Source organism: Schistocerca gregaria, chromosome 2, assembly GCF_023897955.1.
Source record: "Schistocerca gregaria isolate iqSchGreg1 chromosome 2, iqSchGreg1.2, whole genome shotgun sequence".
NCBI lineage: Eukaryota > Metazoa > Arthropoda > Insecta > Orthoptera > Acrididae > Schistocerca > Schistocerca gregaria.
In genome coordinates this window covers 482,678,962-482,739,909 of record NC_064921.1, presented here as the reverse complement: position 1 = coordinate 482,739,909, position 60,948 = coordinate 482,678,962, and the positions used below count along the sequence as shown (strand labels likewise).

Sequence of the window (60,948 nt, the reverse complement as noted above, 5' to 3'; positions counted from 1 at the left end):
CATCAGAAGTTAAAGTCATGACTACGGTCTGAGACTCTGAAGGGCTTATACTCATAGTGAAACGACTAACTCTGAATTGCGTTGTGTTACTCTCAGGAGATTGAAGAAACACCTTGACTGTGTTCGTGGCCACAAAACGAACTACTTCATGACTAAAGCAAGGCCTCACACAAGACTCTGCACCCTAGAGAAGCTCAAAAAACTTCGTTGTACTATTCATCTTCATGCACCCTACCGTCTGGACATGCACCCTCCGATTTCCATATGTTTGGCCCAATGAAGAATGCAGTTCGCAGGAGGCAGTACGGTTATGATGCGGAGGTCATAGCTGAAGCAATACGTTGATACGACGTCGAATACTTAAATAGTACCATTCGGGCATACACGCCCCCCCCCCCCCCCCTGAGTAAGATGACGGAAGGCCGTCGCATTAAAAGGATGTTACGTTCAAAAACAAGGTTTTGTAGCCAAAATAGTATAGAATAAAACGGTATATTGAAATCCTGAATAAAACCAACCTGCTTTCAGAAAAAGTATTGTATTACTTATTCAACGCCCCTTGTATACACTAAGGGGGAAAAACAACACCAGGAGGGGTATTGTGAGGTAAATGAAACTTGGTAGGCATGTAAAATTTATCGCCAGTCCCATAACAGTGGCGCTAGCAGCGCTGCAACGGCTGTGAGCGTTAGATACCTTTAAGATAGGATATAGTGAGCTGAGGTTACTGAGGAATGACTTCAAGAAGACGAAGACGACAGTATCAACAACTCACTGAGTTTGGAAGAGGTCTTCTAATAGGGCTACGAGAACCTCAAGGTTCCTTCACCGATACTGCCGAAAGATTTGGTGGATATGTGGTCACTTTACATGATTGGTTGGGTGCGATTTGACATAACGGCAGGATCATTCTCTTCGTTAGCCCGCGCAAGCTGACTTCAAATTTGTACGACAGTCTGTTAATTCGACCTTCTGTGACGCCATTCATGAACTGCATTGCAGGTTGTGTTCTTCAACAGGATAACACTCGTCCTCATGTCACTGTTGTAACTCAACATACTCTGTCGAGCGTCGATGTGTCGCTGTGACCTACTCTATCGTCAGATCTGTCTGAAATGGAGTACATGAAGGACTTCATCGGACGTCAACTCCATTGTCACTCACACCCAGCATTTGCAGTCCCTGTATGTATCGACCATAGATCTTCATCCCACAAATCGTCACCCGGCAGTTGTATAACACACTGCATGCGTGTGTATTTGCCTGCTTGCGTTCACCATTCTGTGGTTTATATCGGTCATTAACGTATCAGCATTCCAAATGTGAAACGACTTTTCTCCCACGTATATTGACCTGCAATCTTGCAATGTTAATCACTAAAATATGTGATCTATAAAAATTTAGTCCAGCAATTTCATTACTCTACATTAGTTATATTTTTGTATCAGGAATTTTTTTCCTTCCAGTGTATGGACAGATTACACTCGTTTTTAGCTATATTCCATTGTATCTTCCTCTGCATCCTCTGCCCTCTATGGACGTCTGAAGCACCGCCGATGTCATTCACTAATATCGTTCTTAAATGGCCACTCATTGTGCCCCAGTCTCTAGTCAGTGTTTCACGTACTGCATCCCTCGCTCATTCTGCTGAGCACTCTCACCGTATGTATTATCGTATCAGTGATGACACGTCTGCGAGGCGGTTACAACATAGCCTCACGCCCAAAGCCGTGTGCCTTGTCTGACAGTGGAAAATCCATCGCTAAGGCTGCGGCAGTCAACGTATTTATGCTCAACATCCATCGTAGACCTCTCATGCTAAGCCTTAATTCTAGCGTAATGGATCCTTTGTTTGCATAATTTCTTGTCATCTGTCCTACAGCCGTCGCGGAGCGAAGCCATTGTGCCACGTGTCTGTTCTCCGCTAACACTCTTCTATGCGTTATCTTATCATGACTGTTTGTGTATCTTGTATTCTGCGGTGGAGATCGGAAACAGGCTTAGCATTAGTCTAAACGAGATTCGAAAACAGACACTCGGATTGGTCAGTGTACGAAGACTACGGCCGTTAATTCGCCGCCAAGATTAGCTTTGAGTAATGCTCCCTTCCTTATCACGCAAGCCACAAAGCTATGCATCAGGTTTTCAGTGCTCATTGCACCTGAAGTAGAACGACTAAAATGAGTAACGTATTATAAGATCTACTGAAATACACCTAAAACAGAGTAACAGGTTATAATAAAAATTCATCCTCCTCTGGCAAAGGGCAGGGTATCTGTCATTCTTACGACTCTGACAAGGAAACCTCCCCATCGCACCTCCCTCACATTTAGTTATAAGTTGGCACAGTGGATAGGCCTTTAAAAACTGAACACGGATCAATCGAGAAAACAGGAAGAACTTGTGTGGAACTATGAAAAAACTTAAATACACAAACTGAGTAGTCCATGCGCATGATAAGCAACATCAAGGAGAGTGTGAGCTCAGGAGCGCCGTGGTCCCGTAGTTGACATAAGCAGCTGCGGCACGAGAGATTCTTAGTTCAAGTCTTTCCTAAAGTGGAGAGTTTACTTTTCTTTATTTTCGCAAAGATATGATCTGTCCATTCGTTGACGTCCCTGTTCACTGTAATAAGTTTAGTGTCTGTGTTTTGCTACCGCACCGCAAAACCGTGCGATTAGTAGACGAAAGGACGTGCCTCTCCAATGGGAACCGAAAACATTTGATCGCAAGGTCATAGGCCAACCGATTCCTCCACAGGAAAACACGTCTGAAATATATTCTATACGACGCTGGTGACGGCATGTGCGTCACATGACAGGAATATGTTGTCGACCCACCTAACTTGCACACTTGGCGAATGAATGACAGGATTCTTCTACCTTGCCCGATTTAGGTTTTCCTGTGGATGTAATAATCACTCCCAAAAAAGTAATGAAAACGTAAGAGTTTGCAACAAATGAATGCAACAGTTTCAGAGTCGCACAGTTTTCCCTGTGCTGTCAAAACATACGTTTTTAACTTTTTTAAATTTTTCCGTGTGTAGACCGTCAAATCCTGCACATGTCCAAGAAATTCAGAATGTGTCCTGGAATTTTGGAGAGTGAAGTTGATTTTGTGTGAGTGCCTGAACTTTGATAATTGTCTGAAAATAAAAAAAAAAACAAATTTTCACGCGTGGCAAGGCTTGAACCAAAGACCTCTCGTTCTACAGTTGCCCACGCTAACCACGGGACCACGGCGCTCCTGAGCTCGCACTCTTCTTGATGTTTCCTATCTTGCGCAAGGACTACTCAGTTACTATATTTTGCTTATTTTTTCATAGTTCCTCAGAACTTCTGTTTTCTCGATTGCTCTCCAAGTAGCAGAACATAACGGTTCCATGATCGGTACAGTTGGAGCGTAGGACCCACTCCATCCCACGTAAACACAGCACACACTTCAATGTAGCTGCCACTAGCTTGTACAATGTCTTGTCGACGGCAACTTGACTGCATGGCTTCTTGGGATCTGCGCCACACCCAACTCTTACCGACTGAAATCGGGACTCGTCTGACCAGGTCGCCGTTTTAAGTCCTCTGGGGTCCAACCGATACGTTCATTAGCCCAGGAAAGGCGCTGCAGGCGATGTCCTGTCGGTAGAGGCACTGGTGTCGGTCGTCTATTGCCATAGCCATTGACTAAGTTTCGCATCACTGTGTTAACAGATACGTTTCTCATAGTCCCACATTTACGTCTGCTGCTATTTCGGACAGTGTTAGTTGCCCCTTAGCACTAACAACTACGCTCAAATCCCGCTACTCTCGGTTGTTAAGTGAAGGGCATCGGCCACCGCGTTCTCCGTGGTGAGACGTAATGCCTGAAATGTGGCATTCTCGGCATACTCTTGTCACTGTGGATCTCGGAGTATTGAATTCTCTAACGATTTCACAAATGGAATGTCCCGTGCATTTAGCGTCAACTACGATTCCGCGTTCATAGTCTATTAATTCCCATTGCGCGGCCATAAACACTTCGGAAACCAATTCACATGAATCACCTGAATACAAATAGTAGACCCACTAATGTACGGCTTTTTTGTGGTTTTAGGACGCACAACTACAATGGTCATTAGCGCCCAGACTAAGTTATGAATGCACCGCGAGGCACAAGGTTAAAACAGCAACTTAGAAGGGCAACACTATAAAAGGCACAGTAACAGGCAATGCATAAAAGGAAACAGCATAATCAAATGTCAGACAGGTTTTTCAAGTGGATAAAACGAAGAACGCGAGCAGCTGCTCCTGGGTTATCCGCAAAAATGGCATCCAGAGTACATGGCAGGCCAAGATCAATGCGCAGTGTATTAAAATTCGGACAGGACGTTAAAACGTGGCGTACCATCTGTAATTGCCCACATGGGCAGAACGGCGTCGGCGCAGCCGTCAGCAGATGGCGATGGCTGAACCAGCAGTGTCCAATTCGTAACCGGGCGAAAACGACCTCCTGCCGCCAAGAAGGGCATGAAGAGGTCGTCCAAGCCGTGGGAAGAGGTTTCAATGCCCGAAGCTGCTTCTCCGTAAGTGTAGCCCAATCGGCATGCCACAGCGATAAAATGCGCTGGAAAATGACCCTTCTGCAATCTGATGAAGGGACACAAGAGGAGACTGTCCGAGGGTGGAAGACCGCAGCATTGGCCGCGGCACCTGCAGCTTCGTTCCCAGGGTTACCGACATGGCCAGGAACCCACATGAAGGTAACCGGAGTACCGTCGTCCGCCAGCTGCTGAAGAGAGCGTTGGATGCAGTGCACGAAAGGGTGAACCGGATACGGATCACTGAGGCTCTGGATGGTGCTCAGGAAATCGGAGCAGATGACATAAATAGAATGTCGGTGGCGGCAGATGTAAAGAACAGCCTGGTAGATGGCAAGTAGCTCAGCTGTGAATCAGACCGAACAACAGCCATGGACGGATCTTTTTTTACCGTGTGTTCGCGACACTACCGCCATCTGTATATGTGCATATTGTTATCCCGTGACTTCTGTCACCGAAGTTTTGGTTTTTCTCAGCCGAGCGTGTCTGGAGTATTTCGCTGGTCGTGACTGATTGCACAACGTATTGTACAGAACTATCGTTCCACCTCCGTTTTATCATCATCAATGGAGTACCAGTCGCTATCCTGAATTAGTTTCGCTAAAAGCCTCCCGAAAATTATTGCCAATGTGAAACAACATTTGTGAGAGCTCTTAACTCTTTCCTCGTGTCTATAGTCTCTCAGTTCTCAGCTAACTGAATTCAGGGTAGAGATTCGCATCACACGACTCTTGCAGCAAGGAAATTCACTTGCATTCACAGCATTTTTTTTTAGACTTAAACAAGATGGAGATATTCCAGAAAGTCTACCTGAACCTAATTTTGAAACATTTTTCAGCAACACTTTCTGAATTGCATTTTCTTGTCTTTCTAAAGATGCAGCAGTCTGAAGGCAGCTACCTTAGATTCCCTATAAGGCGCTATTAAGGTGTTCTCCCTTCTCTTCTACGGTCGGTCAACCGCTCATTTTTGTAACTGACTATCTCAACGTATAGGTGATGTAACTCCAAGTCTGAAATGCTGAGAGCTTTGATGTCATAAGGAATCCTGTTATTCATGTAATTACATTACTCTGCCGAAATTTAAGGTAAAATTTACGTACGTATTGTACAAGTATCAGAATTTTCGTATACGACTTGCACAGTCCTTCATTTGAAATTCAGTTTTCTTGGAAAATCGATGGAGTTTCCTGTACACTACGTCAATTAAGATGGTTTGGAAGAACTACAAACGAAATTTGACTGGAATGAATAAAAAGCTTTCTATCGTGCGTATTACGTATACCGTTGCTTTTAAAAGTATAACAACGATCTAAAGTTATGGCTAAATGTTTTTTGTGGGCGAGTCTGTACACCTGAATAATGACCACTCATACCAGCTGCAATGTCGCAACTCTGTTAAGTAATTCAAACTATACGCAGTAAACAGTGAATATTAAGTGATCCTGCTAACGATTTTCCAACGTTCACGTTCCGTGACGAACGCCTAAAATTGTCTAGAACCTCATTCTAAGACAGAAAATGTTGAAATATCAGCTTTCTCATCAGCGGTAATTATTATAGAACAACAGGCAGCAATTTTCATTCCTACTCTATCTTGGTAACTGTCCAGCATACAGGAAAGTAAAGTATTTTGGATGTATGTTAAAGTGTCTTTGAAAACAGCAGCCCTGTAAAGGTGACTGCTAGGCTCAGCTGCGAACATAGCAACGAAATGTTTACAGCTGTGGGAAATAAATTTACGTGATTCATGTCTGCGCTCGTCATGTGCACAAAAAGTCAGTTTGACAGCGCAAATGAGCCAAAACATTTTGTATAGTCCACAGTCTTGGAACATGCATTTCGTTCTTTTTTGTTCCTTTTTGTCTTTACATTTCTTTCCAAAGAAGACAGCGCTACTTTTAAGCATGGTTAGGTATCCGCGGCCTGACTAACTTCTTATAAATTATTTGTAACAGTAAGTGAGCTAAAGTTCACAATCTTCGTACATGGCAGAATTTCCTCACTCTAAAATTTCGGTGATAGTTCACTGGTCTGTTACACCACTGTTCACAGACAGGCTGTTGAACAGACAGGCTGTTGAACAGACAGGCTGTTGAACAGACAGGCTGTTGAACAGACAGGCTGTTGAACAGACAGGCTGTTGAACAGACAGGCTGTTGAACAGACAGGCTGTTGAACAGACAGGCTGTTGAACAGACAGGCTGTTGAACAGACAGGCTGTTGAACAGACAGGCTGTTGAACAGACAGGCTGTTGAACAGACAGGCTGTTGAACAGACAGGCTGTTGAACAGACAGGCTGTTGAACAGACAGGCTGTTGAACAGACAGGCTGTTGAACAGACAGGCTGTTGAACAGACAGGCTGTTGAACAGACAGGCTGTTGAACAGACAGGCTGTTGAACAGACAGGCTGTTGAACAGACAGGCTGTTGAACAGACAGGCTGTTGAACAGACAGGCTGTTGAACAGACAGGCTGTTGAATAGACGCGGAAACTTGCAGCTTTGTGCTAAAAGGAGCAATTATTATATTTGTATTTGTATTTTTAGTATCAAAACATCTTTGGTATTTTTGTTGCTATGGTAACAGTATGTGATTGCGTAAACACGACGTTTTCATTCTGCACCTCGCAACTTATCAATGAAGATAATTTCTGGAGCTGAAACCCGCCGTCGAGTAGTTTGTACGATTCTCTCCAACGGCACACTATTTCTGTCTCGCCACTAACGGGCACCGGAGCAACTCCATCACAAAAAGGTATGACACGCTATCGCATGATGTACATTTATTACTGTAGACAAGACAGATATTACGACACACTACTTTTACTGCTGAGAAGAGGTACACTTGATGTTGTTAAGTACATATTAGGATGTATTTTATTCGAAGGACGAAGTCACGATACTGCTGTGACATTTAGTTTAATCATTTGTTCAAATGTTATATGTCGTGAGTAGTAACATCTGTCATTGAGACGATTGTTGTAGGCGGCGGAACATTGACAGCTTTTTCGTCATACTTAGGCTTTAACGTTGTACTGTTGGATAGCAATCCCAGGAGCTTAATGGAATATATTTTTTCTTCACCGCCACATTTAACATAGATTTTTTTCTTCATGGACGGTGCCACTCATTTGTACTTCATTATAATCTAGTAATAATTGATCAAATAACAAAACGTAGTTGCGAAATATGTACTCAGAAGCCCGTATTTCCTCAGTCCGTTCTTGAGAAGTCGTTGGAGGTTCTTGTATGCACAAAGAAGTACCGGACGTAGACTGTCCTGTTTTCAACTAAGTTTATTTATTTGGTGCTGCACGTACCGATAATGTATGCCATGATCAACGAACTATCATCTATCCATGCATACTTTACAAAACATTGAAGAGTCTCTAATGCTTGACTTAATTGGTAAGGAATGTCTTATACCACAATGTCATACTCCGCCTCGAAATAAGATGTGAGCAAAATTCTGTACAGTGAGATACGAAGAAAAGTACACCATCCATCCGAAAACTGGTATTAACACCGAAATAACGTTTGACCAACACTCTAGTGAAGACAGTTTTACATGACGTATCGTAACATGGATTATAGACAGATTCAGCGTTCGTGCTATATTTCCATGTGTCCGAACATGAACCAAGCGGATGTTTTGATACGAGTCCTACGCGGCTTCACCGTGGCAGCTACTAAGCCACACCCTCTGATGTGTTTCTGTAGCGTGTAATTTTGCTTGACACGAAGTTTATCCAGTAAAAAAATAAAAAATAAAATAAAAAAAGCTTTTCATTTCGACTGATTAATATTTTCACTGCAAACACGTATCTAAACTGAAAAATCAATACTACATAGACATTTACTTAACGTGAGTTGTTACGGAATGTTGTTCGGCTTAGCGTATGTGGGGGTAATGAAAGGCACATTTACTGATGAAGTACTTTCCTTCACAAACTCTCGTAGCCTATGGTACGTTGAATTATGTCACCCAGAGCAAACTGTCTTGTCTTGTAATTGAGGGAACGCCGCCTCAAGAACCAGATTAAAGATAAGTCATTTATGAACGTCTGTGAAGTTGTAATGTCCTTAGACGTTAAAACCATGCATAGGATCGTACGCTTGTCCGGATCCTTTTCTTAAATGGGAAACGCTTTTTTGTTTCCGCTCATCCTACTTACCTCCCCTCTCCCCAAGAGACTATTCTGTGGAACGTTGCACTAGGGTGTGCTGTACAATGGGAGGACTAACACGTTGTAGCTGGGAATATGGCTTGCTTACTGCAACAGTGCGTCTTGGAGTCATGATAATGCAGACACCTTTATCTCCCGATAGTGCCGAACTACCTGCTGACTGTTGGAAATTTTCATTCTGGAACTTAGCAAACGCATCTACTCGCCTCTGAAACTTCTAGTAACACTGAGGGCACAAAAGGGAGATACTAAGTTCAGGCCAAACCTTACGATTAATATATAAAGTACAGACCTTCTCAGGTCCTGCTTATATCACCCTCTGAAAGTGGATGCCACCCGCCCGTAAACACCCTTCTTCCCCCCCCCCCCCCCCCCCCCCAATAAGCCCGTAACTCAATCCAGCCTCTGAAAGGCTTTCGTGTATCTTCGGGAAGGACTTTCCCTAATTGCCTGTTTGATTCAGATTTTACGTAAGTACAATTTTATAATTTAGTGAGTTTAATACCAGTTAAATATTTAATTACTGAGAACAATGCTTTTGTGATGATTAATTTAATATGTCGTAAAAGGCTAGGAGTAACAGTTATTTCAAAATTGGTGAAATTATAATTACCAAGACTGCAATTTACGCCGTATCATTAATAGTGCCAAAATGTATTATTAACGAAGTAGAAAATAATTATTATGGGAACCGATCTCCCTTTTCTCTTGGAAGAATCTTTATTCGTAACTGAAGTATAGATTATCGGAAATTTTAATTACAAAAACTTTAATTAGCTCAAAATCCAACTTAACCATGTAAACAGTGAGTCATATGTAGAAAATGTGTGCTAATGTGTAGTTGTCTCGTTTGATTAATTTGGATCTTACTATAGTTATATATAAGTAATTTCTATCGGCAGTTGTGACTTTGTCAACGAAAGTTTTTTTCTTTTTTTAGCTAAACCGTCTGGACCGGCACTTTGATATGATAGGTGAGTGAAATAGTTATTCGTTTTGTAAGATCTGTATGCTACATTTTCCTTTACCCTATTGTATCATAATATTATTTAGATAAGTATGCAAATGCTATCAACGATTTTAGCTCGTAGCGCTTTTTAAAGTGGTGTAGTCCGTCTTCCGGCTCTCGTTTCGATGGTATGATAATGTTAGTAAGGAGAAGAACATGCCAGCATACACTAACTCTTTGCTCCGGTCGTATTCCTTGACTTATACGGGCAATCGAACTAACAGGGGCATGTGTATACCTGCTTATATCACCCTCTGAAAGTGGTTGCAGCCCGCCCGTCCCCCCCCCCCCTCTCTCTCTCTCTCTCTCTCTCTCTCTCTCTCTCTCTCTCTCTCTCTCTCGTAACTCCATCCAACCTCTTAAAGGCTTTCGTATATCTTCGTTAATGAATGTCCCTACCGTCACACGCCGCGCTCGTATCAAGGATGCGAGTTGCATAAAATTATAAAATTTGAATATGGAAGCTGTACAAGGTACGTTGAACCAATATGACGAACAGGGTACTTGCCTTTCGTGAAAAGTTTTATGCCATGTGAATCGTGTTTTCTGGAAGATTTTTAAGAGAACTTTAATTAGTATAATCACTTTATATGGGTATCTTTATTGGTACTGTTATATTACACGATGCAGATGTGACTGTCAGACATAACACTAGATTTTATCTTGGTGATGTAAATAATCATTAAAAGTTGGAAAATTGATCCTTTTTCGAAAAAATACATGTAAATTTTTCTGAAAAACCGTATTTCTTTCAATTCGTATTTTAACTGTCTTGATTGGATACAATTTAACACGTGCAGTTTTCATTTCACGATACTAACAAAGGCAACTCTAAAATTGCTCTACAGAAATGTAGGTGATCGTCGGGTAGTGAAAGCTGGAGTTTTCCAAAGACCTCGATTGTGTAAGGCGGCGATCAAATAGTTTCCGCTTGAAGGCCGTACAGTCCAAACCCGGTACGCCAGTCAAGCGTAACAGCCGTGAACATTGAGGCAATCATACCACTGACGCACCAGGTTGAAGGTACACGTTTAGTGGAGCACCGCGTCTGGCTGCATGAAGATTTTCGAAAATTCCTGCTGCAGATTCTCGTCAGGCAGGAGTCTTCGACCGGTCACGGGCTTTTTTAAGGGGCCGAAGGTGAGATTATCGCATGGGGAGAGATCATGGTGCTCGAGTGCCTCCCAATTGAGTTGCCGTGACTGCATTACGACGTTTGCAATAAAGGGACGTGCGTTATCACGAAGCAGTAGTGCAGCTTGTCGCAGATTCCCCGGACGTTTCGCGTTAACTGCAAGCCGTAATCTCTCCAGCGTTGACCTGCAGTGATAGTGATAAAGAAATAAAGCAGTCCCCATTGTCGGGAACACCAGGCTTCTTCCTATTAAAAAGCAATGTGTCAAGTACAGGATGAGCATCACATGTATGGCAGGTGGGTGGCGCTCTAACTTCTTGGGACAAGAGGACAATGAATGACAGCACTGCATCGTCCACGCTTTCTACTCCGGTACTCAGTGGTGGCACCAGCATTCGTCGCCAGCAAGAACTCACTAAAGGAAATTGTTTCCTTCGACTTGAAACGCTTTAGGTGCTTCAGACAAATAGTCATCTGGTTTACTTTCTGTTCGGCTTTTCACTAGATGGAAACCTTACGGTAGCCTAACTCCTGCCGAATAGTACGTTGCACGTATGTTGCTGGTGTCGAGATCCTTTGCTAGCGCAGAATGTTTATGGGCCGGTGCGTCCGCCCTAATCGCATCAATAACCAATAACCGCCTGGTTGTTATTGTCCGTAATGGATGAGCTGATGTTTTGTGTCGCATCACAACTGGCATGTAGCTTAGGGCGCCTTTCCGCAATGGTGGTTTTCGATAAATTTGCTGCCGACACGCGGTCTCCATTCACCGTGCGGTAACTACCGATGTTTGTCCTTCGGCAGCCAAGAAAAGAGTAAGAGCACATTGGGTCAGTTTGGATGCATTTTAGAATAGTGTCACAATAGATCACATATATGCATTTTTCGCATGCACATCAGGAAGAACAGAATGCCATACAAAGCCATTGCCAACAAATTATTCAAATGGCTGAGCACTATGGGACTTAAAACTGCTGTGGTCATAAGTCCCCTAGAACTTTGATCTACTAAAACCTAAACAACCTGTCACACACCTGTCTAATGACCTCGTTGTCGACGGGACGTTAAACACTAATCTCCTCCTCCTACAAGTGTGACTTTTGTTATCTACGTGGTTAGCGTACAGCTCCTACAGTCACTAAAGCATTGACAGTGTACCTCCGAAGGCCATCTTGCAATGTGAAGTACACAGTGCCTTCGTTACGTTATAAAAATCTATGACTTAAATAAATCGCTAGGATGTTTTACGTGTTTGTACTCTGATAGCTTTGTTACAATTGTCACAGAAACTTCAGGAAACAAATTTACAATGTAAATTGGAAACAGATGGGAGAATGTAGCGGGAAGGGAAGGAATTCGTGATGTCAGCTGCATTGAAACTTCATGTGGAGGCAGCGACGCCGAGTGAAAATGTGTGCTGGACCCAAGATTCCCACATCCATTCGAAAGTATGGACACCACTCATTCGTATAACAATTTTTTTGCTGTAGTCGAAATTAAATGTTAATTAATAAATAAGTGCATGAAGCTGACTGCAGTAGTTGGAAATGAGGAGCACGTTTTGCAAGAATGAAACACACATGTATTGTAATAACTTTTGTATTACATGAATGATTTACTGTATGTCATTACTAAAATTTACTATCGCTTCTCATTTCAGGGCAAGTATCAGGAGGCGCAACTTTTACAATGTTAAAAAGTTAAAATATTCCAATGATAAAACAGCAATTAATAAAATCGTGGCCCATTACCTCGCAGATGTCAGGGAATTAGGCACAGGTATTGTCTTCTACAAGCTGGAGTATGTTTCCTATCACACCAGTTGTATTATTATTTGAAATATGTTACTGCTTTAAGCAACATATTCAACTCACACTAGGGTTTGTAACACTCACTATGAAAATAATCTTACAGCGAACGTCTACTTCTCCACAATCATTTCCACGATCAACACACTTCAACATGAACTCTGATCACACAAATAGTACGTTCATCCATCAGTAAAGTGTCTGAACAATATACGTCCATTTGCCTTCCCACAGATATACTGAGGCTATTTATTAAGACGTGTGTATCCTCCCCTGTACGGGGACGGCACACAGCTTATTCCCGTCGGTTTGGACATAGGGCGCCCATTTGAAACCCAGTCTAAATAGCATCGTCAGCGTCCGTTGGCTGGGGTATGTCATGCATTTCGATGCTCTCTCAATTTGTCTTGCGTTGAACTTAGATCTTCTAGTGATATTGAATTAGAAATTCATAGACACCTCTGCATGAATAATCGGTGCTGGTTAGCACAGCGAAGATTTTTTTTAAGTACTCTATAGTTCAGGTCAAAAATTTGTCCAGTGCAAAAGAGAGAGGGCAGTCAATATGTGGGCATACCACTAAGGATATCCCTGGTCTTACTAAGGACTGCCGTTTTACGAGAGGTGATTCGTGAAGTGTTATTGATTCTGCTGATGCCGTTCTGTCATATGTAACACCTAACCAAAATGTCACAGAATTGCCTCCCCTTTGTGCTCATTAATGTTGAAATGCTGCCATAGCAAACCACAGGGCACACTTTCATCATACTTAACTGTCACTTCCGAAAGTTTGAAGGGCCTCCAAGGCTGCCGATATCGCCATGACGGAACTACTCGTGCCCCTCTGCAAGACCTTTAGAACATCAGACAGAACCCTGTCGCATCTATGGGCCAGGTTTTCTATCGAGGTACTTTGTTCCTTCACTTCTATCAAAGCGAACGACATAGTTCCCCTGCTCGACGCCACGACACATTTCTTGTCATTCAGTTCGTCCAAACTGATATTCGCCGTCTGCTGCATCAGTTTGTCCATTTCGTCTTCGAAGGCAGAGACTTGTCGGGAGAGATCTCTACCTCTACCTTCCTCGAACTGAATCCCGTCCAACGATGCCCTCGCCTCCGTCAGTGCCTCTAGGGCTTCCCGGTGCAGTTGCACCGCCCTCTCCGCAAACGCTACGGCCTCCCTCGCGAACCGCGAGGCGGAGCTGGCAGCTTCGGCGACCTGGAAGACCGTGTTATCAGACCTCGCCGTCGCTTGCTGCAGACACAGCCGAGCAACTCTCTTGGCTCCCAGAGCTGTGCACGCCACATTTGCTGTACCCTTCACGCAGTTCATGATAGTCAGGCAGGTGACGTTTATTTTACGAAGGCGCTGCTCGGCTATAGCGCTGATATGAGACATTATTCCGTGCTGCCGTGCTACTACTCTGCGCGACGTGCGAGCCAACTTGCAAGCGTTCTGCAGCTTTTTGGCGTTACCCTCCTGATCGCTTTCATCCGTCCATTCACCGTCGACATGGCTCCTGTTCGATGCTGTTTCTTCAGATGTTCCAAGCTGCACCCTTGTGCTCGCTCTGTCGTCTTCAATGGTGCTTACGCTCGTCCTTGTGGAAGCGGGAACAGCTGCGCCTTTTGTAGCAGTCTCGCAAGGCACCCTCCTCTGCTGCTCCTCGTCACTATTACTTCCATTTTCCTGGACGTAATTACAGGGGGTGATGAGTACGTAAGCTTTCACAGCGACGAACCGTTCCTCGCAACTGCTACCATGTTCTGAGGAAGTGTCATTTTCACCGCCCATCCCACACCCTATCTGCACAGGACTTTCTACTTCTTCCACGGACGCATGATGGCTGGATGGTTTATCAGTGACAGCACTGGTGAGGCTGTTCTTGGTAGACGAGCTGCCTTTACCAGTAACCGTGTCGAAAGCCGCTTCAGAAATTAACGCTTCAGCATCAGGCATACGGTAATTGCTTAATACTTTTGAAGCGATTTCTTGCAAGTGACCGATCTTAGATGACACCTTTTCAAGACAGAAACCAATTAAGTTTACAATGTCCTCTTCTCTCTGCTTCTCCATCTCAAAAGTCTCCTTAACATTGTCATAGGTTTCCAGGAGGTCCGCTGAGGATGCTAAAGAGCCTGTGTAGTCTGCCTCGTCAACGTCTCCATAAAAACCACTGCTAGAATCACCAGAAGAGCTGTTGGCACACGACAGATCGGTTTCACTGGAGTCTTTACCACCGTCTTCGCTGTTAGTTTTCCTGTGATGTCCTGCCTCGCGGTAAATCTTCCACTGATCTCTAGTACAAGTGAATGTGTTGGCGTCTTGCTGACGTATTTGCGAAGCTCCTTCGGAGATGCAGAGTGGAATTGAAGGCAGCATTCCCCCTCTACTACTGCCTCCGCTTGAAGTAATTTGTGTAGTTACAGTGCTTGAAGTAGCAATATCCAGTTCCACCACTTCTTGTCCTACACCCATTTCAACTAAATCGACGTAAGACGCGCTCATGAATGAACAATCGTGCGAGGTGTCCACGACGCTAGGAGCTGTATCACACTCCTGCTGTGACGTCAGTGTAACTTCTAGCAGTGATTCGTCACTCCCTGAGTCGTTTTCTTCGGCAGGTGGTACCGTGGCCGTGTAGTCACTTGTTCTATAATCGGAAGGCAAGTTAGCCCTCCTGTGGTGGTCCGTTGTGGCGAAGCTGCCCTTTATGTCCAAGCGCCGCCTCATAGCCGCCGGCTCCCCGTCGTAGGATTCTGAGGAGGTGCACTCAGATCCCACTTCACTGTCGTCGACCTCCATTACCGAGTAGAATGCCGCTGTCCTCGGATTTAAGGCGCCGCCAGCGGTCTCCTGCAAATCGAATAACTAGCTGTGAGGTTTTTAGACAAGAAACACACATATACAGGGTGTTACAAAAAGGTACGGCCAAACTTTCAGGAAACATTCCTCACACACAAATAAAGAAAAGATGTCATGTGGACATGAGTCCGGAAACGGTTAATTTCCATGTTAGAGCTCATTTCGTCAGTATGTACTGTACTTCTTCGATTCACCGCCAGTTGGCCCAATGGAAGGAAGGCAATGTTGACTTCGGTGCTTGTGTTGACATGCGACGCATTGCTCTACAGTACTAGCATCAAGCACATCAGTACGTAGCATCAACAGGTTAGTGTTCATAACGAAAGTGGTTTTTCAGTCAGTGCAATGTTTACAAATGCGGAGTTGGCAGATGTATGGATTAGTACGGGGCAATAGCCGTGGTGCGGTAGGTTTTTATCGAGACAGATTTCCAGAACGAAGGTGTCCCGACAGGAAGACGTTCGAAGCAATTGATCGGCGTCTTAGGGAGCACGGAACATTCCAGCCTATGACTCGCGACTGGGGAAGACCTTGAACGACGAGGACACCTGCAATGGACGACGTAATTACTCGTGCAGTTGACGATAACCCTAGTGTCAGCGTCAGAGAAGTGCTGCTGCGCAATGTAACGTTGACCACGTCACTGTATGGAGAGTGCTACGGAAGAACCAGTTGTTTCCGTACTATGTACAGCGTGTGCAGGCACTGTCAGCAGCTGACTGGCCTCCACGGGTACAATTTTGCGAATGGTTCATCCAAGAATGTGTCAATACTCATTTCAGTGCATATGTTCTCTTCACGGATGAGGCTTCATTCCAACGTGATCAAATTGTAAATTTTCACAATCAACATGTGTGGGCTGACAAGAATTCGCACGCAATTGTGCAATCACGTTATCAACACAGTTTTTCTGTGAAAGTTTGAGCAGGCATAATGTCTTTATTGGGCCCCATGTTCTTCCACCTAAGCTCAATCGAGCACATTATGCTTTCATACGGGATACTCTATTTGTGTTGCTAGAACATGTGCCTTTACAAGTACGACGCAACATGTGGTTCATGCACGATGGACTTCCTGCACATTTCAGTGGAAGTGTTCGTACACTTCTCAACAGCAGCTTCGGTGACCGATGGATTGGTAGAGGCGGACCAATTCCATGGCCTCCACGCTCTCCTGACGTCAACCCTCCTGACTCATTTATGGGGGCATTTGAAAGCTCTTCTCTGCGCAACCCCGGTACCAAATGTAGAGACTCTTCGTGCTCGTATTGTGGACGGCTGTGATACAATACGCAATTCTCCAGGGCTGCATCAGCTCATCAGGGACTCCATGCGATGGAGGGTGGATGCATGTATCCTCGCTAACGGAGGACATTTTGAACATTTCCTGTAACAAAGTGTTTGACGTCACGCTGGTACGTTCTGTTGCTGTGTCTTTCCATTCCATGATTAATGTGATTTGAAGCCAAGTTATAAAATGAGCTCTAACATGGAATGTAAGCGTTTCCGGACACATGCCCACACAACATTTTCTGTGTGCGTGAGGAATGTTTCCTGAAAGTTTGGCCGTACCTTTTAATCTCTGTTAGAATACAGATACAGGAATAATTGTTTGATTCGTTTTTCGAAAGTGAAACGAGTATGCTTTGAATCACATGTTTCGACCGAGATCTCAAAACCTTATAATTGGTATGAACAGTTCGTGTTCGCCTTGTATGAAATGTGTTTCCTCTGCTCCTGATTTTCTTACTTTGTAATTACCTTCCACGCAGCGGTGTACTCAGATTGTTGTTATAGTTGTTCTATCAAAACAGAGCTGTTTTTTACTATGCTGTAACTTATGAGTAGCTTAAAACGTTACGAGACTGGAAACTGTGTACTTCGCGGAAATCTAAGCCATATTTATACATCTACTACACTGGCATCATAACGAAATATTCACGTTTTACAGACTGCGTACACTTTCAGATTTTTCGTGCGTTACAGCGCAACTCGTCATACACTTTTCTGAGTACGTTTCACGAACCTTGACGGTTGAAGTGTTAAAACAGTCAAGGAGCCAAGGAGTCAAGGCTACAGAATCAAGGCAAAGTTATCACACGACATTTGGTCTAGTTTTGGATATATTCACCTCTCCACCACTCCCCATTTTGTTCAGCTTTCATGTGCAGCTTGTTAATTTAACGGATGAGGTAAAATTTTTAATTCCGCCAATTATGAGCAGGAACCTTTTCACTAAAGTACGAGAAATAGTTGTGGCGATGTTTAAAAAAGTTTCGCAAAGTGTGAAGCCCTGCATTTCAATGAATAGTTGTGCTAAAGGCGCTAAACTGATGTAGACAATTGAACAATTTCACTGTGTACAGTTTGAATGATTCATGTCTTTTTATTCACTATTTTAATTCAAAACTATATTTAAGGTCGTAAATAAATTTTGTCAAGGTACTGTACCTCTTCACTTTGTTTACAGATATGTCTTGGGACGGTATTTAACAACTTTTTTTAAATATAAGAGGGAGGTTGATCATTTTCAGACGTGTAGTTTGAGATATTTGCTGTAGCGACTATTTGAAAGCCAACTGTTTTCTCTACAAAATAACAACGTTCAGTTGTATCGCAATTTTTCCTACAGGTCTACAGTTTCCCACTAAATTTTCCGACGCAGTTAATGATTCCTGATCGTCTTACATTATTTGAAGTTCAAGGCACGGACTTGTTTCTTAAGTCAGTACAACGCAAACCCCCAATATACTCAAATACCTTTGAAAGGTGGAAGATTTACGAGGTCGTAAAGAATGATTTTATTTCTGGAGATGTGACAGTGTTACTGATTTGTATATTTTTCTTCATTGTACAATAAAGCTTTCCACATATCAGGTTATAATATACTTCCAACTATTCAGAAATAAAATATTTCATTAAAAATTTTGTGATTAAGCATTTGTTAATTAGAACGGAAGTCTATCAATACGTATTTTCAATAAAAATGAGAAGACGTTTACACCATTCTATAACCTAACCTGACGCTTTACTGTTAGACACTCATGATTCGCACTGTGTTACTGAGAACCCATAGGCAACTTGTGATATTTTGTAATAAATAATACTCAGAATTGTTATCTTCAGTGTCAATTCTTTCACGTTCCTTGAGAACTGCGTCGCACTGGCTTAGGAAATTGAAGTGCAACCACCGAAATTGAAATGTTATGCGCATGGAGAAAGTCAAAGACCGTTTCTTCACAACAGTTTCTCTTTAAGCTTACTGTAATATTATCGAAGTTATAGCAAACAGACCCCTTAATTCTGTATGACTTTTCATCTTTTATTGTAGTAGCTCATACCATAAATTTGTTTTCGATCGTGAAAATTTGGAATAAAATTTTACCTATACATATGAGTTTCAGTAATGTTGTTGCTGTAAAATATGGATTCAGCAGATGAAGATGACCTGACAGTTTATTTATAAGAATTCTGATGCTCCAAGTTATGTGTTTCTGACACGTAATTGCCGTAGGGAAAAAGACAAAGGTGTTCTCAAATAATTCTTTAAAACTGTTGTTGTTGGAGTCTTTGTTGTTGTTCAAAGTAATTTATCTTAGAGAAAAATTTAAGTGGATAGTTCGTGTGAATAAATTTGGGTAGACGTCACACTTGACAAACTGAATAATTTAAAACTTGTGTGATACCTGTGCCAGTCGTCGCTCTCCGGCCTTCACCGTGCATTATATGTTAATCGAAGGTGCAGAGCCGAATAAAGGAAAGGTAACACTGCTGTCAGCTGTATTGGGACATTACGCGGAATCGGTAGCGACGAGTGAAAGGGTGTACCGAATGAGGATTCGAGCCAGACATCTCCTGCTCACTAGGTGGGTGCGGTAACCACTGCGTCATCCGGGATACAGTGTTACCGCTACTGCAGGGACGATCTCTATCGGCAACCCTTTCCATTTCCTCCATATTCGCTCTTCCAAGATACGCACAGATGGTCGGATTATTTGTGCATCCGCACTGGAGAAGCTGGAATCACTTCCCAATTAGACCTATAAAATGAATTTTTGGTGTATTCTTTCGGACATGTCCGACGTCCTATGGGAATCCGGAAGGGCGAATATGGAGGAAATTGACAGGGGCTGCGGAGAGGTTGCGCTCGATGGGAGTGTGGATCGGTCGTGAGTTGAGCCGAGATCGTCCATGCAATAGCGACAACACTGTATTCCGAATGGCGCAGTGGTTATCGCACCTGCCTAGTGAGCAGGAGAATCTTGGTTCGAATCCCAGTACGGAACACATTTTCACTTGTCGCCTCCGATTCCGCGTAATGTCCCAATACAGCTGACAGTAATTATCCCTCCCCTTTCCTTTCTGCCCTTCTATACCTTCAGTTTACATACAATGTCTAACACCTGCGGATTCAGCGTGGTATCATGTCCAATAGAACAGACACCACACATTCACATAATTCTCCGAGCTAGTAGCCCGGGATGAAGGGTAACTAACCCCATATCGCCAGAACCCAAGCAGCTGATTTTGGAGGCCGCCTGCAACAACACAGGGGTTAGGCCGCAGGGTTTCCTTATCTTCATGAAGATTGGACGCCTCAGAATGGGACTGGAGGACAACGCAAAACGTGCAGGTAACTTTGGATCCCGGCAGGCACAAGAACAGACCATAAACACAAAGAGACAGGAATCCGTACAGGCAGGCACGAGAACCAAATATCTACAGCAGAAACCAGCCTGCTTACACTATTTCTTTCTGGACAGGTAGGACAATGCTTATACATCACGAAGGCCAGGGGGTTCTTAAACGAATAAAAAACATGACACTGCCTAGGCCTCAAGCAGAGACATCCGTTACAAATAAGTGATATACGGCTGCGTCACAGAAACTAAGGAATGCAGAAAGACATCGGAACAACGGACTACCAACGCTGTAAACAGTCCTGACGGTGAAAACGTGACAGACGACTAGTCACACACCAGCCCAAGTGAAATGGTGAAGTTCCTCCCAGCACTATGAGATGTGATGATGAAAAGGGCAATGCCGGTCAGTCTTTCAGTGGCACTACAAATTTGTCAGCCAGTGACATAGCCAAGATGAAGAAAAAATTCGGTGAGACCGTGAGCTTAGCAGATGAATGGGAAGGGAGGGAGGGAGGGAGGGAGGGGGAGGGGAGAGAGCGACAAGACGTGTTCTGATCCCGACTTCCATCCTTATGTTCATCTTCACTTTGTTACTTTTTCCTGTTCCATGTTAAATGGACGAATCCTTACGATCCAGTGCTTGCGCATAAAGCGCTAGATTGAGCATAACAGTATCCTGGCCTAACATCCAGATTCCTACACCGTTGCTATTACCTACACCTGCTGCTATTAAAAGCATGGCGACTTGCAGAAGCAGACACTATTCCGGGGCTTCACTACTAAGCCGCAGGACATTGGTGAAGACAGCCAACTCGCCACTGCACAGCTAAAAGGCGACGCGGCATCCTGCCTCGACGTCAACAGTCAACATCGACGACGAAGACTGGCAAGAGATGATTCATTTACTCCCTCCTTCCACTGAGGAACTGAGACGAATCGACGCCCCGTCATATCAGCTGAGGCATGTATAATTCTTTTTGTGTGAAAGGTACAGAAATAAATGCTGGAATTTCACGTTTTATAATCTTCTCAAAGTGTTCCATTCTTAAAGGAATTCCTTGGTCGCTCTTGCTATTTGAGTTCTCTTTATCATTTATGTCGCTCGACTGTTCGCTCCACGTCAACTACACCCGGCTGTACTCAGCCTCGTGTTACATTCTTTTTCTCTCACCAAACTTGACTTCACGATATGTCTGGTCTAATTAATTGGTAATTTCCCATGTAAATGGAGGAGTGCACCAGGACGGATACGCTCTTATTAGTAACAAGCTTACTGTGTGATAATTTTTTTCGATACAAGGGTTTCCTTTCAGCGACGTGTCGATTCTAATGCCTTAGGTGTTTAACAGTTCTAAGAAAACTTAAGTTATATCAAACATACCACAATCATACAGTTGTTAACTTCAATCTACTACCGACAAGTTGATTAAAGCCAATTGAACCAAGAGTGCTCTAAAGCTTTCTTTAAAGACTTTTTGGCAACAAGTTCAGGAGCCCAGGCTAAGTGTAAATGGTTGCGAAATCATACTTTTCCTCTTAGCAAAAATCACTCTGAGCAATCAGGGAGTGTAATGATTGATATAGGGATCAGTGATCACAAAGCCTTTTCATCGATACTGACCTCCGCAGCATCCAAATCCACCAAAAATAAATGAAAAATATATTTATTTCGAAAAGCAGATAAAATGTCTGCTTGCGCCTTCCTAAGAAACAGTCTCCTCTCCTCACCTGCAATTTAAGTGTAGACCAGAAGTGGTTGAAATTGAAGGAAATAGTGTCGTTTGACATTTGAAAGATTTACACCAAATACATTAATGAAAGATTTATATACATGCAGAATGAATCGATGAATGAGAATTTTTAGCAAGGCTAGGAGCTGAACGCAAGTCTCCTGCTCACTAGCATATGCACCAACCACTACGGCACCCGGGCACAGTGGTTTTGCCCAACTGCACTAACTACCCTAGCATGTCTCCCTCCTAAATCCCAAACCCCTTTCGCGCCTCAGATCACTTAGTACCCCCTCCCATTCTAAATTAAACATTACACGGGCTCTACAACTGTATTCGAATAGCACCTTGACAGCGAACAAAACCACTGGGCCCTGCCTGAAACCCAGGGATAGGCGTTTGAATCAAATGAAGCGATTGGATTGAAGAGACCTTTCCAACATTTCAAATATCTTTGATTTGTAAATAAAGACTGAAGCGATTAATGAAAATTTGTCTGATTCTGAGATGAAATTCGAATACAGACGGAGAGTCTCTGCAATACTGTTCAAATTAAGGGGGACTAAGAATTGAACTGAGGGTGAATGGGATTTGGATCGAAGAGAGAGGCGTGCTAGCACGCAAAGCCAGTGTGCCGGGGTGTCGTAGTGGTTAGCTCATCTAAGCAGCAGACCGAAGTTCGAATCCTGTCTTTGGTAGAAATTTTAATTCGTTTCTTCAGTATGTATATATGTACCACACATGATTGAGACTTGATAAGGTCTCTGGCACCATATAATTTCATTTAGTGTTGTACCAACACCAAATCAGAACAAGGTTCCAGATGCAATAAAAAGAACCATGCCAAATTTAAAGAACATACGATCTCCAAGAATGGATAAGTTTTCTTCAAGCTCGAAACTTTGAGTGGACTTCATTGCGCAACGCTTTTAGTAGGTACTACGATGTAACTTCCTCGAATTCTGATAGAAAATCCGAAGATATTCTGGTCCTGTTTATGCGCCATACCAGTTTTAATATCATCCCTGACTGTGCTACAACTGCGAAGTTACTGAATAGAATTTTTCCATAATTTCGTCACAAATAAAGACTCAATAAATACTCCAGAATTTGAATCAAGAACAGCTGCCAATATGAGTAACTTTAAAGCAGCTACTTAAATCACTTAATGAAGGTACGATGTCAGGTCCGAGTAGTGTATCAATTACATTCCTTTCAGAGTATGTTGATACCATGGCCTAATATTTAGAAGTCGTTTACAACTGCTCACCCCCCCCCCCCCCCCCCCATGAAACTTGGACCTTGCCGTTGGTGGGGAGGCTTGTGTTCTTCAGCGATAGAGATAGCTGTACCGTATGTGGACTACAATGTGGGGTTATCTGTTGAGAGGCCAGACAAACGTGTGGTTCCTGAAGAGTGGCAGCTGCCTTTTCTGTAGTTGCAGGAGTAACAGTCTGGATGATTTACTGATCTGGTCTTGTAACACTAACCAAAACGGCCTAGCTGTGATGGAACTGCAAGCGGCTGAAAGCACAGCTAAAATTTTTCCCGAGGACATGCAGCTTTACTGTTTGGTTAAATGATGGCTGTCACTTGAATAAAATAGTCCGGAGGTAAAATAGTCCCCCATTCGGATCTCCGAGCGGGGACTACTCAGGATGACGTCGTGATCAGGAGAAAAAACCCACATTCTACGGATCGGAGCGTGGAATATTAGAGCCCCTAATCCGCCAGGTGGGTTAGAAAATTTAAAGAGGGAAATGGATATGTTGAAGCTAGATGTAGTGGGAATTAGTGAAATTAGGTGGCAGGAGGAACAAGACTACTTGTCAGGTGGATACAGAGTTATAAATACAAAACCAAGTACGGTTAATGGAAGAGTAAGTTTAATAATCAATAAAAATAGGAGTGCGTTTAAGTTCTTACAAACAGCATAGTGAACGCATTACTACGGCCAAGACTGACACGAATCTAACTCCCAAAACAGTTGTACAAGTTTATAGGCCAACTAGCTCTGCAGATGAAGAGACTGTTGAAATGTATGATGGATAAAACAAATTATTAAGATAGTGAAGGGAGACGAAAATTTACTGGTCATGGATGATTGTAATTCGATAGGAGGAAGATAAGGAAAAGTTTTAGATAAATATGAATTGGAGGTAAGAAATGAAGAGGCCCGGCAGAATTTTTCACAGAGCACAAATTAATCATAGCTAACACTTGGATCAAGAATCGTGGAAGAAGGTTGCGTACATGGAAGAGGCCTGGAGATACTGGAAGGTTTCAGATAGATTATAGAATGGTAAGACAGATTTAGGAATCAGGTTTTAAATTGTAAGACATTTCCAGGGGCAGATGTGGACGGTCACCACAATCTACTGGTGACGAACTGTAGATTAAAACTGAAGAAACTGCGAAAAGATGGGAGTTTGAGGAGATGGAGCCTGGATGAACTGAAAGAACCACAGGATGTAGAGAGCTTCTGGGAGAACATTAGGGAACGATTGACAAGAATCCGGGAAAGAAATACAGTTGGAAAAGAATGCCTAGCTTTGAGGGATGAAGTAGCAAGGCAGTAGAGGATTAAGTAGGTAAATAGACGAGGACTAGTAGAAATCATTGGGTAACAGAAGAAATATCTAAATTAATTGAGGAGAGGAGAAAATATAAAAATGCAGTAAATGCAGCAGGCAGAAAGGAATACAAATGCCTCAAAAATGAGATCAACAGGAAGTGCAAATGGCTAAGCAGGGACGGTTAGAGGACAAGTGTAAGAATGTAGAGGCGCGTATCACTAGGGCTAAGATAAATACTGCCTACAGGAAAATTAAAGAGACCTTTGGAGAAAAGAGAGCCTCTTTTACCAATATCAGCAGCTCAGATGGAAACCCAGTTCTAAGCGAAGAAGGGAAAAAAGAAAGGTGGAAGGAGTATATAGATGGTCTATACAAGGGCGATGTATTTGAGGACAATATTTTGGAAATGGAAGAGGATGTAGATGAAGATGAAATGGGAGATAAGGTACTGTGTGAAGAGTTTGACAGATCACTGAAAGACCTGAGTCTAAAGAAGGCCCAAGGATTAGACAACATGCCATTAGAATTACTGACAGCCTTGGGAGAGCCAGTCCTGACAAAACTACCATCTGGTGAGCAAGATATAAGAGACAGACGAAATAGCCTCAGACTTCAAGAATAATATAATAATTCCAAACCCAAAGAAAGCTAGTGTTGACAGATGTGAAAATTATCGAAATATCAGTTTAATAAGCCGCGGCTGCAAAATACTAACGCCAATTCTTTACAGACGAATGGAAAAACTGCTGGAAGCCGACCTCGGGGAAGATCAGCTTGGATTCCGTAGAAATATTGGAACACGTGAGGCAATACTGACTTTACGACTTATCTTAGAAGAAAGACTAAGGAATAGAAAACCTTCCTTTTCCAGCATTTGTAGACTTACAGAAAGCTTTTGACAATGTCGATTGGAATAGTCTTTCAAATTATGAAGGTGGCAGGGGTAAAATACAGGGAGCAAAAGACTATTTACAATTTGTACAAATGTCGAAGGTCATGAATGGGAAGCAGTCGTTGGGAAGGGATTGAGACTGGGTTGTAGCCTATCCCCGACGCTACATCATCTGTATATTGAGCAAGCAGTAAAGGAAATTGAAGAATTGAGAGTAGGTATTAAAATCCATGCACAAGAAATAAAATTTTTAAGGTTCGCTGATGACGTAATTCTGTCAGAAACAGCAAAAGACCTGAAAGAGCAGCTGAACGAAATGGGCAGCGTCTTCGACGGAGGATGTAAGATGAACGTCACCAAAAGCAAAACAAGGGTAATGGAATGTAGTCGAATTCAATCGGGTAATGCTGAATGAATTAGGTTAGGAAATGAAACGTTTAAAGTAGTAAATGAGTTTTGATATTTGGGTAGCAAAATAACTGATAATGATCGAAGTACAGAAGATATAAAATATAGACTGCCAATGGCAACGAAAGCGATTCTGAAGAAGAGAAATTTGTGGCACAATTTGACTAGAAGAAGGGATCGCTTGGCAGGACATACTCTGAGGCATCAAGTGATCACCAATTCAGTATTTGAGGGCAATGGAGGGTAAAAATCGTAGATGGAGACAGAAATTAATGCACTAAGCAGATTCGGAAAGATGTAGGTTGAGTAGGCACCAGGAGATGAAGCTTGCAGGATAGAGTAGCCTGGAGAGATACACCAAACGAATCTCGGGACTGAAAACAACAATAACAGCAACATACAACTGCTCACTCGACGGTAGATCCGAACCAAAATATTGGAAAGTTGCACAGGACACATCAGTTGTTAGGAAAGATAATAGGACTAATTCGACGAATTACAGACCCGTTTTACTGACGTCATTTGCAGTAGGATTCATGAAAATATACTGTGTTCCAACGTGATGGATTACATGGAAGGTAGCTGTCTACTGACATTGTCAGCATGGATTCAGAAAACTTCGTTCTTGCGGAAAACAAGCAGGTCTTAATGCTTACGAAGAAATTAGTGGTACCTCAGACAAATTACATATTTCTACCTTTCCGGATACCCTTTGGAGCTGTTCCTCACAAGTGACTTCTGATCAGATTGCGTGCCTATGGATTATCGCCTCAGTTGTACGACTGGATTCGCGATGATTTCCTGCCAGAAATTTCTCAGTACCGCACGTAGTTGTAGACACAAGATCGAGTAAAACCTAAGTGATACGTGGTATTCCCTGAGATAGTTTTGTAAGCCATCTGTTACTCGTAATCTACGTAAACGATGCAGCAGACAATCTGAGCAGCCCTCTTAGTATGTTTTGAGATGCTATCATTAACCGTCTAGTAAAGCTGTAGGACAGTTAAACTCAATTGCAAAATCATTTACACCCCATATCTGTATGGCGTAGAAGTGTCAGTTGTCACATAACAGGGAAATTTTGTGATATCATCCTCATAGGTAATACGGGGAAGTTTTCAAATTTAGGATACACGACAAATCACACAAGTCTAAAGCCTGCCAGCTCATATAAATATCAAGGAATTCAAATTGCGAGCCGCTTTAACTGGCACCATCACGTAGACAATGTTGTGGGAAAGGCAAATCAGAGACTTCGTTTTATTGGCAGAATACTTTTAAGATGCAACAGATCTACAATAGAAAGAACCTACACTACGCTTGCCCGTCCTCTGGTATAGCACTGTTGTGCAGTGCAGGACCCTTACCAGACAGGATTGACGGAGGGCGTTGAAACAACCTATAAAAGGGCATATCATCATCATCGCGAAATAGGGAAGAGTGTGGGTGGCAATCACGAAGGCGTTTTCTGTTGCGGTGAGATATTTTCACGAAATTTAAATCTCCGTATTTCTCGTCTTAATGCCAAAATACGTTATCGCCTACCTTCATAGGGAGAACGATCGTGGTACTAATATAAGAGAAATCAGAACTTGTAGGAAAAGATCTGTGTGTTCATTTTACGATGTCCTGTCTGAGAACGGAACGTTAGAGAAATTGATGTGACTGCAGTCAGTAGTGCGGTATATAATGTACAATTGCAGGTAGTATCACACGAGCGAAATGACAGCTGTCATTTATACTCACGTGATTCATGTGAAAGGTTTACGACCTGATTATGGTCACACGACGGGTATTAACACATTTTGAATGTCGAATGGTAGTTGGTGCTAGACGCACAGGACATTCCATTTTTGGAAATCTGTAGCAAATTCAATATTCCGTGATCCATATATTTCAACGTTACTTCTAACTACAGACAAAGCTGTGGCCGACGGCCTTCACTTAACAACCGACAGCAGTGGCGTTTTCGTGGAGCTGTCAGTGTTAACAGGCAATTAACACTGCGTGAAATAACCGCAGAAATCAATGTGGGCAATGGGCTATGGCACTAGACGACAGAGGCGAGTGCCTTTGCTAACAGCACGACACTGTCTGAAAAAACATATCGGTTTGAACCTAGATGACTGTAAAATAGAGTTATCAGGTGAGTCCCCATTTCAGATGGCAAGAGCTGATGGTAGGGTTTACATGTGGCACAGATCCCCCGAAGCCATATACCATAGTTGTCAGCAAGGCAATGTGCCAGATGGTGGTGGCTGAAACATGGCCTGCGGTTTGTTTACATAACAAGGACTGGATCCTTTGTTACAACTGAAGTGATCATCGACCGGAAATGACTGATCATCTACTTTGAGTTATTTGCAGCCATTCATTGACTTCATGTTGCCGAACAATGATGGAATGTTTGTGGGTGACCGCGTGTCATATCGTCGCGTCACAACTATTCGTAATTGGTTTGAAAAACATTCTGTACAATTCGAGCGTGATGGCCCGACGTGTATCTCGTCGATTATTTATGGGACCCAACCGAGAGGTTAGATCACGCACAAAATCCTACAACGGCAACACTAGCGCAATTATGGACGGCTTAGGGAAGCTGCGATGACGTTTAACTTAATGCCGCTGCTGTTAGCTTCTGACCAGTTGTGGAGAGACCCCAACCCGAGTAGGCTGTTCTCAGGGCTAGTTGGAAATGCTTTCGTTTCAAGTCGGATCCCACAATGCTGTAATTGGCCGTGAAGGTGAAACTCCAGTTGTGATTGAACAGTTTGACGGCGACAGAAATACACAGCGCCAGTTATGTCGGCGGGAGACAAAGCCGTGTGTTAGGGCTCATGACTGCGCCCTGTGAATAGCACCCTGCAGTCGACATTTAGTAACACCCACACTAAGAAGTATCGTTGGCATACAAGGGGGGTGACACAGCAGATCCTAAGGCTACTGATAGACCACTGATCGGAACCAGAATAGAGGGACGCCAAACACAGAGCTCTGCAGGACCCCGTTGTCTTCGATGGTGCAGCAAAAAGTTATGGAGAAACATGGGAAGAGGGCCGTGGAGACGCCACTCATGAAAGGTAACGCTGATGTAGTGTCGCGATTTAGTGGCATAAGCTTTTGTAGGTCGAAGAAGACGGCAGTAAGTAGTTGTATTCGAAATCTGTCCAGATGGCTGTCTACAGGTAAACGAATTATCAGCAGTGGAACGGCAGTGGCGAAAACCGCTCTGGCATGGAGACAGAAGGCATCGTGTCTCAAGTAGCCTACACAGCTGTAGGCCCTCCCTGTATTCGAGGAACTCACAGAAGACATTGGTAAGACTAATTGAGAGATAGCTGTCCATCTGTAGGAGTTACTTACCCAGTCTCAGTAATGGGACGATGTGATCTGCCCATCAGTTTGGAGCTCACCCTCCCTCCACAAAAGGGATGACGCTGACAGTCCACCAATAGATATTTGAGCATTTGTTTGAGGATATTATCCGGTCCTGGCTAGGGCACTGAAGATTTTCGTCTCACTAAAATGGGCATTATAGTGCCCCAGGCGGCATTTAGATTAATGCTATCGCTGAATTCACTGTTTACTAACATGAAAAGCAGATAGGGAGCTCTCAGACACACATGATCGAGGGCAATACTGAGCTATGGCTATGGCGTCAGGATTAGTGAAAGCAGCACTATTCAAGGAAATACCAAGTACTCGTGCAGAAGACTGGTATCCACAGAAGCGACCTGTCTTCGCCAAACCTGCGAAAGAAACGTACTTCGTCCAGTGGTTGAAATGTACCATTCCCAGCATTCTTCATTCTGTCCTTATCTTAAGTGGTCTAGAGCCATTTAAGTGCTCTGAGATGCTAGATTGATGGATGCTGCTTATGGTCTTGCTAATTTCTGAGGGTCCACCAAGGTACTACCTTCTGATGGGGAAGGCATCCTGCCAATAGAACAGCTGCTGTGGCATTCTCAACCGCCTTGTCATTACCTCCATTTAGCGGTAGGCTCCTAACAACAGTAGAGATGAAAGCATACTAGTAGCAACTGAGGGGAGCTCATCTAGGTGGGCGCCAAGAGGAGTGACACTAAGGGTGGTTCAGGAAAATCAGAAGTGGTCGCTACCATACGGACACTATGGACCCTACAGGGGATGGATGGATAGATGGATGGGTGGGTGGAAGAAACCAGGACTACAAACAGAAAGATCAATGGCCGAGTTAATTCCAAGTGCGACACTGAAGTGTTTGGAGGCACCACAATTCAAGAGACAGAGGTCGAGACCTGCCAGTAAGTTTTGATGTCTTTACAACAGCCAGTCACTGTGGTTCCACACCGAAGAGAGTTACAGGCACCAAAGTGGCTCAAGATTAGGAAAGGTGAAGGAAGCTGAGAAAACGAAGCAGACAACATATTCTCAGGCACTCCACTATTGGGAGGGAGATAAGCATTGTTGTTGTTGTGATCTTCAGTCCTGAGACTGGTCTGATGCAGCTCACCATGCTACTCTATCCTGTGCAAGCTTCATCTCCCAGTACTTGCTGCAACCTACATCCTTCTGAATGTGCTTAGTGTATTCATCTCTTGGTCTCCCTCTACGATTTTTACCCTCCACGCTGCCCTCCAATGCTAAATTTATGATCTTTGATGTCTCAAAAGATGTCCTACCAACCGGTCCCTTCTTTTTGTCAAGTTGTGCCAAAACTCCTCTTCTCCCCAATTCTATTCAATACCTCATTAGTTATGAGATCTACCCATCTAATCTTCAGCATTCTTCTGTAGCACCACATTTCGAAAGCTTCTATTCTCTTGTCCAAACTAGTTATTGTCTATGTTTCACTTCCATACATGGCTACACTCCATACAAATACTTTCAGAAACGACTTCCTGACCATTAAATCTATACTCCATGTTAACAAATTTCTCTTCTTCAGAAACGCTTTCCTTGCCATTGCCAGTCTACATTTTATGTCCTCTCTACTTCGACCATCATCAGTTATTTTACTCCCTAAATAGCAAAACTCCTTTACTACTTTAAGTGCCTCATTTCCTAAACTAATTCCCTCAGCATCACCCTATTTAGTTTGACTACATTCCATTATCGTCGTTTTGCTTTTGTTGATGTTCATCTTATCTCCACCTTTTAAGACACTGTCTATTCCATTCAACTGCTCTTCCAGGTCCTTTGCTGTCTCTGACCGAATTACAATGTCATCGCCCAACCTCAAAGTTTTTATTTCTTCTCCTTGAATTTTAATAGTTACTCCGAATTTTTCTGTTGTTTCCATTACTGCTTGCTCAATATACAGATTGAATAACATCGGGGAGAGGCTACAACCCTGTCTCACTCCCTTCCCAACCACAGCTTCCTTTTCATGTCCCTCGACTCTTAACTCCCATCTGGTTTCTGTACAAATTGTAAATAACCTTTCGCTCCCTGTATTTTACCCCTATCACATTTAGAATTTGAAAGAGTATTCCAGTCAACATTGTCAAAAGCTTTCTCTAAGTCTACAAATCCTAGAAACGTAGGTTTGCCTTTTCTTAATCTTTCTTCTAAGATAAGTCGTAAGATTAGTATGGCCTCACGTGTTCCAACATTTCTGCGGAATCCAAACTGATCTTCCGCAAGGTCCGCTTCTACCAGTTTTTCCATTCGTCTGTAAAGAATTCGTGTTAGTATTTTGCAGCAGTGACTTATTAAACTGATAGTTCGGTAATTTTCACATCTGTCAACACCTGCTTTCTTTGGGATTGGAATAATTATATTCTTCTTGAAGTCTGAGGGTATTCTGCCTGTCTCAAATCTTGCTCACCAGATGGAAGTGTTTTGTCATGACTGGCTCTCCCAAGGCCGTCAGTAGTTCTAATGGAATGTTGTCTACTCCCAGGGCCTTTTTTCGACTCAGGTCTTTCAGTGCTCTGTCAAACTCTTTCCACAGTATGGTATCTCCCATTTCATCTTCATCTGCATCCTCTTCCATTTCCAGTACATCGCCCTTGTATAAACCTTCTATATACTCCTTCCACCTTTGTTACCAAAACACACTGTATTGTGTGATCTGGAGCTTCAGTGGCCACTGGGATCGCTGCCATGACCTCAGAACATGTGGGATCCAGTGGTGTGAAGGCCAGCAGAATTTCCTTTATCTTAGAAATCTTTTTTTATCTTTTCCCTCGGGGATGGATGACTGGGAGGGCTTCTGTAACTTACGTTCATGAAATGAAGATCGTAACGCCCTGTCGCCAGCAGCACGTGGCTTCTTCAGCTGCCATCTGGTATCCAGTTGCAGACTGGCAGATTCCTCAGAGGGAAGTGTCATGCAGAACCCCCTTCCTGATGATAGAAGGCAAACGAGGGTGATGAGTCATCAACTGGGGGATGGCGTTTGGCGTCTCCATTGGGTGGGGAGCCATTGCTCCCAAACTGTGTGTGGAGGAAGCAGCAAGAGGAGGAGAGCTGACATGGTCGAGCAGACTGATGGCTTGCTGTAGAATGTATAATGGTGGATGTAGGATCGGCAGAAAGGGTCATGTCAAAGCTGTTGTGTACAACATTCTCATATATACAGATGGAAATGCTTCTACGTCTTGACCTCTTCGTGGGTGAGTCTGTCTAGTCTTACATTCTTTTATTATTTTCTCTCTCTGTAATGTATTATGGTCAGAAAAGTATGGAGAATTGTGCTCTCCACAGCTGACACATATGGGGGGGGGGGGGGGGGACGGTGAACACAAGGAATGTTCATTCACAGTGGTCGTCCAGAATCCCTAGAGCCTGTGCACATATAGCAACGTGAAGAACTGTGCCCAAATTTCACACATTTGGAGCACCACATTTGAGGTGGGGAAACATGTGGTATCACGTACACATCAGTACACCATTGCTTTGGCCTTTCAGACAACAAATCGACGTCAAAGGCTAATATAAACGCCCCAGTAGTAAACCAATTATCTTTTGGCCCACTATGCGCATGGAAAAGTGTTCACCCCGTCATTTAAGTTGGTGCGTAACATATCATCAGGCAGCAAAAGGTGGTCACGATGCAAAATGCCGCCTTGAACCAATTTTAGGCTATTATGATAACTAATAGTAATTGGAATGTTTTCCAGCTTGTCACAAGCAAGCAACGCTCATAAGTACTCAGATAATGCTGTTTCAGAGGCAGCTGGACCTTCACCAGACTTGTCCTCTTAAGTCTCTGCAAAGAATTAAGGCCTTGTGGCCAAAAATACTCATCTGACCTTGTACAAACCAGCTCATTGGGAGAGAAATTATCTGCTTGTCGCTTGCCCAACATTCCTCCAATACTGTAGCCAGGCAAGCAAATATTTTTGCGTCGTTCCTTCTCTGTACTGAACGAGTTTTTTCCTTCAGAAGAGACAGCTGAGGCAGTATGGCCACCAGAGGGAGAAAGCCTCATCCACTTCATATGCAAGTCATCTATCATGGTGCCACCCAGTCTGAACGGGGGCTCCCCGTGGGCACATCTAGCCTCAGCAATGGCCACTTGGCTAGTAATCCATTGCCCCGAGTCCCCATGCCCCACTCATGATGGGAACTTACTCCTTCACGTGTATGGGGAAGTATCAGATCAGGCATCAGCAGTGACATCCCTTCGGGGGCCTACTACCGTGCAGGTACTTGATGACCCCACACAACAAGATTGCTACTGTGCTGTTTGGCTGCACTAACTTGTTGGAAAGAAAGAGTGATGAGATGGACAGGTCCAAAGGCAAATATACAGCACATTGTGTGACTTTCCATGGACACTCTGCACTTGTGAATAATTTGTAGAAGTGGTGGCAGGTCTGCCCCAACAAAGGGAACCATGTATTTATTAATAAATGGTGTAGAGAGCGACATAAATGAAATGGGAAACCAGACTTCTAAATCATGCACTAGATCTAAGTGTGATATACACCAGTAAGACTATGTGATGAAAAGGCAGAGGAGTAAAGGAACTGTGGAAGTATAGGCTTTCAGCAAGAAAGGTAAGTAGTGCTAAAAAGGCTGGGGCTCTGTGACAGCCTAGAATGGACTTACAATAGAGCTGTGAAGCCTTGGATTGGGGGCTGAGTTTTTGTCACTGGCCAGACAGCAGAATTCCTACATCACGCTGCAATGCCGTCCCCTACAGAAGACCAGCGACTGTCATCTCCCATTGTCAGTGATGTGGGACAAAGTTGAAAGAAAGGAGTAAAGATTGCAATCTAACAAGAATTCTCTGCAGTTTTGCGGACTCGTTAGAATGTGTCTCCTGTCAACCATAAATGGTATTGTCAGATCGCCACATCAAAATCACCACCCACACCACTGTTGCAAATAATTCGCTTTTATAAATTGGTGCTATGGAATAATGCTCAATGTTGGATAGACGGTATAACCTACAGAGAGGTATTGTATCGAACTGGGGAGGAAATAAATTTATGGCACAACCTGATTAAAATAAGAAAAATACGTTTGATAGGACACATCGTTTGGCGTTAAGGAACTGCCAATTTAGTCATAAAAGGAACTGAAGGGTAAAATGTGGCCATTGGGACGAAAACTTGATCCCAGTAAGCAGAATCAAATGGATATAGAGTATTGTAATTACGCTGAGATAGTGAGATTTGCACAGGATTGCAGAGCGTGAAGATCTCTATTATTCTGTCTGAAGGCCACGGTATCACAGTGATACGATTACTGTGTTTAATGCACGGTTGCTTTTTTGTACTAATTAAGTCAAGTAATAACTGAAAACGTTCAAAATTAAGCCCAGTAATTAAAGCTGGAGGGCATCTTCACGTAAATTTGTCTGTACTCCTGTATTTTGACTCCATGGTGAACAGTTGTCTACGTTTTACGGAGAGGTATAAGTTTCGTCTCACAGCACGGCCCTCAAGCGTGTCTGCACTGTATGGTCGTCTGCATCGTTAGCCGTATTTAAGTTGCTGAACTATGTACGAGAATAAGGATTATTGACATATTTCTGGTTGACAACCTTGTGCTTCTATTTAACGTAAATGTGTCCAAAGCCGCAAATCAGATCTGTACAACAATGCAAAGACTAGGAGGCGCCTACATACGAGGACTATTCGGAAGGTTAGGAACGATCTCTCGCAAAACGAAGACCACAGTGAAAATCAAAAGTGTCATTTTTAACAGTTAGCTAAATCTTCCAGGTACTTCTCTGCATAGTTGCCTATCATCTTTCTACATCTGCCATAACGCTGTACCAACTTCCCGGTACCCACGTCATAGAAGGCAGCCTCCTGCGCATTCAAACACTTTTCTACGCTAGCGTGCAGATCGTTATTGGCACCAACATGTTGTCTTCGTAGCCAGCGGTTTATCTGAGCACAGATGGGAATCAAAGACGCCAAGTCCATGGTGGATAATGAAACACTTACCATCGTATACGCTGCAGGATCTCCTCATTGCCCCTGCAGTGTGCGGCCGAGAACTGTCATGAAGAAATAAATACAATATTGTTACATTATGTGGGGGTGCAAGAAATGAAGTTCAAACAGTAAGCAGGCACCAATACCTGGTGGGGGACGCTATTTTGTACGCATCTGTACGCGTTCACTATGCTCTCAGAAGCGAGAAAAGCAGCGTTTTTCGTGGGGTTTTACGGCGCTTAACTACTGAGGTCATTAGCGCCCAGTCACAAATGTAAGTGCACACTAATCCGGTAAAACTCAAGGGGGGACACACGAAACTTCTTACAAAAATGCAGAAAAAAAATTAAAAGATGTCTTTGCATAAGTCCGTAAAAGTAATAAACGAAGAACACGAGCAGCTGCCCGAGCGTCATCAGCTAAAATTTCCTATATGGTAGAGGGCAGAGACAGGACTACACGAGATTTATTAAAACGGGGACACGACAATAAACCATGGCTCACTGTCAATGCATTACCACAAGTGCATCGCGGGGCGGGATCAACGGATATCAGGTAGCGGTGGCTAAACCGGCAATGCCCAATCCGCAACCTGGCCAAAATGAACTCTCGCCGAGAGGGTGGGGAAGAGGTTGTTTAACCTGTTGGGAACGGTTTTATGGCCCGGAGCTTATTTTCTTGAAGTGACGACTAAGTAGCCCACCATAATAACACAAACCTCTTACAAACAACCCCACTGTCAGACGATGGGACACAAAGGGAGGCTGGCCGAGCCAGGAGGACTGCAGCCTTGGCCGCAGCATCAGAAGCCTCATTTCCATGCACTCCTACATGGCCTGGAACCCACATAAAGCTAACAGGAGAGCCATCATCATCAAAAGAATGGAGGGATTGCTGGATCCGTTGCACTAAGGGATGGACGAGATATGGAGCTCCAAGGCTCTGAAGAGCACTGTGTCAATCAGAACAGATTACATACGGAGAATGGCGGTGGCGGCGGACATACTGAATGGCCTGAGAGAGAGCAAAAAGCTGGGCCGTAAAGCTGTAACACTGGTCGAGGAGCCGGTATTTAAAGGTGACGTCCCTGACGACAAAGGCACAGGCGACACCATCGTCAGTTTTGGAGCCATCCGTGTAAATAATGGTGTGACTGGCAAGTCGCGCACGAAGTTCGACAAATCGTGAGTTATGCACAGCATCCAGAGTAGTCTCCTTCGGGAGCGAGCGGAGGCCAAGATGAATGTGAACCGGAGCCTGTAGCCATGGTGGTGTCGGGCTCTCAACCTCTCTGAACGGGGTAGGGAGGGCCAAATCCAATTGTCGAACCAGGCGACGAAAGCGGACTCCAGAGGGCAGCAGGGCAGACACATACAACCCATACTGACAGTCGAGAGAATCGTCGAAGGACTGATAGAGGTGGCCAGGAATTGACAACAGCGGACAGGTATACCGAGAAAGCAGTAAGTCGCGCCGGTAGGTCAATGGTAGTTCGGAAGCTTCAGCATAAAGACTCAACAGGACTGATATAGAATGATCCGGTTGCAAGACGTACCCCCGATGATGGATGGAGTTGAGACGGCGTAAGAGGGATGGCCGAGCAGACGAGGCTCCCATAATTCAGCTTTGATCAGACTAAGGACTGATATAAGCGAAGCAGGACAGTGCGATCCGCTCCCCAAGATGAACCACTAAGAACACGGAGGACATCAAGAGATAATGTACAATGGGCAGCCAAATAAGAGACTTGCGGAGACCAACAATGTTTCCTGTCTAATGTGAGGCCAAAAAACTTTGTTGTCTCCATAAAGGGGAGAAAGGGACCGAGATGTAAGGATGGTGGAAGGAATGTTTTATATCGCCAAACGTTGATGTAAACCGTCTTCTCTTCAGAGAACCGGAAGCAATTATCCACACTCCATAAGTAGAGGCTGTGAACAACGCTGAAGGCAGCGCTCCAGGAGGCATGTTCTCTGGGCACTGCAATAGATCGCGAAGTCATTGACGAAGAGAGACCCAGAGACGTTAGATGGAATGCAATCCGTAATGGGATTGATCGCTATGGCAAAAAGGGCTATGCTCAAAACGGAGCCTTGAGGCACTCCGTTCTCCTGGAGGAAGACGGAGGACAATACGGAATCCACCAAGGACCCTAAACTTTCGATCTGTTAAAAAGGAATCAATAAAAAGGGGCACGCGACCACGTCGAAGAACACAGCTACCGTTTTGAGCTTTTGCAGAAAGTTGCTCATGAGGAACGTTGACAAGGTCACAAGGTGGTCAACAGCTGAGCTGCGTCAGGAAAGTCGCATCGAACATTGTTAAGTAGTCATCGAGATACAAGAATCCAAACCAATTGAGCGTTAACCATGCGCTGCATCACCTTACAGACACAGCTTGTAAGAGAAATGGGGCGGTAACTAGAATGAAGGTGTCTATCCTTCCCAGGTTTGAGTATGGTAACAACGATGGCTTCATGCCAACGCATGACCTTCAGTCCAGATGCGTTTATAGGTACGAAGAAGAAAGCATTTGCCTGCCGGAGAAAGATATGTTAGCATCTAAACGTGAATGCCATCTAGCCCCGGAGCAGAGGACCGGGAAAGTGCAAGTGCATGTTCGAGTTCCCGCATGGTGAAGGGGGCATTATGATCTTCCAGATTCAGCGAGTGGAAGGAAGGTTGCCGAGCCTCTTCTGCCTATTTTCTGTGAAGGAAGGCAGGGTGGTAATGGGCGGAGCTTGAAACCTCCGCGAAAAAGCGGCTGACGGCGTTGGAGACATCCACAGGGTCTACAAGTACCTCATTACCTGAAGTCAGGCCAGCTATCGAGGAGTAGGCCTTAATGCACGACAACCAGCACAGGCCACCCCAGACGACAGAAGGGGGAGTAGAACTGAAACGAGCTTGTGAAAGAGGCCCGAAGAGCTTTTTTGATGTCTTTGATGACTCGACGACATTGTGCTCAGAGCCGTTTGTAATAAATACAATTCGCCTGAGTAGGATGGAGCAGAAAGGTGCGTAAAGCACGTCGTCGAGCACTGATAGAATTTCTGCAAGCCTCATTCCACCATTGGACTGAAACGTGACGTGAAAAACAGGTAATACGAGGAATGGGACGTTTGGCACTATTGATGATAACAGCCATGAGGTATTCGAGTAACTGTCACAGCTGAGAAAATCTTGGTCTGGCAAGGTCGCCAGGGAGGAGTAATGTCCCCAGTCATCTTTCGGTATGTTCCAGCTCGGAGGACGTGGGGATGGGGTGTGGTGCAGGAGACCAACGACACAGGGGAAATGGTCGCTCGAATAGGTGTCAGAAAGGACATACCACTCGAAGCGACAGGCAAGATTGGTAGAACAGATCGATAGGTCCAAGTGGGAGTAGGTATGAGTAGAGTCTGAGAGGTAAGTCGGGGCGCCAGTATTGAGGCAGACAGGATTGAGATGGTTGAAAACATCCACCAAGAGGGACCCTCTCTGACAGGATGCAGAAGAATCCCAAAGGGGATGATGGGCGTTGAAGTCGCCAAACAATAAAAACGGCGGAGGAAGCTGAACAAACAGGTGCGTCATGTCAGACCGACTAACTGCGGATGACGATGGAGTGTAGACACTACAAACAGAAAAACTAAGAGCAGAAAGAGTAAAATGGACAGATATTGCTTGGAGTGGGGTTGTCAATGGGATAGGATGGTAATAGACATCATCCCAAACGAGCAACATGACCCCACCGTGAGCTGGAATACCGTCCACAGGGGTTAGGTGGCATCACTCGGAGGTATAGTGGGTAAAAGCAATACAGTCAGTTGGGTGTGACTTCGTTTCCTGGCGACCAATGACCAGCGGACAGTGCAGGTGTAGGAGCAGGAGCAGTCGAAATTCCTCCCAATTAGATCGAATACCTCTTATGTTCCAATGTAACAAAACCATCACATATCATTGAAAGGTGGAACAAAACGGGTGAAGAGCTGGTCACCTCGACGACCGCGGATGACCAGGTTTCGAAGGAACATCGCTGCCACCGTCGGGAGGCGGATCCTGTTCCATCCAGTCGTCGCCAGCTGCGGCCACATTCCTTGGTTGCGCAGGAGGGGCAGCATTGTCCGCTGGCGAGAGGCCTGCTGAGCGCCTGGCAGCAGAGCGTCCCAGCGAAATTGAAGATGGCTGGGAGCAGCGACTGTTGGATGGAGCATGAGACGAAACGCGCTGGGGTGGAGAGTGGGATAAAGAATTCTTTCTGAGGCCTTCTTGGAGGATTGATGAGTCACAGGGATGGTGGGCTGTAGGAGCTGGACCTGAAGAAAGTACCCATGCTCAGGGTCCTTTTTGAAAGCCAGAAATCGAAAGCCAGAGCCCGTAACCTTTCCCCGATGGACGTCTGAGAAGAGGAACGCTTCTCAGGCGGCGGCGGCGGAGAAGGAAGAAGGGTGGCCCCTGGGTCAGAGGGGGCAGGGGAGGCAGGGGAGGCAGAGGATGATTTGGAAGGGAGGGAATTGGGAGGCGGAGGCATAGACCACGGATGGGATGAGGAGGTGGAAGGGGGGGGGGCAGGATTGAGGTGAGGAAACTGCAGGAGTGGACATGACCAAAGAAAACGATGTTGTCAACATAAGGGGACGGAGGCGGTCAAATTTCTACCTGGCCTCAGAATAAGACAGACGGTCCAAGGTTTTCAATTCTTGCATCTTCTCCTTCAGATAGACGGGGCAGTCTAAAGTTCTACGCGAGTGGAGGCCAGGACAATTGACGCACCGAGGTGGTGGGCTGCATGTACGTCCCTCACGAAGAGGACGTCCACAATCGCCACAAAGGGGCTCAGCTTCACACAATGACGACATGTGCCCGAAGCGCCAACATCGAAAGCATCGCATAGAAGGCGGGACGTAAGGTCGCACGTCGCACAAGTACCACATCACCTTTACCTTCTCCAGAACATCCCCTCGAAGGCGAGGATAAAGGCCCCAGTGTCGATGCGACGATCTTTAGGGACACGCTGGACTCGCTGGACGAAATGCACGCCACAACGCTCCAGGTTGCTCATCAGATTGCTGCAGGAGGTTCAAATGGAAAATAATCCCTTACGTCCTATTGAGCGCCAGGTGTGGGACAATGGACACAGGGATGTCCCCTAGCCGGTCGCATGCCTGGAGCGCCGCTGACTGTGTAGCGGAGGTGGTCTTTATGAGAATGGACCCCGAACGCATTTTAGTAACAGCCTCGATTTCTCCATAGATATCCTCGATATGCTGTACAAAGAACATGGGCTTGGAGGTGGCGAAAGTCCCCCCCATCGGTCCGAGAACAGACTAAACAGCAGGGGAAGTATCTCGCCCCAAGCCGGCGAGCCTGTCAATCCTCCCAGGAGTGGCCAAGGGGGGAAGGCTGACGGACCAGAACCAGAGACAGAGATAGAACCTTTCCTCTTAGAAGACGCGGCCACAGAGCGACCTGATGCATGTTGACGTTTTATCTGCGAAACGTCCGCCGCGATGCCACCCACTCCGATCAGGGGCTCTCCCCACGGATGCCACCCAGCCTCAGCAAGGGCCACCTGGCAGAATGATCGTTGCCGGGAGTTCTGATGCTCTAGGTAGACGGGCATCTGCTCCTTGGCCTACGTGATGAGGGTGCAGCTCAGGTATCGGCAGTACTATCTCTGTGTTGTCAGGGGGCCACAACCTAGAGGGTACATGACGACCCAACCACAACGAGCTGGCTACCGTGCTGTATTTCGGGTGCCATGGAAAGTTCATCATGATCGAAGGTGCAGATGGGGACGCTCACCGGGCATAACCTGTGCAACCCATCAGGTGTTTAGGCCCAAATTGATGAACAGTGGGTGCAGTTACGACGCCGTTACGATGTGAAGTGTGAAGGTCTTAGTGCACTGAGGACCAGTCATACACCACATAAGGTGTCCTCCAAAAAGCTCGTACTTTGGTAGAATTTTGAGAAATGGAGGTGAAACCCCAATGGGGACCATCATATTGAAGGCCGAAACGGTTGAAACTACTCCTAGTCGCCTCTTACGACAGGCAGGAATACCTCGGGCCTATTCTTATCCCGGACCTGCAGGGGGAGAAGAGCAGCGTGACATATACAGGCATGCTAGAGGTACTGTAATATCTGAGCAAATCTTGTCTTCACTGTCGTTTCCATTTCGGGACCAATCGTTCCTTACTTTCCGAACAGCACTTGTAACCAGAATAACTCCTTTCATGTAAACTAAGAATTTTTTGAATATTTTATGTAATTCGATAAAAGCTTTTTCGCGTAGTTTGAGTCTAATGTACACTGCAAAAAACCTGTAAGTATTTGCAACATTAATCACGAAACACATCGTCCGCCACCTTGTGTCATTCTCGACAAATTAACCCAAGTGTTGTATTCTGAATCTTACATGATAACTTCGAAAATTTTATTTTCATCTCTTGTTCGGTTCGGTTATTTGGGGAAGGAGACCAGACAGCGAGGTCATCGGTCTCATCGGATTAGGGAAGGACGGGGAATGAAGTCGGCCGTGCCCTTTCAAAGGAACCATCCTGGCATTTGCCTGGAGCGATTTAGGGAAATCACGGAAAACCTAAATCACGATGGCCGGACGCGGGATTGAACCGTCGTCCTCCCGAATGCGAGTCCAGGGTCCAACTACTGCGCCATCTCGCTCGGTCATCTCTTGTTCGTAGATACTGCCGCATATACTGCGTGTCGCTCTACGGCCACAAATGATAATGAGGCTACTGATCCTACAGTTTTGTCCTCCTTACCCCATCAATCCAGTAAATTCAGGTAAGGGGCAGTGACTACAGGTATCAAGCATGAAATATGAGTTTAGATCGACAGTAAATGAACAATCACATTTTAATACCAGTTCATAAATTGATATTAGTGAGTAGTTGTTCGTTCACTCATGATTTTTATCATTAGTAGTGGCATATCTGAGCAAACAGCATCAGCTTTCTTCACAAGGTTTTGATTTTATGAACAAGCATTGCTTAAAGGGCTAATACAGACTTCTGCCTCATCTTGCCACTGTTTTGCACTATAAAACGGTATACGAGAGAAGGTAAGTGAAAAATCTGAATATATTTTCGTGTCTGCTTGAACAACGTCAATACCAAAGCCTTTCTACAGTGATAACACAGGTGCCCCTTCAGATCACCTAAGTTACGAGCTGTCGGGCTTGGCTAGCACTTGCATGGGTCCCCATCCAGTCTTCCGAGTGCTGTTGACGAGTGGTATGCACTGAGCCCTTGTGAGGCAAGTTGAGAAACAGTGTCTCCGGTCACGAAATCTGGCAACGGCTGGAGAAACTATGTTCTGACAACGCGCCCCTCCATACACGCAACCTATGACACCTGTAGGATGAGGATGACACGGCGGTCGCTCGGTGCCGTTGGGCCTCCAAGGCCTATTCGGGCAGATGTGTCAACGTCAGGAAGACACAGATTGAAAATGATACTGCATAATTGTCATTTCAGCAGTAATTTACAGTATCGTTATCTTTCAAAAATATGAAACAGTCCATGTAAAGGCTCGCGGTAAAGCGGAAGCAGGAAGCGTTTTGTTTTGTGTTGTGTTCTAGTGATACTTCGTGGCCATTGAGTTATAGTTAGGTAACAAACTAAAATCGGTAACGTTTGGCGTTCACTTAGCACAGCTTTAAAACATACTGACGAATAATCTGAGGTATCAACTTTCAGTACTCAAGAAGCACTCTCTCCAACAGGTCATGTAACACCCTGAACATATCATCCATGACTTACATTTACAGAACTGAGTGACTGGGCATTGCCTGAGACGCATAAAAACAGTTTCTAAGGAGTGTCTGAACAGTAGTATAAGGTACAAATGCATGACATGGATTTTACTCTTTAGTAGACCTCATATGCCAGAGGCCTTACGGGAATATAGTAACTGAAAACGAGTTTCAGCTGTACAATGGATTATAGCCTATAAATGGTGCCATTAACGACGTAATCATTAGGTTCATATGAAATGTTTTACCTCTAGTAGTACTGTGAAAGTCAACTTGTGTCAAGTTTGTACTCAGGGTGATTCCGCGATTATACAAACTCTCATGGACGGTGAATATATAAATTTGAGGAAAGGGACCCTACTCCGAAATGTTATAAGCGAAGATCATTGTCATACCTGTAACAGATGAATGCTTGTACCGGTACTGTTGCTAAGATTGTGGAACAGCCCATCGGAACGAATACTTAGGTGTACAGGTTGGTCTAACAAATTATTTCAATGCAAATGGCGTACGGTGTAATGTCATGAGCAATCCCGGTGTATAGTGCCTGTAATGTAGTAGACTGCAGGATGTGATGTTTTACGATGTTTGGTTTGTGGGGCGTTCAACTGCGCTGTCATCCGAGCCCATACAAAGTCCATGTTCTTACACAGACCATCTTTTTTTCACCCTCGAGTCTAGCCACTGTCACGAAAGAAGATGATGAAATGATGAGGACAACACAAACACCCAGTCCCCGGGCGGATAAAATCCCAACCCAGCCTGGAATTGAACCCAGTCAGCAACCCTAGCCACTAAATCACGAGCTGAAACTTCCTGGCAGATGAAAACTGTGTGCCGGACTGAGACTCGAACTCGGGACCTTTGTCTTTCGCGGGCAAGTTTTAATCTGCCAGGAAGTTTCGTATCAACGCACACTCCGCTGTAGAGTGAAAATTTCATTCTAAATCACGAGCTGCTAACACTGCAGTCTGTGTTTATATACTGAAACACTAACGTCGATCAGGCCTAAACAAATGAAGCTGTACCCAGTGACTAAAGCTGCATAAATTATTTTCGTTTCTGGGAAAGCAAATGGAAGCAGAGGAGCGAAAAGGTTGTACAGAAACAAATATTCGCGTAGAAGATATCCGGCTCACAGCTTATTTTCATTACTGTTCCAACGATTGAGTAAAACACGGAAATTGGTACCGCAGCACAACCGAGGAAGACGAATTACACAGACTCCTGTCTTACAACGTGCTGTGATTCCTCGAGTTATTTGCCTATAATGAGCACTAACAGTTCAACTTTAAATGGATATTTCGCGGGGCAGTGTGTGGCGACTAGTATGGGAAATGCAGTAAAACCCCTACCATGCACAGAAAGTGCATTTTTTGATTCCTGCTCACGTCTGATCCAGTGTCGTCTTCAGGTAGTGTCTTACAATCTATCGCCATTTTCTTTTACGTATGACGACTTCCATCAGAGATAGTATACTAAATAGTCGCAATAGTCATGTTTCAGCCTATGACAATCCACACGCTTTAGGTGCGAAGAGCTATCAACACACATCATCATTCAACGTATGGGCAGTAGTAGTCAATGATTCCGTAGTAACCCCGTTTATTCTTCCCCTAGTTTGAAGGAAGCAATGTGAACATTCTTCGTAAGATACCTCCCAGGTTCCTTGAACATATCCCACTTGCTATTCGCCAACAAATATGGTTCCAGCACGATGGAACCCCACCTCACATTTGACTGGTGGTTTGTGAATATCCAAATCAGACATTTCCTGAAGACCGGATGGGAAAGGAAGTCTTGTTTCCTCGTCAGCACGCCGACTTGATCAGACCCCACTTGCGTTCTTCTTGGTGGACCATTAGAAGAGTTGTGTACGAGACTCCTGTTCAGACTGAAGGTGATCTCCAGGCAATAACTCTGCAGCCTACGACACTTCATTCGACACTTTTATTACAATGGTACGACGATACTTTGTGCGACGAAACTAAGCATGCGAGAAGCTGGGGGACGCCATTTTGGCCATGTTTACGGCATCATCTTGTGTAACTTATGCAGGTAAAAGGAATTCATTCCTACTGCACCATCGACGGAGGATTTTCGGTCTTTGATAAAATTACTTGCACTGCTAGCAGGCGATCAACAGCGGAAATTATCTGGGGGTATTGGACAGTATTCATCAGGACTCTACATCTAGTGGCCAGCGTTCGGAAGTTGTGGCCCTCACTTTAAGCTCTGCACGAAGCTAATGTGGAATTTCAGTAGATTTTAGCTTATTACTTCTGACTCGGCCATTTCCTATCTAGCGTATCTTAACTCTAATTGATACACTTACCTTTCTAAATCATCCCTGGAAGTTTGACTTCCGGGAGGTCTATTTAGTTTCGAAGTGTTACAAGGGTGTCGCACGTACTCAATTACAGATATCGTACAAATTGGTGGGACATGCAGGGCTTGGCCAGAAATGAAGGTCATAGAAGTGGGAGCTCCATATGGCCGACTATTTAAAAAACATTTTTCATGGGGATTGGGCGAGGCATGAGCCAATTATGTTAGCGTAGTTGCCAGACAGCGGTGAGCACATAATAATCTTAGGGACGAGAGATTGAGCCTCTATATGGAAACTATTTCCGATGTTCATGTTACTTACACTGCGAGTGGGAAAGAATGCTCAAAATATTGTTATTAATATTTTCACCAAACGCGTCAAAAGGAATGGCAGATGAAAATTGCTATTTGCAAATTTCCAGTAACTGATAACGCGAGCACGAGATCTTCGTATACGAAATTAGGTACTTCTGTTATTTTACAGTTGATTTACACCCGCTAAGGCGATATGAATCATAAAAACCAGAGAATGATTTTATCGGCATCTTTCACGCGTTATAAACGGAATAGTTTTACAATTACATGGTGCTTTTGAAGTATCTTCAGAAAAACATGTGGTTTAGAATCATGAAAGGTGATCCTTCATCGGAGAGTTTGGCAGCAAACTCGGTGTATCGAACTACAATCCCTCCTATTTGGAGAGTCATTGTGGACGCTCTAGGTATTATCAGTTTCTGAAAATTTATTTGCAATCCCAAATTTTCCTGTGCCTCTCCTTTCCAGGCTTTTAATGAAAACAATATAGTATATCATGCAATGTTCCGGTTTTATGGAATGTAATGCAAGTAAAAACTAGAAAATATTTTCCGCACAAGAACTCCAACCCACAACTTCGCGATTACACTTCTGTATTCTTTCCACTGCACCAAGCGCTAACTGGAAACAACGCTAACATGTGTAAATGGAAGGTGGAGGGGGAAGAAAGGAAAGGAGCTAATGATATCAGCTCTAACAGCATTTTATTTGGAATCAACGGCGACGAGTGAAAATGTGTGCCGTGATGGACTGGGACTATAATCTGGAAACTCCTGTTACTAGGCAGCTGCCCTAACCAGTGCCACGCGGAAACTGTTCATCGCAAATGCGCCGAATTTCTTGGCACGCTCCCGCCCGACCCAAACTCCTATCTAGCGCTCCCTCTCCCAAGTCCCCATGCTCGCTAAAGGTCGGAAAGGTCGGACGTAAGTGTGCATCCGAAGTAGATTCATTGCCCATCGAGGCGAATCAGATGAATGCGTGGTCTCTTTTCTTTCAGAAATATCCGACAACTCTTGAATCCCGATGCTGCTGGTAACAGTTACTTCACTTTCCTTTCTCCCCTCCACCTTCAATTTGCACAATGTGTGTCACAGCTACGGATTCGCTCTCACATTTCTGTCGCTTCCATTTTTGATCAAGCGCTGCATATACCATAAATATGAACGAAATAGGTGATGAGCAGTCGTTGTTTCCTTGTTAGTAAGAGAATACGGAATAAAATACTGCTTTTTTATGTGATCGACAACTGTCCGTCACAAGGAGCTCAAAGCATAGTTCTTAATGATGTGAAGCTTCTATTCTCGTATTGTTCTGTGGTACGTACGGAAGTGACTGCGTCAGAAAACAGTAACGAAGCAGTGTAACATCTACAGATAATCGACGCTTGGTGCATGGGTTGGCAGCTGAAGCTCATAGTAAATAATTGCCACGTATCGTGCAGAGAGAGTCGGCCAGACGAGTCGCTGCTCCATCGCAAGATTGGCAATAAATCGCAACAACCGTAAAATACCTATGCGTTTACAATCGGAATTTCTAAATTGGAAGGACTACAAGAAGTAATTGTTGGTAAAACAGATATGACCATATTCAAAGGAATATTGCTACGGAGATATACGTTATGGATGAAGGTGTTTACAAAATACCCGACCGACTGAGTCGTCGTCCTGTCGAAGTCCCACCAGTTAGGACCCCTAGAGCAGCTGCAGTATACAGAGTGGTCCACTGATCGTGACCGGGCCAAATATCTCACGAAATAAGCATCAAACGAAGAAACTACGAAAAACTAAACTTCTCTAGCTTGAAGGGGGAAACAAGATGGCGCTATGATTGGTCCGCTAGATAAAGCTGTCATAGGTCAAACGGATGTCAACTGCGTTCTTTAAAATAGGAATCCCCATTTTTTATTACATATTCCTGTAGTAAATAAAGAAAAGTTAATCTATTATTTGGTCCACATTTTCCGCTTTGTAATAGACGGTGCTGTAATAGTCACAAACATATGGGTCAATTTTAGACGAACAGTTGGTAACAGGGAGCTTTTTAAAATTAAAATATGGAACGTAGGGACATTTGAACATTTTATTTCGGTTGTTCCGATGTGATACATGTATCTTTGTGAACTTATTTGGGAAAGCATGCTGTTACAGCGTAATTACCTGTAAATCCCACATTAATGCAATAAATGCTCACATTTATGTCCTTCAGCCTCAATGCATTTGGCAAAACGTGTAACGACATTCCTCTCAAGAGCGAGTAGTTCGCCTTCCGTAATGTTCGCACATGCATTGACTATCCGCTGACGCATGTTGTCAGGCTTGTCGGTAAATCACGATAGCAAACATCCTTCAAATTTCCCCACAGAAAGAAATTCGGGGACGTCAGATACGGTGAACGTGCGGCCCATGGTATGGTGCTTCGACAACCAATCCACATGTCATGAAATATGCTATTCAATACCGCTTCAACCGCACGTGAGCTATGTGCCGGACATCCATCATGTTCAAAGGACATCTCCATTCTGTCATGTTGTGAAACATCTTTTTGTAGGATTCGTAGAACATTACGTAGGAAATCAGCATACATTGCACCATGTAGATTGCCATCGATAAAATGAGGGCCAATTATCCTTCCTTCCATAATGCCCGCACCATACATTAACCCACGACGGTCGCTGATGTTCCACTTGTAGCAGCTATCGTGGAGTTTCCGTTGCCCAATAGTGCATATTATACCGGTTTACGTTACCTCTGTTAGAGAATGGCGCTTCGCCGCTAAACAGAACGCGTGCTAGAAATCTGTCATCGTCCAGTAATTTCTCTTGTGCCCAGTGGCAGAACTGTACACGACGTTCAAAGTCGTCGTCATACAATTCCTGATGCATAGAAACTTGGTACGGGTGCAATCTATGTTGATGCAGCATTCTCAAAACCGACGTTTTTGAGATTCCGATTCTCGCCCAATTTGCTACTGATGTGGGGATTAGCCGCGACAGCAGCTGAAACACCTACTTGGGCATCATTTGTTGCAGGTCGTGGTTGACGTATCACCTGTGGCTGAACACTGTTTCCTGAAATAACTTAACTATCTACCTCTATCTACATCCATACTCCGCAAGCCACCTGAAGGTGTGTGGCGGAGGGTACCTTGAGTACCTCTTTCGGTTCTCCCTTCTATTCCAGTCTCGTATTGTTCGTGGAAAGAAGGATTGTCGGTATGCTTCTGTGTGGGCTCCAATCTCTGATTTTATCCTCATGGTCTCTTCGCGAGATATATGTAGGAGGGAGCAATATACTGCTTGACTCTTCGGTGTAGGTATGTTCTCGAAACTTCAACCAAAGCCCGTACCGAGATACTGAGAGTCTCTCCTGCATAGTCTTCCACTGGAGTTTATCAACTCCGCAACGCTTTCGTGATTACTAAATGATCCTGTAACGAAGAGCGCTGCTCTCTGTTGCATCTTCTCTATCTTCTCTCAACCGTATCTGGTACGGATCCCACACTGCCGAGCAGTATTCAAACAGTGGGTAAAGCGTACTGTAATCTACTTCCTTTGTTTTCGAATTGCATTTCCTTAGGATTCTTCCAATGAATCTCAGTCTGGCATCTGCTTTACCAATGATCAACTTTATATGATCAGTCCATTTTAAATCACTCTTAATGCGTACTCCTAGATAATTTATGGAATTAATTGCTTCCAGTTGCTGACCTGCTACATTATAGCTAAATGATAGATCTTTCTTTCTATGTATTCGCAGCACATTACACTTGTCTACATTGATTCAATTGCCACTCCCTGCACCATGCGTCAATTCGCTGCAGATCCTCCTGCATTTCAGCACAGTTTTCCGTTGTTACAACCTCTCAATATGCTACAGCATCATCCGAAAAATGCCTCAGTGAACTTCCGATGTCATCCACAAGGTCATTTGTGTATATTGTGAATAGCAACGGTCCTACGACACTCCCCTGCGGCATACCTGGTATCACCTATCGGGCGAACGGTCCGGACACTTGGATGATGTCCATGATACCGAGCAGCACACATAGCACACGCCCTTTGGGCATTTTGATCACAATAGCCATACATCAGCACGATATCGACCTTTTCCACAGTTGGTAAACGGTCCATTTTAACACGGGAAATGTATCACGAAGCAAATTCCGTCCGAACTGATGGAATGTTACGTGATACCACTTATACGTTTGTGACCATTACAGCGCAATCTATCAAAGTGAAAGAAGTGGTTCAACTAAAACATTCATTTTCTTTACGTACTACACGAATATGCAATAATAAATGGGGGTTCCTAATTAAAAACGCAGTTGACATCCGTTTGACATATGGTAGCGCCATCTAGCGGGCCAACCATAGCGCCATCTGGTTTCCCCTTCAAGTTAGACGTGTTTCCTTCTTTGTGGTTTTTTTCGTTTTATGCTTGTTTCATGAGATATTTGGCTTTGTCACTATCAATTGACCACCCAGTATACAAAAAAGTGCTTTTCGTTCTTCATTGCTTTGTTTAGGAAGTATGGAAGTATTACAGAGATGACACTCCTATTGCACGCGCTAATATACATAGGCATCGCGCGTAAAGAAGAGATTTACTGTTAAAATTGCTTGAATGGAAGTTCCAAGGAGTCACGAACATATCAATTTCTCTCTCGTATAATTGACGAACTAATCGTGACAGGAAGAGAGAAACTTGTAGAGATTCTAATTGAGAGTCGCTCTTCCTATGCACGTTTTGTGAATGACGTCTGACAGCGGGTAATAACGGTGGTACCGTATCTACTATCCACCACATCCTAAGTTGTCTTGCTTTACGCAGGATGTGTCTCCTAAAAATCGCGCACACTTCCTGTGTGTCTTTCGGCAGTATTCGCTACATCGTTTGTGCAATATATAGCTGGTGTCCACCCAAAAAAACGCTGCTTATCACGTCGCTCACTCGCATAGTGCCCAGGGAAGGCTGCGCTTTATTTTACGCCACATACCATTTTTTAATTGGGATTATATTTGCCCATTCGACAGAACGGCCCAAAGTATTGTGATATTCGATATCGATGTGTGTTAACAGGGCCTAAGACACGAAGAATGACCAGTTTATCAGCACACCACAGCTCTGGCCCGCGCTTACTGCTACCGCTATGTATGTGTGTTTCCTACCTGCTGAAATACTGATTTTGTCTTCGTCTTTGACTATTAGTGCTAATACATACCGATAAAACTAATAATCCACCAGACTAATTTGGGACCGCTCTATCGAACAGGAATTTAAAACACCAAGTTAAATTCGTTCTGTTTGTAGTGGGAAACACACCGACGCTTTCTAACTGCACTGGGCGTCGTAAGAAAGACCTAACAAGCAAGATTTGTTTGGGCTCATTTCAGCTACACCTTGAAAAAATGACTCGAAATACCTTAGAAAATTCAGCTAACGAGCCATGGAAGAGACATCCGGTGTAGATGTGTATTTGAGACCGACTGGCAGCAAGGCGTAGTTTAGTGAGAGGTGTAACTTAAATACCGTGATATTCTCGAAAACTGTAGCAATCACAGAGAAATGGCTTGAGTTAGAGAATAATGGAAATGAGAGTAACTAATAGTAGACAAAAGATTAGATGTGGGGGAAATTTGCTTAACTCTTAGACAATAGGGGATTGGAGGTGAGGACGAAGCGGGGGTGAAGTACGGGTGAAATGGTGGTACGTTGGGGGAAGGAGTGATTAAGATTGCTAGATATCTTTAAGGGGAGCTGGAGGGGGTGGGTGTTCTACATTCTTTGATATTGATCATTTGACTTTACAGAATACATATCAAAGATCAGACATTAAGATCGTAATCCGTAGAAATGCTGGAGAACTACGACGAACTGCGTTCAGCATTTTGGAAGAATGGGACGAAACTGATTTTCTGACGCGGTCGTCAAATAGTTGACAGTACTAATTTAATGAAGGAGGTAGTAACACTGGACTACAGTATTAGTGTCGTAGATAGAGAGGCACAAATTATGTGACAAGAGGAAAATATTTAAATGAGCTTGCAAATTGTTACCAAGCATGAAGAGCGAAAATGTGAAGTAAGCGGCACGTAAATATATTTACAAAGAAATGGTACGAAAAATTGAAGTGGAAGTGAAGGAGAGATAATGTATGTTGACATAAATTGTAGAGTCTTAAGAGGTAAAATACTCCTGGGAGATTTCGTTAAGTTTAAAGGGATATCACTCAAATAAGATACTTCCGAGGGTGGTCGCAGAAGAAGTGCTGTCAAGAATCACAGTAAGAAGAAACGTACTGTAAAGTGACTTTATCAGAGTGACCCAACATTGAAATATGACAAAATAAGTAAGCAGCTGTCGAAGATAAACCTTCGAACTAACACGACGCGAAGTTACTGAGGAATATTGTGTTGAAGCTTACTAGATTCTTCAGAATATGAGCACAGTAAGACAGTAACAACGCTTACAGAGTAGTTGGCTGTTCCAGATTAAATTACTACTCTGCACAGTGAAGAGAAGAACAGAGGAAAGCCACGATAATTGCCCGGCGTTTGCGGACTTAGAAAAGAAAATCACCAATTACACTGACTTTTTGATCATTTGGCCAGGTATGTTATTAAATGTCTATGTTAACATGGTATTAACATTCTGAGAGATACCAAATACTATGAAGTTTAAATTGGAAATGACAAGCAAGACAGCCAAGTCGGAGGATCCCGAAGCTCAGCCTGAACTCTGTGGTCAATGCCAGCCCGCTGATCGACTGTTCGAACGATCCTGTCCGCTGGAGCAATGCTGTTGCTGGAGAACGTCAGAGCCCCCAATCATCGAACGTCGTCAATATGACGGGCCACACGTCCATGGTGTGGTATTTGTAGCAGAGGAGCAGTAGATATCCACAAACAACCGTAATTTGTTATTACTCTGAAAATTACAAACGCCGGTATCTCAGCTAGAATTAAAATTTTAAAATGCGTACGATTGCCATAAACTGAATTAATGTAGATCAAAATCGTCGTTTCAATACAAAAAAAAAAATTAACACGGGAGTCGGCATGGAAGCACTGTAGAGATGGACGACCTTGGGGAAGTTGGTCTGAGAAACTATAAATCCTTGATGACTTTACAAAACCATGAATTATGGAACTGCTCTTTCGAGACGGCTGCTACATTATGGACTTGATACGGAAAATAAAAGAACCGCTTTCAGCAGAATGTGACAGGACCGGAATAATGAAATCAAGCCTACAAAAATACTGCTTACGAACACCCCCCCCCCCCCCCCCCCACCGCTCAAGCAACTATTACCGACATAGTCGTGTAACGAAATGATGAAAGCTTTGTAAGACGACCAACATAATCTTGCATCACTAAACTAGCTTTACGTAGTTACAAAATATAGGAGCGTGTGGCTTTTCAACGTAGCAGATCAACTAGTATTCTCAAAAGCAACCAGTGCAGAGGCAAGGGGGTGCTCGTCAAATCGAAGAAAAATTTCGCATCAAGCACAGATGTAAGAAGCTGCACGGAAGCATGGAACGAACGGACATTCCAGGAGATCTGTGAATATTTCCAACGCTGAGATCCTTGCTATGTGTAGAGTGGCTGGGAAATTCATGGGAAGTTAGAAAATTGTGACTTTGCATCAGTTACGAATATATTCTCACGATCTGTAACGTTTAATGCACGCGAACACATAATTAACTTTAGACAATACGATGTCTGCAATGCAAAATCCTGTCTAATCCCCTCCAATTCGGAATATCGTGGAAAACCCAAATCAGGGTATTTTATCTACGTTTTGAAACGATGATGGATTCGATGAAAGGGTGTACTGAAGGTGCTAGTCTCATATTTGATGGGTAAGTAACTTCCCACGATACTTTTGGTTTAATTTTCCCGATTTTCCTTGCTTATTTCCATCGTTAGCGAATCGGGGCAAGAAAATTATATCCCCATTATAAACGGCTAAAGAACTTTTAGTACAGAGTACCACAATCAGTGTAGTTAACGACAGTCGCCTCAATTACATTCCAAGACACCCAGTTTTTGGTCACAACACTGATTCAGAGCATGTATTTAAAAGCGGTTTCGACTAGGAGTCCTAACCTGTTATTTTACTGCAGCCTCAACGGAAGCGCTACGATCAGTCATGGAATATGTAAAACATCATTAGAATTTATATTTATAGGTAATTTACACACAGTAACATATCTCATCAGTTAACGATACTTTCATGTGGTGTATGAATTTTCCTACGGCAAATCTGTAGAAGATACATACTGGAGTAGCTTTTCTTTAGACACTATTAGAAGATTATGTGACAGAAGTATTTTACTTGAAGCAATGTGTAACATGAGTATCCGAAAAGAAAATCTTTTGGCACATCTGACTCATGAAGTAAGTTTCCACAGTTAAGTTCATTAAAATTCGGTACTTCCTAAGTGAACGGCTTCGATACAGGTACTGGAGTTAACGCGAAAGCTCTTCTCCACCTGGGATGAATTGCTAGAAACAGTACTACCTGACAGTGACACTATCGTCTAAGTAATAGCACAAACGGTAAATGCCAAAGCTCATAAGAGCTGTGGTAGCTCATGATATTAACTGTTTGTAAAAACTTGAGCAATTATCCTTGTTACAGGTAACAAGCACCAAAGTCTGGCACGGTTGAAATTTAAGTACTGCACATTAACTGGCATACTGATGGATCTATAAAGTGATAGTTAATCACTTGCCTGGTGTTATATTTTCTATCTTCCGACTGAAATGATGCTATATTTTTACATCAAAAACGAAATCGTCAAATCTGCTATAAATCCACACTCTCACGATCAAACAACCATGTCTAATAAAACCATATCACCTGGTGTTCGGAGATAGCGACGACTGAACAGGCGCAGCCACCGCCAAAACAGGTTCCTCCAGTAACTGTGTGCTCTTCTCACTCTCTCTCTACGGACTTCCGCTAATAAATGATGCTTTGTTTACCTCCCTACAGATACTCACGCTGCGCCCTCTTACAGCATTGAGAATAACTATGTTGCAATGTCTGACTCTGATAAATTACAAACCGTTTACGTGTGTGTGTGTGTGTGTGTGTGAGAGAGAGAGAGAGAGAGAGAGAGAGAGAGAGAGAGAGAGAGACAGTGTGTGTGTGTGTGTGTGTGTGTGTGTGTGTGTGTGTGTGTGTGTGAGAGAGAGAGAGAGAGAGAGAGAGAGACAGTGTGTGTGTGTGTGTGTGTGTGTGTGTGTGTGTGTACCCGTTGTTGCAGTGAAAATTTTCTTAAGGGCCCAACACAAGCACCAACCGACCAATTGCGTGTACCGCCAACACGAGTCCCGACGGCCTTTCCTCAGACATCACAGCTCCACAGTGACAAAAGACAAACTTCTATGGAACAGCCGACAGCACAACACATGGCACAATGGGTTGAAGTGGTCGGGTGCTAGCTGTGTTCGTACCCAACCGACTGCCCGACAAGAAAATTGGTCTGCTGGTCTCTGTCAGAACGTCTACACATGTCCAGTTCGTCGGTCGGTTCACTGTCAAAACTGCTTTCATAAATCTTATACAGAAGCTGAAACCATTCTCTAACTTTTATGGAACCCTTCATGCAAGCAGCAGTGCAGTACAGGTCCTAGTTTTCTTTTTAAGAAATGAGAATGATGTAAAACAGAAAGAGAGACTACATAAAATCTAAATTAGAATTGTTGGAAGAGAATACAAAGGAAAGCCAATCGCGAAGCGTTATTACACCTCATGTTAGTCTCACTCGAATCAGCTTGCAGTATTTTCGTACTTTAGCAGTTTTAACGCAGCAGCTGTGTGTGTGTGTGTTTCGGAGGGGGATGCCACCCACTCGGTAATAAGGGAGGAAGAACTTACAGAACTGCACATACTGCATATAAACAACTGAAGCAGTCCTCCGCCCGAAGGCTGAGTAGAACACCACAATGCTTGGTTATCCATGGTCTTTTTGGACAAGTATATCCTTCTCTTAAGTCTTCCCGTGGCCTGTAAAACCAGAGAATTATATGAGAATCTTAACTTTAATTTGAACTTGGAATACCACGACCACTTCGCATTTCTTTCACACATGTAATGACTGTGTAAACAGTTAAACAGAGAACCGACTCGTGGAGATAACATCTTGGACCTACTGATAACAAACAGACCCGAATTTTTCGACTCTGTAAGTGCAGCACAGGGAATCAGTGATCATAATGCCGTTGCAGCATCCCTGAATATGGAAGTTAATAGGAATATAAAAAAAAAGGGAGGAAGGTTTAGCTGTTTAGCGAGAGTAATAGTAGGCATATTTCAGACTACCTAACAGATCAAAACGAAAATTACTGTTCCGACACTGAAAATGTTGAGTGTTTATGGAAAAAATTAAGGCAATGATAAATTGCGTTCTAGACAGGTACTTTCCGAGTAAAACTGTGAGGGACGGGAAAAACCCACCGTGGTTCAACAACTAAGTGAGGAAACTACTGCGAAAGCAAAGAGAGCTTCACTGCAAATTTAAACGCAGACGAAACCTCTCAGACAAACAGAAGCTAAACGATGTCAAAGTTAGCGTACGAAGGGTTATGCGTGAAGCTTTCAGTGAATTCGAAAGTAAAATTCTATGTACCGATTTGACAGAAAATCCTAGGAAGTTCTGGTCTTACGTTAAATCAGTAAGTGGCTCGAAACAGCATATCCAGACACTCCGTGTTGATGATAGCATTGAAACAGAGGATGACACACGTAAAGCTGAAGTACTAAACACCTATTTCCAAAGCTGTTTCACAGAGGAAGACCGCACTGCAGTTCCTTCTCTAAATCCTCGCACGAACCAAATAACATCGAAATAAGTGTCCAAGGAACAGAAAAGCAACTGGAATCACTCAACAGAGGAAAGTCCACTGGACCTGACGAGATACCAATTCGTTTCTACACAGAGTTCGCGAAAGAACTTGCCCCCCTTCTAACAGCCGTGTACTGCAAGTCTCTAGAGGAACGGAAGGTTCCAAATGATTGGAAAAGAGCACAGGTAATCCCAGTCTTCAAGAAGGGTTATCGAGCAGATGCGCAATACTATAGACCTATATATCTGACGTCGATCTGTTGTAGAATTTGAGAACATGTTATTTTGCTCGAGTATTGTGTCGTTTTTGGAAACCCAGAATCTACTCTGTAGGAATCAACATGGATTCCGGAAACAGCGATCGTGTGAGACCCAACTCGCTTTATTTGTTCATGAGACCCAGAAAATATTAGATACAGGCTCCCAGGTAGATGCTATTTTCCTGGACTTCCGTAAGGCGTTCGATACAGTTCCGCACTGTCGCCTGATAAACAAAGTAAGAGCCTACGGAATATCAGACCAGCTGTGTGGCTGGATTGAGGAGTTTTTAGCAAACAGAAGACAGCATGTTGTTATCAATGGAGAGACGTCTACAGACGTTAAAGTAACCTCTGGCGTGGTACAGGGAGTGTTATGGGACCATTGCTTTTAACAATATATATAAGTGACCTAGTAGATAGTGTCGGAAGTTCCATGCGGCTTTTCGCGGATGATGCTGTAGAATACAGAGAAGTTGCAGCATTAGAAAATTCTAGCGAAATGCAGGAAGATCTGCAGCGGATAGGCACTTGGTGCAGGCAGTGGCAACTGAAGCTCAACTTAGACAAATGTAATGTATTGCGAATACATAGAAAGAATGATCCTTTATTGTATGATTATATGATATCGGAACAAACACTGGTAGCAGTTACTTCTGTAAAATATCTGGGAATATGCGTGCGGAACGATTTGTAGTGGAATGATCATATAAAATTAATTGTTGGTAGGGCGAGTACCAGGCTGAGATTCTTTGGGAGAGTCCTTAGAAAATGTAGTCCATCAACAAAGGAGGTGGCTTACAAAACACTCGTTCGACCTATACTTGAGTATTGCTCATCAGTGTGGGATCCGTACCAGATCGGGTTGACGGAGGAGATAGAGAAGATCCAAAGAAGAGCGACGCGTTTCGTCACAGGGTTATTTGGTAACCATGATAGCGTTATGGAGATGTTTAGCAAACTCAAGTGGCAGACTGTGCAAGAGAGGCGCTCTGCATCGCGGTGTAGCTTGCTGTCCAGGTTTCGAGGGCGTGCGTTTCTGGATGAGGTCTCGAATACATTGCTTCCCCCTACTTATACCTCCCGAGGAGATCACGAATGTAAAATTAGAGATATTCGAGCGCGCACGGAGGCTTTCAGACAGTCGTTCTTCCCGCGATCCATACGCGACTGGAACAGAAAAGGGAGGTAATGACAGTGGCACGTAAAGTGCCCTCCACCACACACAGTTGGGTGGGTTGCGGAGTATAAATGTAGATGTAGACTGAAAAATGATAAAGAAGACATGGAAGACCGGCGATGGACTGAAACCCGAATTATTGGACTTCTATTACCATTATATTGTATTGAACTTGGGACCTAGAAACGACGGAGAGGCTTCGTCCCCGCCGTAGCCCTCAGTGGTACTCAACCGTGTAACAGGGTACAGCAGTCCACACCCCACAGCCGCCCCACACCGAACCCAGGGTAATTGTGCGGTTCCGCCCTCAGTGGAGCACTTCGTTCTCGGTCTTCCACGCTTATTATTCCCTCCTGGCTCTTGTACATGTTTAATTTTACACGTCTCTCCCTATAGCTTACCCATATTTTCATCTGAATTCCGAACATCTTGCATCATTTGACTTTGCAGAACTTTTTTACCAGGTCGACAGCTCCTATGAACGTGTCTTGATTTTTCTTTAGTGTTGCTTCCATTACCAAAAGCGACGTCAAAAATGCCTGTTTGAGCTCTTTACCTTTCCTAAATCCAAACTGATCGTCATATAACACCTCCTCAGTCTTCTTTTCCATTTTTCTATATATTATTCTTGTCAGGAACTTAGATTCAAGAGCTGCTAAGCTGAGGGAACGATAATTCTAGTACCTGTCAGCTCTTTTAGTCTTCTATGCTGTGTGAATGATATTTTCCGAAAGTCAGATGATGTGTCGTCAGAGTCATACCCTGTACATTCTACACACCAATGTAAATAGTCGTTTTGTTGCCACTTCCCCGGATGATTGTCTTCTAAAGCTCTTTTTTATTTCTGATCCTATTACTTGATCCCCTATCTTTTCTAATTCGACTCCTGTTTCTTTTTCTGTCACATCAGTTAAGTCTTCCCCCTCATAGTGGCCTTCAAGGTACTATTTCTACCTATTCTTCTTCTCCTCTGCATTTAAGAGTGGAATTTCCAATGTACTCCTCATGTTATCACCCCTGCTTTTAATTTCACCGTAGCCTGTTTTGACTTTCCTATATGCGGAGTCAGTCCTCCCGATAACCATTTCTTTTTCAATTTAGTCACATTTTTCATGTTGCCATTTCGTATTAGCTTCCCTGCACTTCCTACTTCTTTCATTCCTCAGCGACTTGTATTTCTGTGTTCCTGAATTTCCCTGAACATATCTTCGGTTACCCTTGGTTTCTTTGCAGCTACATTCTTTGCCCCAATGTTTTTCTTCCCTGCTTCTGTGATTTCCCTTATTAGAGATGTTAATTACTCTTGTACTATACTACCTGATGAGCTATTCCTTGTTGCAGTATCTATAGCCTAAAACAATTTCAAGTGTAATCTCTTGATTCCCTAGTATTTCCACATCGCACTTCTTCGGGCATTGTTTCTTCCTGACTAATCCTGTAAACTTCAGCTTACTTTTCATCACTACTAAATTGTGATCTAGTCGATATCTGCTCTTCAGTACGCCTTAGAATCATGTATCTGATTTTGAAATCTCACTCCAACCATAATCCAATACAACTGATATCTTCCCATATCTCCTGAACTTTTCCAGGTATACCTCCTCCTCTTGTGATTCTTGAACAGTGTATTGGCTATTACTAGTCAAAATTTATTACAGAACTCAATTAGTCTTTTTCCTCTCTCTTTCCTAGTACTAAAGCCATATCCTCCCATAACCCTTTCTTTCTAATTGCCCCCTGCATCCACATTCCAGTCTGTCATGACAATTACATTGTCATCTCCATTTACGTACTGCATTATCCACTTAGTATCCTCATATATTTTCTCTGCCTCTGCACCTTCAGCAACTATCGTTGTCGCTGTTGGGTTGACGGCGATTCTAATGTAAACAATCTTATCACTGAACTATTCACAGTAACAAACACTCTGCGCTACCACCGCATACATAAAATATCCTACACCCGTTATACCATTTTCTGCTTGTGTTGACATTATCCTATATTGATATGACCATAAATCCTTATCTTCTTTCAATTTCACTGCACTGATCCCAACTATATCTTTTTGGAGCCTTTGGATTTAATTTTTCAGGCTTTCTAGTTTCTCTACCAAGTTCAAATTTCTGACATTCCACGTCCCAAACGTTATCCTTTGTTAGGTTATCCAATCTTTTTTCATGGTCATCAACTACTTGGCAATGCCCTCCCGAAGATCCTAATGGGGGACTATTCTGGAATCTTTTGCCAATGGAGAAATCATCATCACACTTTTCTCAATTACAGGCCATATGTCCTGTAGATACACATAGTGTGTCTTTAATGTAGTAGTTTCCATCGGCTTCTACATCCTCATGCCGTTGATGATGCTGGTTTTTCCACCTTTTAGGGGTAGTTTCACGTAGCAAAGGCCACGAGAGTACCGTGAACCTCTGTCCACTCCCCTACTCTCCTTGACAAGTTTGTTGCCAGAATGAGGGTGAGTTATTATGCCAAAGGTCTTCGGCCTCCAATTTTGATTATTACTATGGGACACCGTTCGGGTCTGCTACTTGAATGAAAATTAGCGGCTCCGGCCATGAAATCCGACAACGGTCCGGAGAGTGGTGTGCTGACCATTTCCCCATCGTATCTGAATCCCGTGAGTCTTATCAACTTAGGATGGCATGGTGGTCGATCAGTGCCATTAAGTCTTCCGAGACCTTTTTGGACGGAGTGCAGAGTGTCATAATGTTTAAATGTTTGAAAATGCGATCTATTGGTTGGAAAACAAAGGACGAAAAATCGATTTACCATGACTACACAGTGATGTCTTAAAGGTATTTTTCGTTACAGGATGTACATTCATTGGGTGGTAATCGTCATATAAACATTGAAAACAAATGCATGTTAAACTGTAGATAAAAAACACAGATGAAGATGTAAACAAAAAAACTGGTTCATAAATTAAATAAAATTCAATCAGCACGAGGAATTGAAATAATGCATGCAAGAAGAGGAACGAAAATATAAAATGAACAAACGGAAGAAATCACACG

The 60,948-nt window shown here is 43.8% G+C and overlaps 1 protein-coding gene across 1 annotated transcript; it reads right to left on the bottom strand.

The window, feature by feature from the left end:
- Positions 1-11,971: 11,971 nt before the first annotated feature.
- Positions 11,972-54,977, bottom strand: LOC126327443 (uncharacterized). Its single transcript, XM_049995888.1, has 2 exons — positions 54,936-54,977; positions 11,972-15,574 (listed from the first exon to the last, which is right to left on the bottom strand). Exon 2 carries the CDS (start codon positions 15,521-15,523, stop codon positions 13,484-13,486), a length of 2,040 nt encoding a protein of 679 aa, XP_049851845.1. The 5' UTR covers positions 15,524-15,574; positions 54,936-54,977; the 3' UTR covers positions 11,972-13,483.
- Positions 54,978-60,948: the final 5,971 nt, after the last annotated feature.

Bases quoted from the DNA above. Each gene is read 5' to 3' on its own strand.
- LOC126327443 (XM_049995888.1), bottom strand. From the start codon at position 15,523: ATGGAGGTCGACGACAGTGAAGTGGGATCTGAGTGCACCTCCTCAGAA.